The sequence below is a fragment of the Chiloscyllium plagiosum genome, unplaced genomic scaffold (genome assembly GCF_037043375.1).
Source record: "Chiloscyllium plagiosum isolate Xiang-an unplaced genomic scaffold, Cpla_swu_hap1 HiC_scaffold_44, whole genome shotgun sequence".
NCBI classification, from domain to species: Eukaryota; Metazoa; Chordata; class Chondrichthyes; order Orectolobiformes; family Hemiscylliidae; genus Chiloscyllium; species Chiloscyllium plagiosum.
The window spans coordinates 39,257,280-39,329,368 of record NW_028270182.1 but is presented as its reverse complement, the minus strand read 5'-3'; positions in this window follow the sequence as shown (position 1 = coordinate 39,329,368).

Here is a 72,089-nt window from a genome sequence, read left to right as displayed (position 1 = left end):
TGTACTTTCCTGACTTAATTTCTACAGAAGGTCACACACTCAGCTTGAACATTTTTTATGTACTCGGAAAACCTCGTGCTGCTTGTTTTTATATTTCCTGCCAATTTGATTACATCATAACTATTATTCCCTTTTCCTTGCTTTCTAGATTTATACAGTCATATAGCGCACAAGCACACCCTTTGGTACAACTTGTCCATGCTGACCAGGTTTTCCAAAGTAAACTAATCCCATCTGCTTGCATTTGGCCCATATGCCTCTAAACGTTTCCCTTTCATATGTTTGTCCAAATGCCCTTTGAATGTTGTAGCTGTACTTGCTTCTACCACTCTTCCTCAGGCAGCTCATTCCATAAACACATCACCCTCTGTGTGAAAACTTTGCCCTTCCTCCCTTTCAAATCTTCCCCCTTTCGCCTTAAAGCTATGTCCTGTATGTTTTGACTCGCCTATCCAGTGGAAAACATCCTGGCTATTCACCTGACCCATGCCTACAAGATTTGATGTACTTATATAATATCACCCCTCAACCTCCTACACTCTATCTGATACTAACTTGAAGAACAAGCATTTAAAGATAAACACTGCAAATTTGAAACAATATTAAAATGACAGGTAAACGACCGTCAGCCCAAACGTCATACTGTGTTTCTCCATGTTACAGTACTAAGGCAGCATGAAACTCTTACTTGGACCAATAAGAGGTCAAACACACCTGAATCCCTTTGTCCAAATCCGGTGATGGTGTCTACTGTGAAAACACATCTCTGGCCAGATCAATGTAAGAAGTGGAGTTACCCATAGCAGAATGAGATGAAGGCTGAGTATACTGATTGAAATTTGGATCGAAGTGTGACTTCAGTGCCAAGAGGGAGAGGTGTTTTCAATAATGTTTACTCCAAGAAGGAAACTGTCTGGGATGAAATATGAGTGGAAGATGTAAAATAGCATGAATGGAAAGGCCGAGCCACACTGAGACCAGAGGCAAAACGGCAGCACAAAACCCAACTTGATGCGAGTGCAGGGAAGATAGACTCGATCAAAGAGCTTCAGGTAAAGCGGGTGGGGACCGTAATGTGACAGAATGTGCTCTGTAATTGCAAAGGGTGAACCTGAAATCCGGAAAGGGAGACGAGCAGGGAAGAGGATGGAGCAGCAATTTCAGTGGTTTCCGGGGATAATTCAGAAAGCAAAGCTTAAATCTGGTCCTCCACTAATGCTCATCAATTTGCGATTGAATAGTATCCTTGACAGCTTTTGTCAACCACGGGTGATTCACCTTCTTATCGAGTCCTTCTACTTGAACAGAAATAATAATTACTGAATGTTATGGGATATCTGTTTGAATGTCTGCCACCTATACTCACTCACCTTCCTCTGTGTTTATTTTCACATCCCACTCAGACCAGAGGTGAGACAGAAATCCTCAATTTAAATGTCTGGTTCTTTTCAAGGGGGACGTCTGCATGTGGCTGAACACATGATCAGCAGAGGCTGAGTCAATTCTCCCAGTTATTCTGTTTCTATTGTTTCTGTTTGATGATGCCACATTCCAGTGGGCAGCCTCTGACGTGACCTCCTTTTCCTTCAAACCAGAAACCCCAAACTCCGGTGGAGAGGGCCTTCAGCTGTGACTGTCCCATCTCCCTCACTTCTGCCCTCACGCCGTCCCCTCCTTCCCAGAACAATGATAGATCTCCCCTTGTCGTCACATCCTACTGCATTGGAATCCACATTCCCAGAATTACCCTTCGTCACTTCCACCACCTTCAGCAGAGCAGCACCATCAAACACATCTTGCCCTCCCACCCACTGTCAGTACCTCACAGGGACCGTTCCCTTTGTGACACCCTCCATCACCCCGCACCCCCATGGCCCCTTCCCATGCATTTGCAGAGTCTGCAACACTTGCCCACTCACCTCTTCTCTCCTCACTGTCCAAGGCCCCAGTCACATTTTCCAGCTTAAGCAGCATTTCACATGTACTCTTTCAATCCAGTGTCCTGTCATTGCTGCTCACAATGCAATCTCCTTTACATTGGGGAGACCAAACAGAGACTGCACTGAGGAACACTCCCATTCTGGAGGAATAATCCTGACCTTGCCATTGCTTCCCATTTCAATAATCTCCCTTGCTCTCGTGTTACCTTTTCATTCCTGGGCAGCTGCAAATTCTCAATGAAGTACAACCGAAGCTCGAGTAACACGTCACTTTACACTTTGGTACGTTACAATCTGTAGGAGTTAATCATCAATTCCATAACTTCACAGCCTGACCTCAATATAGCCGTTCTCCATTTATCATCCATTCTCCCTCCTGTCCTCCATATGATCTTTTTTGGTTGTGTCTTCGTTATCTTTCACTCAATAGAGAGATCCCCTATAATGCACACCCTTACTCCTGTATATAAATCCTCTTAAAATGAAGATCAACGCACCATTTATCTTCCTAACTGCCTTTTCTTCCACAATGAAACAATCAGAGAAGAGTAGACTCTGTCAAAAAAATAACCTACATTCGTCCTATTTTCTTACATGAGATCCATAGCCATAAATGTTATGATACTTCAAGTGTTGGTCCATATACTGTTTAATGGTTGTGGGATTACCCGTCAGAATTACCCTCTCAGGCTGTTTATTCCTGACCCCAACACCCTCCTGGTGAAAAACAATCCTCAAATCATCTCTAAACCAGAAGCCCTTCATTTTCAAAGTCGTTGCTTCTTCTTTGTCCTTTGTTCTTTGACAAAAAGGAACAGCTGCTGTCCATCCATCCTGTCCAAGTCAATCGTAATCCTCTCCTTCTGAATCGCGTCCCCTCAGCCTTCTCTGCTCCAAAGTAAACAAACCAATCTTATCCAGCCTCTCTCCATATCTAATATGCTCCATCCCAGGGAGCATCCTGGTGAATCTCCTCTGCAGTCCTACAGTGCAATCACATCCTTCTTGTAATATGGCCCACAGAACAACACACAGTATTCCATCCTGGCAGAACCAAAATCCTGTAAAACTCTTACAATCTATGTCTCGGTGAATTAAAGCTATGCCAACAGTCGCATGTGACTTCTTAACTAATCTATTACCCTGTTCGGTCTCATTCAGGGATGTGTGGAGAAACACCTTCTGAACTTCCTCGTATGCTTCCATTCATTGACTCCTCCCCTGTTTGGTTTCTTCTTCCAAAGTGCATCACCTCATAGTTACTCGGGTTACATTCTATCTGCCATTGATCTGTTCATCTGACCAACCCATCTGCATCTTCCTGTAACATAAGGCCTTCCTCCTAACTGCCAACCACCCGGCCAATTTTTGTGTCAAACACAAACTTCCTTATCACACTCCCCCACCACCTCCACATTTACATCTACATCATTTCTGATTACCACAAATAATAAGGGACACTGCACTGATTCCTGTGATACACCACGGGACACTGGTCTCCAGACACTCAAACAGCCTTCTCCCACCACTCTCTGTTTCCTGCCACGAAGACAATTTGAAAATCACTTAACAAGCGACCCTTGATACAATGTGATTGTACTTTCCTTATAAGATTCCCCCGTGGGGATTTGTCAAAGGCCTGGCTGAAAAACATATAAATGACAGATTCAAAAAATTCAATAAAATTCCTCAGTATGACTTTGCTCTGATGACTTCATGCTGACGATCCCTGATCAAAAATTGAACAGAGTGAGTCCAATCAGCCACTCATGCCTCTTGCACAGCAATTGGAGCAGATTTTGTCCAGCTTTGTATCAGAAACAATCGCAATACGTGCCTCACGAAAGATTAATGTTCAAGACAAGAAAACAGTGTGTTAAGAAAACAAATTGCGAGGAGAGTAGTTTGGCTAACTATTAAAAGCCATGATATGAAGGTGCTAGTTTTGGACTGGGTTGGACAAGGCCAAAATCCACACGACACCACATTATAGCCCAACAGGTTTACTCAAAAACACTAGCTTTCTGACAGCTGCTTCTTCACCAGGTTTTAGGGAGAGAGGAAGACCTTAGAGACAGAATTTGTTCAGGAAAAAGATCAAAGGGTGTACAACTCACGTGCATGAGTTGAACACAACTAAGATGGCTCATAAATCTTTAATCAGTTAGAATGGAGATGTAGGTTTTGCTTCATTAATATACAAGTCTCCGTGTTTCTTTCAAGTCGCGGCCTGGAGATACCTTCAGGTATTATCAATGGAAAGGAGGTGATCCCTCCGGTCAGACAATGTATTTTAGGCGTGAGGTATTGTTTGGAGTCTGTCTGTGTCTTCACCTGGAATCCGAATAGGTTTATTTCCAAAGTAGGAGGTGATAAATACAACATTGACCAACTGACTTCAAATTGTATGTTTTTGGATCAAAATAGATTATATATGCAAATACAAATGCGCAAGTGCAAATTCACCTCACAAATTTATATGTGTGTGTGTGTATATATATATATATATATATATATATATATATATGTGTGTGTGTGTGTATTTGCGTGTGTGCATGTGCATGTGTGTGTTTGTGCGTATGAAAGGGGGGTGTTTGTGTGAAGGGGAGAGAGAGAGACAGTATGTGTGTGCGAGAGAGAGTGAAGGGAAATGTATGTCTGAGTGGAGAAGGGAGAGAGAGGGTGTGTTTATGCATGCGTGTGACACAGCGGAATATATATTTGCGCATGTGAGGAAGGGGGAGTGTGAATGGTTGCGTGGGGCAGACAGAGAGCGTGTACATCGGTGTGTGTAAGGGGGAGAGTGAGAGTCTGTGCTTGTCCAGGCTAAGACCCAGACAGATACGAGAGATTCTTATCCCCAAATACACTCACTCCGTGGTTTCAGAGCATCCCCTCTCTGCAACCTCTGCTCCATTTGTTGTTCATGTTACAAACCCAGGTGTTGTAACTACAGTCCCCATGCTCCGTCCAGAGTTGGGTCACCAAATCCCCAGGTCTCCCTGAATGCCTGAGGCAGCTCACAGCACAACCTCCAGCAAACCATCCCCAACCAAACTTTTCAGTAGCAGGAGTCAGTCAGAAGTCCCCAGTTGCAAGTGTTTTAAGAAGGCAACCTAGACCTTAGCGTTTCCTTATTTTAAATGTAGTCATGAATTGGATATTCCAGATGTGTTGTGACGAGGTCAACCACTCAACGTTTAGCAAAATGTAATCCATTCAAACGGTCTAGTTAAAACACATTCAAAGAGAAGAACAATTGGGGATAGCGTCGCTATTGGAACACTTGTGCAAATAATAAGTATGGTGCCTTCTCCTAATTAATTGTGCTAATGCAGGAACATGCCATAAACATCCCCCTTCGCGAAAACGTAAATTCAAACACAAATACTTACGTGCAGTTCTCCAATACAGGAGGAAGCCGCTTGAAGAGAATTTTCACAGATATAGCAGCTGGGGATCATGTATTAAAAATTCTAACCCTTCTGGGATGCCGAGCAGCTTCTGAATGCTGCAGCTAAAAACAAAACGAGAAAGCTTGGTCTGGGAAAGCTGGCCAGTGCCCTTCCATTGTTACAATCGTTTTAATAAAACTTAAATGCCTCCTCAGCTATTTTCTTCAGCCTCTTTCAGTCGGCAGTTCGGCTTCTCTTCCTCTGAGACCTCTCTTCAAAAAGCTCTGAAGAGAAAATAACGTTTTAGAAGTGGCAGTATCGTCACAACTCCCCCTTTGAAAAAAATAAACGATTAACATACAGAGACGGCCTCATTTTAAACCCTTTATTCTTACTGTTTTAGTAGACTACAATAGATAAATATTGCATTGACACTAAGCACGCAAACATTCACAACTCCATTCTATTTCAGTCAGTTTACTCCGGCCACAGAACACCTCCGTCTTTCTTCATCCAAGTCTCGACAACTTGTCAGCAAGTATGGTTTCTCGTCCTGTCACCTGTATAACTTCCAAATTGAATGGCAACAATAATAACTCTATATGAACAGACTGGAAGTTTTCTCCCTCAATTTCTCCAAATACTTTAGGCGTTATGATCGCACATATATTTGTCTCAGTCACGTTGTTTGCAAGTTAAATTCTGAGATGTTGTTACCCAAACACCAGGCTCAAGGCCTTCCTTCCAATTGTGAAATATTTCTGTTGATGGTTTCACCGGACACTCAAACCACACGTTACCTAATGGAGCACTTCCCATCTCTCTGGTAGTCCTTCTCAATGACATGTCGACTCATGTCGCAACGTAAAGGATTTACATGTTTCTGTACCTCTCAATGCTGTAACCCCTTTACCTGCTATTCTTGGCCTATGCCAGTAAACCTTACTCTCACAAGGATAGCTTTTAAGAAGATCTTGCACATTCTTCTCAATCCCTCACAGAAGCCAAACTTTGATTTATGGACCAACTCATCATCATCAGCCATTGCAGCTTCTAATCTTCCCCTTTTAAATCTCTGCTCTTCCACACGAGTTCTCACGACTGCAGGAAGTGAATTTTTGAACTCCCCCCGAGTAAGAATCTCTCCAAGAGTGTCATACGTTGTTCTCTTTTTAATACCCTTATCCACCTTTCAGAATTACTGTGTTTGATTCTTTCAAACTCAATGGTCATTTAATCAGAGACGCTTTTTTTACATTCCTGAAACACTGTCTGTAGTCTTCTGGCACAGCCCCATCTGCACTTCAGATGTCTTTCTTCATCTCCTCATACTGGCCAGATACCTCCTCCGATAGGATGCAAATAGCTCACTCCTAAGACCTACCAGCTTTGTTTGGATCAACTAAATCCACATGGTCAGTGGCCACTGCATTCGTTTAGCCACTTTCTCAAATGAAAATTAGAAGGCTTCTATATCCTTCTCATCAAATGTAGACAATGCCTGGATGGGTTTAAACCGATCCCCATCAGACCTTAGGCCAAAATAATGTTGCTCATCCTCACTATCCTCCTCATTCAGCCTACCATCTACCTTCATCTCCACCCTGCTAAGTCGACTTTCCTCTCAAATTACTAACTTGTCCCTCTTTCTGCTTTTCTTCTCTTTTCTCTCTCTTTCGTTTTCCTCTCCTTTTCTTTTAATTCTACCTTTAATCGTATTTCAAACTGTCTCAGTTACTTTTTGCGTTCAAGCTGCCTCACCTGCAATTTAATAAAAGCCATTTCAAAAGATTCTAATGATGTTTCTACCAAAATTTAAATGCCAAGCTGTAGCTGTAATTATCTCTCCTTTTCTCACAGAAAAACACAAACCCAACTCCAACTTGTCTGCCAATTCTAACAGGAGAAAGTGAGGTCTGCAGATGCTGGAGATCAGAGCTGGAAATGTGTTGCTGGAAAAGCGCAGCAGGTCAGGCAGCATCCAGGGAACAGGAGAATCGACGTTTCGGGCATAAGCCCTTCCTGAAGAAGGGCTTATGCCCGAAACGTCGATTCTCCTGTTCCCTGGATGGTGCCTGACCTGCTGCGCTTTTCCAGCAACACATTTCCAGCTGCCAATTCTAACAGCTTTGCCTTGCTCACCTTTTAGAAAATCGCCAAGTTCACTTCTTCCACACCCAGAGAACTCTTCGAGACAGAAAGAACCATTACTACACAAAGCACTGTTCAAACCAACCAAATTCAATACCCGGAACAAAAGACGCTAACAACTACCAAACGCCATCTTGGAGCCCAACAATTTCCCTATGCACATTCTCCCCGTCCCTACGTGGGTTTACTCTGGGTGCTCAGTGTTCCTCCCACAGCCCAAAGGTGTGCAGGTTAGGTGAATTGGCCATGTTAAATGGCCAGTCTGTAGGTAAGTTACATTAGTCAGGGGTAAATATGGAATAATAGGATAGAGGAATAAGTCTGGGTGGGTAACTCTTCGGAGGGTTGGTGTGGACTTGTTGGGCCAAATGGCCTGTTTCCACACTATAGGGATTCTAAGCCTGAACCCAATTTGGAATTATCGATTTCAAAACGGACAAGAGTCCACGGATTGCTGTGGACCAGACCAGACTGCCTTAAAATACTAAAATATGGTAGCCTGGACCTCAACCTTGTCTTATAGCAAACGTAGATGTGAAATGTGTGTTCCAGATTTGATGCGACTGGTCAAAGCACTCAACTTTAAGCAAAACGCAATTTATTTAAACACTCTAATAAAAACACATTCAAAAAGAAGAGGAGTTTAGAATAGCTTAACTACTGGAAATCGTAACAGAATAATAGATTCAGTACCTTCCACCAATGAATTGTTCTAATGTACGAATATCCCATTAACTCATCCCTAAGCAAAAAGACACATCCAAGGCAATTCAGTCTCAAATACAATTCGCCAATCCAGGAGGATACAATATCAAGGCTGATTTCAGAGAGAATAGCAGCTAGAGAACATCTACTCCCACTCCAGGTAACCGAGCAAATAACCTTTTTTAAAGTGACAGCATTGTCAGAGATGTTAGATGCCTGTCCTTTGCAATAATACTCCAGGAGCCTCCTTGTGTTGCTGACCACACGATCAGCTTAAAGGGGCAAATATATAAGTCAGCCATTTAGTGGACAGGCACAGATCAAGTTTCAAAGACGTGAGTCAAAGCTGCTGAAACCCCTATCCAACCTGGAGCACCACATGGGAGACGCTGGGGAGTGAACAACAGCCCGATACAAACTGCCTCACACCGCAAACATGGAATATCATATGGGACACAGCGGAAAGTGAACAACAGCCCGACACACACCACTCCCCCGTCTATGGAACTCCACATGGGACACACTGGGAAGTGACCATCAGCATGACACACACACCCTCTCCAGTCCATGGAACTCCACATGGGACACACCGGAAGTGAACAAATGCATGAGACACACAATGTCATTGTTTCTGAGCTTCACAATGCCAGCACTCGATACACTAGGGAGCCTAAAACCAAGGCCAGGGAAAGATACAGAGGGACATTGAGATTCACATTAAAGACAGAAACAGACAGTTAATTAATTGAGAACATATTGTGGAAATATGGAGAAAAGGATTGGGTAGTGTGACTAACTGGAGGATTGAACTTTTAGAGAGCAACATTACATGAATGAGAACATTGAATAAAAGTATTTTCTGATAAGCTGAAGTGATTTGTTTGAGAGAAATACACCAGAAGGAAACTAGGTTAAATATTAACTGTCAATGATTTTGATAATCAACATAGAGAAACTGAGGGAAGGTTCATGGACAGATGAGTTACAGTCTTTGAGAATAATAAATAAAGGCATTTGCTAGGCACAATAGCGATATAGATCAGCGTGCACATCAATGTCAGACGAATGGGATTTTGGTGTGAGTTCGAATCAGATTTGTCTCTGCAGGTTTCAACCCGAGAGTGTCAGAAGCAGATTATTGTTATCATTAAGTCTGTATTTCACAGCTCAAGGTTCAAACAGCAGATGGGTTAAGCCACTGAAGTATGTTATGGAGCAGTGAGTAGGTAAAGTTAATAATGGTCAGGGCATGGTGTCATGAATCAGCTCATGGCTAAAAGGATCACCAATGTTGTGATTCGTCTGTGTCAAACACCACCTGCAAGTTCCCCTCAAAGCTGCTCACCACCCTGACTTGGAAATATACCGGCCTTCCTTCGCAGTCATTGTATCAGAATCCTGGAAAGCCCTCCCTAACGGCATTGTGGGTCAACCGACAGCACCTGGAATGCAGCGATTCAAGAAGGCAGCTCACCACCAACTTCTCAAGGGCAAATAGAAAAGAGCTATCAATTCTGGCCAGCCAGTGATGCCTTAGTCCCAGAACTGAATTAAAGAAAAAATATTGGCCAGGGATGGAATGAAGTCCCAGGAAGGAAAAAGAGTTTGTAATCATAATAGAGGGCAATGATCTCCACACTCCCAATGCTTAAAGTCTAGTGAAACCTCTTTGCACTGTCTCATGGAGATTATTATTTATAAAGCAGACTCAGCTGTCCACATTGCCCCAAATACTGGCTCAACAAAACGCTTCCATTGAGTAAGTTCCATTTATTATGGTACTTTAATAATTTTCCATGATTGACCACAAATCCTTTACGCCTATAATTACTTCCTGCTCGTTAGAATTCTGTTAGTGACTTATGACCAAAGACATCCAGGTCCTTTTCAACAACAGCCCAACCTCTCACCATTTAATAAAGTTAAATATCAATAATGGTATTTTTTGCTAACATCTGAATCATTTTTATACCTTGTGCACAGTTATTGCACAAGAACTCATCCTTCTGAGACACCACAAGCCTTCCATCCAGAGAAAATAATATACTATTCTGTTCATTTTGTCCATTATCCAATTTTTAATACATATGGTGTCCATTCCACCCTTACCTACACATGGACTCTAACATTCTCTACCAACCTGAACTCAACAATGTCAAACCTCATCTGAAAATTCAATTATTCCACTCCTGCTGGTTCTCAGTTGTCAAAGACACAATGGACAGAGTCCACAAACTCCAGCAGGTTGTACAAAGCTCATTTCCCTTTACTGAATCTAGGCCATATCTATCAAATCATATCATTATTTTCCAAGTGTCCAGTTGCCACATTCTTATAAAAGGTCCCAACGTTTGTCTCACAGCTGACATCAAGCGATTTAGTTTTCTGTTGTCCTCTCCGTCCTGTTAGAAGAAATTCCCTTTTTATTTTCCTTCTACTTCATTATCAGCAGTCCCTTTGTTTGCTTTTCTTTTCTCTTTCTCTCTCTCTTGCTGGATATTTCTCCATCCATTCAACTAATCTCCCCCTCACTCATCCAGCCTGATATAAATAATATTATTTCTCGCTTGCTTTCAGTGTTAATGTAGGGTCACTGGACTTGAAATTTTATCTGTTCTTTCGTGACAGAGGCTGCCATACTTGCTGAGATTCTCCAACATCTTCAGACGCTGGAGAATTTTATTTCAAATCTCGAGCATCCACAGTTCATTGGTTTATTTCACGTTTACTGCTTCTGCTTCACGGGATGACAGCATCACTGGCAAGGGCAGCATTTGTTGTCTATCACTAGCTGCCCTTGACCGTGAGGCCATTTGTCAAGATAATATGGAGCCAACCATGTGGTCGTGGGGTTGAAGTCACACTTAGTTACATTACCAAAGACTATAAGTGAAATAATGAAAGAAATCCTGATGGTTTATGGTTGCCGTTAGTAAAATGAAATTTCATTCCAATTTTTGTCATTTAAATTTAAGTTCTGTCATTAGCCGGGATAGGATTTGAAACAATACCTTTAAGGTTATAACCTGTGCCTCTCAATGACCCGGCCACTGTGATTATTACTCTGAAATGGGGTCCTTATTATGAAACAGCTGGAGAGGCAAGAACAAGTATGTGTTCAAACTATTTGCAATTGGACGAGAGGTCAGAACAGAACTGGAGCCGTAAAAGCTAAAGTTAACAAAGAGACAGATGGTGGCTAATTCAACAACAGCACTGAGGCAGAGCTGGAGACTGGGTATATTATGGAGGTGGGTGTGGGCAGGGTTGATGGCAGAGAAAATATTGAGAAACAGTTCAGGGGAAAAGGAAGACTCAAGGATCTGAACAATTTTCTTCCTTCTTAGATATTTATGAGTGAGGAGTCTGAAATTGATGGAAATGAAGTGGAGGTTGTGACTGGAACTAAAGGTAACAGTTTATACATATGCTAAATATAAATAACTCAAATAGCAATAACCTTCACCATCGTTTATAGAATTGACAGAGATAGGCTTACCAGGAATACCAATAATAGCGAGGATGGGATAGTATCCAGTTTGAATAATCAGTAGTACGGCTCGTATCCGCAACTCTAACCATGCCCAATCCTGAGAAAGCCAGAAAAGACCATCGGATAAACTCCTGTCCATTGTTGGAACATTCCCGTCTAAAACATTCACATTTGATCAATTGTTGGAAGATTCCAGTCTTAGTTCTCAAATTCTGATTAATTGTTGGAACATTCCCATCTATTGTTCTAAGATTGTCATCCTCTCCCTTTCTCTGCAGCTGCTGATTCCAATCATCGTGAGGATGACGCTGCTGCTGATACTATGAGATAACGGGTTGAAGGAAACCCCTTATTAATAGAAGAGGAAAACCTCCAGTGACATAGTTAGGATCCATGGTGACTGACATCAATTACAGTCACCAAACAAACAGCTTCAGTTAACCCCTTTCGCAACAATCCTGACATAACTTGGTGTGGGTGGGATGTTGACATCGCTGACTATTGGGTGAATGGCACATCTCCATTTTAAAAGTTAGATGTGAGGGAGAGAGATGATGCTTCCTCTTCACAAGCTCGATGTTTCTACTGTGTTATGATAGGGTAGGAAATGTTGGGCTCCTGACTCCATCTGTGTCTGATCACCAGGCCTGCTGCATCCTTTGGCTTGAATGATTAATATTTAACTTTGACAATATATCTTACCAACATTGCGGGGATTAGGTTGGGTTAGGCATTTTGAGACGCTACTACTGTGGCATAGATAGTGGAGATACAGTACATTCCATGTGGTCCTTGCAGCCGCGGCCTGGTCGTGTAGAATGATGGTCAAACTCACACCGAACCAGGATTCTTAGTTTTACATTTCGCTATTTATTGCTGGGGTCTTCGCAGGGTTGGAAGGCAGTAAATCTCTCCCGGCTGCTACACTCTCTCCCTGAGATTTCCCACAGAATTGTCTCTTGATGTTCGTTCCTTCTGGATTGGAAAACTGAATGTGAGACAATATGTTTCCTGAATTTGTTTTTTTGGCAATTGTGCGTTTCCAGATGTTACAATATTGCAGAAGTTACTGTTTATTAATTAAGTAACCCATTAATCTGTTGAGTTTTCCAATAAATTAAGTTTTTTCCAAGTTCCTCTTGTTTTTGTTGTATTTTGTCTACAGTGTTTGAATAAATTGTGTTCTGCTGAATGTTGAATATTTTGACCAAACGAATTGCATCTGAAACACAGCACCACACAATTACCGTAAAAATAAGAAAATGTTCGAGTTGACTACCTTCTTCATATATTGCGAGAGGCGTCTGTTGGGGCCATGACAAGAAGGGCAGATATTCACGTTTTAATTGGATAATTACTAATGGACAATAAGTTGCAGAAACACGGGGTTGGCAGCGGAAGGCGTCGAGCTGGAGGAATGACAGTTCTATCAGTAATATCAGATACACAATCCACCTCACAGATCCAGCCCAGACTCGATAAGACCAGATGAAATATCTGCTCAGCACGGAGCACTGTGCAGACCAGTCTCAGTACAACCCAGCAATCTGCCCATGATGCAATACTGTGCAGCTCTGACTAATTCATTAGCTATCGGTCCAACATGGGGAGCAGTACAGACCACACCAGCGCATTGATTCAGAAATCTGGAAAAAACGGTTAGTCCAGCATGGGGTAATGTGCAGCTCAACCAAGTGGGCTTGTTCGTGGATAACGAATCTGTTCAGTATGGGGAGCTTTACACTGAATTGCAGTGAATCGATCTGTAAACCAGGAGCAGTTACTCTCCCAGCATGTAGAGCTGTGTACCCCACCCCAGTACATTGTTCAGTAACACTGTATTAGATCTCTGCCCAGTGTGGGGAAACTTGCAGCTCATACTGGAAGTGACAGGATGTGCAGCTCCCATCCATTTACAGCTCCATATCTCCATTGTGCCATGACAAAGCGGTGTTCTGGGTGTAAAAATCCCTACCAGAGAGAGATGGTAGGGAAATCAGTTTAAATACCAAAATAACAAAAGGACTTTGGGCAAACGAGAAAGGGAGATTGAGAGACAATTTCATGGATGATCACTGGTTTCAGAATGTTGAAGTAAAGATATTTCAACAGCATCTTGCAACGTTAGCCAGTATTCCCAGGAGTGATGGGTGAACGGGATATTGCTGCGAATTCAGATGATGGAGTTTTGGATGAGCATTTGTTCTGCAGCTTTGCAACTGGGAGTGGGCTCAGCGAGTCTTCGACTCATTGGGCTGAATTTAACAATAATTTGTCTCAGTGCAATTTTCACTGAGTGTGACGGAGGAATTGACTGCACGAGGCCGAACTAGTTTTTTGGTGGTGTCTTATCGAACTCACCTCATTAACTACCCACCCCACCCCATGGTGTCACTCTCTTTCAATGCCAGTCCTATTCTCCCACCCATCATGGTTGGAGGTACTCAACATCGCCCGGACGCCCCTGGATATTCCGGAAACACTGGCACTGGTGCCATCTTCAAAAGGTCAATGCCCACACGGTTGAGCTTTCTCTAGTAGGAGCTGCCCTGCACAGTTTACCCCGAGTATGCCGGATAAGGGGCAATTATATCGCGGTTTGTCAACAGAGGCGGGTAGATGAGGTAGTACAGAAGAGGATTATTCTCTTCCCAGAGTGGGGGGGGGGGGGGGGGGGGCACAAAACCATACCCACCGAGCATGGTCTGAGCTCACTACCCAGCTCAGCGCAGTATCTGTGGTCTGAAGAAATGCCCAGCAATACAGACAAGCATCAATAACCTTCCCCACTCTATCAGGATAAGGGTCACCGTATTCTCTCTGCTCCCTTACACTCACTGTATATTTGTTACAGCACCAACCCCCGAACAAGACTCATGCTCCACCACTTTCACTACCGCATGCAGCAGCTTCCCACTCTCCTTCTCCATCTCTCTTTCTCGCATTTTCAAAACCCCCTCATGGCGGTAGGATATTCTGGAGTATGCTGATTATGGAATGTTCGGGATAATGTTCCAAAATTTCACTTTGCAGGTAAATGTCATTGCCCCAGTATGTAACGCATAAGGGAAGGAGTAAAGATGTCCGTTTTTTAAATCACATACATTTCAAATCCATCATGAGGCCATTCAGCTCTTTAAAATGTGTTCTAGCATTCAATAAGATCGCAGCTGATCTGATGGTTTTCTCATCTCCATGTTAGAGGAAGTTTCAGTCATTCAACCCCCTGGGTTCCTGTCACTGACCTGACCGCACTCAGGCACTTTTCGCGGTTATCTTCAAGCGCCTGTTCAAGGGCATTTCCAATGGGAATGCACTCTCAAAACAATATATTCCATCATCTTTTTAATTCTCCGCAATGATAAGCACATTTCCCATAGACCAATCAGAATTACACACTTTTTTATGGTTAACCATACCAAATTACAATTAATAATCCTGGCTAATTCACTTGTTTCACTTCATTGTATTCAGCCAAAGACAGCTTCTTAACAATTGTCTCGTTATAGAATTCAATTTCTGACAGAGAACGTTTTTATCCTCAACTGCCTCTTTACCGTTATCTGAATTTTACTACTTTTCTTGTTATAATCGTTTCTCTTGCCCTTTGCCTGCGACTGTTTCGTGTTATAACAGTTACACTATCTCTCACTCAGTTGGCTGGGCGGCTGGTTTGTGATGCAGATGGAGGCCAACAGCCAATTCCCCACACTGACAGCGGTTACCATGATGGGGACACTCTCTCAACCTCACCCCATCACCCGAGATGTGGTGACCTTCAGAGTAAACCATCACGAGTGGTCTCTCTCTAATGACAGAGCAGCCCCATGGTCCTTTGGAACTGTATTCTGTCACTGTTGCATTTTATTTTTTTATATTGTAATTTTGTTTTGCATTATATTTCTGGATGTTTTGAATCAGTGTCATTTGTTATCACTGTCAGGATTTCCCCCACACTGCACATTCCTGCCTAATAATCCTTCCCTCGTTGTTAGTTATGAACCTTCCGTCTGTGCCTGAAAAAAATTCAATATATCTGCCTCCAATGCTCTGCGGGGAAGAGACTTACAAAGACTCACTACTCAGAGAAAACAAACATAAAAATAATCTGTAATTATTTTCTGTCTCCTTATCTGAGTAACGATATAATGACATTGGAAGCAGTTCAGATATGTTTCGCTTCTGATATTTCTGTTTTTCAGCGGCAGCAGCGACTCGAAGGGCGGGAGCTTGCAGCAGGGGCCTGCAGGAAGGACTGAGTCACTGATTTGAGGTTTTAAAAACTAACCACGAGCGCGGGAGTCCTCCATTCAGCCCTTTTATCCCAAGAACCCGTCTAATGTACCAACCTAGTTACTTGCTGCATCAGCATGCTGACGTTATGTTTCATACACAGGAACACGCCAATCCCTTTGCACTGTTCTTTAGTTTTGGAGTCCTCTTCATTAAGCAAAAACCTGCGTTTTCGTTCTACGTGTCATCCACAAATTCAGATGTGTTTTACACTCAGCTCCCACCGTCAGGCAATCAGTATAGATTGTAAATAACTCAAGCCGTCAGACTGATACTTGTACTCCAGTTGATACGTCTTTATCATAAAGATTGATGAATCCTGATTCTGCGATTTCTATGTGTTAACCAAACGCCATTCCATGCAAATGTCATCTGTCTTGTGTAAGAATCTTTTTTATTGTGATACCTTGGGGAAATTCTCTGGAAAGCCTTGTGTCTGCCAGTCTCCCTTTATCAATCCGCCCATTACATTCTCAGGGATCGCCAGAAACACTTGCATGATTTTACATACAAACATAGATCCCCTTGTGTGAAGCTTTACTAAATGCCCTGCAGTTCCTTCCTTCATAACAGACTCTAGCAGATACCCAGCAATAATTGTTAGGATAAGTGGATCCTGCTTTCAGTCTCGCTCCTTTCTTGAAGACAGTCGCCACATTGGAGTGTCTCCAGTTTCGCTGGAACACTCCTGTAATCCAGATGGTTATGGAATATTTCACACAGTGCCGCCAGTCTCTGTGTAATCATATCTTTTAAAACCATGAATCACTGCTGACCAGTCGGCTCTTAGTCTCATCTGTTTATTAAAAACTTGTTTCTTTTGATAGAGACAGTTCATGAACTTTCCTCCGAGTACCATTTTGATGTATGTCATTGAAATGCCTACAATGTCTTTCCTGTGAGGAACTATATCAAATACTGGTATAAAATATCTGCCTGTTCCCTCTAGCCAATTGTGCAATCACACACTCCAAATGTTCTCAATATGCTTTCCTGACTTCATTTCTATCTAAGGTCACACACTCAACTTGAACTTTCTTTTTATATGCATGAAAAAGCGCATGATGCTTGTTTTATATTTATTGCCAATTTGCTTTCATCATATCTTTTCTTCCTTTTCCCTCGCTTTCTAAATTCATACAGTCATAATTTGGGAGAAGATTTGAAGCTCGGGTACTCGTTGTTGTGGTTCTGTTCGCCGAGCTGGGAATTTGTGTTGCAGACGTTTCATCCCCTGTCTCGGTGACATCCTCAGTGCTTGGGAGCCTCTTGTGAAGCGCTTCTGTGATCTTTCCTCCGGCATTTATAGTGACTTGCCTCTGCCTCTTTCGGTTGTCAGTTCCAGCTGTCTGCTGCAGTGGCCGTAATATTGGGTCCGGGTCGATGTGCTTATTGATTGAATCTGTGGATGAGTGCCCTGCCTCGAGGAATTCGCTGGCTGTTCTCTGTTCGGCTTGTCCTATAATAGCAGTGTTGTCCCAGTCGAAATCATGTTGATTTTCGTCTGTGTGTGTGGCTACTTAGGATAGCTGGTCGTGTCGTTTCGTGGCTAGTTGGTGTTCATGGATGCGGATCGTTAGCTGTCTTCCTGTTTGTCCTATGTAGTGTTTTGAACAGTCCTTGCATGGGATTTTGTACGCTACGTTGGTTTTGCTCATGCTGGGTATTGGGTCCTTTGTCCTGGTGAGTTGTTGCCTGAGAATGGCTGTTGGTTTGTGTGCTGTTATGAGTCCAAGTGGTCGTAGGAGTCTGGCTGTCAGTTCAGACATGTTCTTGATGTTTGGTAACTTGGCTCGTCCTTTGGGTTGTGGCATGTCCTCATTCCGTTGTCTATCCCTTAGCCATCTGTTGATGAAATAGCGGGGGTATTCGTTTTTGGCGATACGTTGTAGAGGTGTTCTTATTCCTGTTTTTGCAGCTCTGGTGTGCTGCAGTGTGTTGTGACCTTTTTGCTGTAATGCAAAGATTAGAACAAACAGTCTTACCGAAAATTCAACCCAAACTCTGAGTCAGATATGTGGATGACACCTTTGTAATAATTAAAAACACAGAAATAGAGAACACACACCAGATCATCTACGCCACACTCACAGGAATCCGATTCACTAGAGAGGAAGAAAAGGGCAACCAACACCCATTCCTAGACGTGATGGTACAGAGAACACTGAATGGAGAATTCACCACAAAGGTATAGAGGAAAGCCACACACACAGACCAAGTCCTGAACTAAGAAAGCAACCACCCAAATACACGCAAAAGAAGTTGCATCAAGGCATTGTTCAAAAGTGCCACAACACTCTGCAGTACACCACAACTTCAAAAAGAGGAAGAAGAACACCTCTACAACGTATCGCCAAAAACGGATACCCCGCAATTTCATCAACAGATGCCTATGGGAAAGACAATGGAATGAGAACATGCCACAACCCAAAGGACTAGCCACGTTACCATACATCAAGAACATTTCTGAACTGACAGCCAGACTATTACGAGAACTAGGACTCGTGTGCAGAACAGCACACAAACCAATAGCAACTCTCAGACAACAACTCACCAGAACAAAGGACCCGATAGCAGCATGAGGAAAACCAACGTAGTGTACAAACTCTCCAAGCAAGGATTGTACAAAACACTACCTAGGACAAACAGGAAGACAGCTAACGATCCGCATCCATGAACACCAACTAGCCACGAAACGATACGACCAGCTATCCTTAGTAGCCACACACGTAGATGACAAGCAACATGATTTCGACTGGGACAACACTACTATTATAGGACAAGCCAAACAGAGAACAGCCAGGGAATTCCTAGAGGCATGGCACTCATCCACAGATTCTATCAACAAAGACATCGACCTGGACTCAATATACCGGCCACTACAGCGGACAGCTGGAACTGACAACCGAAAGCGGCTGAGACAAACCAGTATAAATGCTGGAGTAAAGATCACAGAAGCGCTTCACAGGATGCTGCCAAACACTGAGGATGTCACCTAGACAGGGACGAAACAGCTGCAACACAATTTCACAGCTCAGCGAACAGACCCACAACAATACAGTCATATCACACACAAACAGAATCTTTGGCCCAGCCTGTCCACGCTGACCAAGTCTTCCCAACTAACTTAGTCTAATCATCTTGCATTTGGCCCATATGCGTTTTTCATTCATGCGTTTGTCCAAATGCCGATCTTGAAATTAGTATCTGGTTCAGCTGTTCCAGAGGACAGTAAAGAGTAAAAGACATTGCTGTGGATTTGCATTCACGCACAGACCTGACTAGGACAGTATGACCCATTGCCTTCTCTGAAGGACATGAGGCAAGCAGATAGGCTTCTGTTTATTAGAAATGATGATAGTTTCATTTAAATTCCATCAACTTGCTTCATGAGACATCAACAGGTTATTATTCAGTGCCTCTTGATTAATAGTCAATGACTTGAGCACCGTTCACTGTCTTCATGTCTGACAGATTCCATGGAGAGAACAAGTTAAACATCTCAAGTGCAATTATCGTGTAATGGACATGTGGTTAGAAGGGACTTGAAACAGATTAATCCAGACTTCATAAGGGCCCAAATTCTGTTGTTTATGCAGAAGTTGCACTGAAGCTGACGAGTAGACCGGCACATCATAATGGTGGTAGTGGGCAGGATTTGTGAGTGGGAAGCTTATGGAAATGTAGACCTGTGCAGGGATGGAAGGATTATTAAGTTTGTGAACAGTCTGGTTCCTTCTCGCATATCCGTGAGTAATTTATAAATAATAATTTACTTTGTAGAATTTATCAGGAAAGGGTTTTAGTTGGCAGTGAAGACACTGACTTCCCCTTTTCCAAACTTTAGCTATCATGAGCAGAAACACCGTTCAACCCGGTTTAATAGACAAAGAGACTGACTTACTAGGAACACCGACTATAGCGAGGATGGGATAATAACCACCTTGTAGAATCCAAAGGATATCTTCGATCCGTGATGCTAACGATATCCAAGGCTGAGAAAGATAGTAAAGTCCCAAGAATAAACTCCTGTCCATTGTTGGAACATTCCAGTTGAACGTTCTCAGATTCTTATCCATTGTTCGAACATTCCAATCTAATGTTTTCAGATTCTTATCCATTGCTGGAAAATTCCGGTCAAATGTTCTCAGTTTTTGATCCAATGTCGGGACATTCCAGTCTAATTTTGTTAGATTCTGGTCTCTCCTCCTTCTGTCTGCAGCTGCTGATCCCGGTTAGTGCTGTTATCGATGCTCCCCCTCATACTATGGGATAACACGTTGAACCGAGTCCTTATTTAAAAAAGAGGCTAATCCTCCAGTGAGACATTTAGAATCCACGGAGATGGACACTATTCACGTTCACTGAGCAAATAGCTCCAGCTAACCCCTTTCAATGAAATACTGTTATTATTAAATTTGAAAATAACTTTTTTAAAAAATACACATTCTGAATGGGATATATGAGGGTGACTGAAGGAAGGAATGGTGGAGATGGTAGATTGATTGTGTGTTATCATTGAATCTGATTTGGATATGGGAGTAATGAGAGAGGATTGTCAGAACATAAACAAGTTTCTCTGTTTATAATTGGAAACATACAGCCTGCACTCGTGATCAGTCATTTAAATATCAATAAAACTTTGAAAGAACTTTGATAGACGATAAGCTGAGAGGAAAATGTGCCTAAGAAAACATAGGGTTATAACAGACAAACGGCATGGATATCTTAACAGACAATTGTCCCTAACAAATGCAATTTAGATTGTTATTCCAGGATTAGAGAGGGCAGGTGAGGGTCATGCTGTTGATCTTATTGATGTCAATCAACCGATGAAGTATCACTTACTGGACTTCAAATAAAGTAGTTTTATGGCATTGGGGAGGAGACAGAAAACAGACAGAATTGAGCGGTATGGCTGATGAGATGAGGTTGAGCGAACATGATATTGCCCAGTCATTCATATTGGAAAGTTCCTATTCATAAATCATATGAAGATCAGTTTCAAGTATAAATCTACAATGGGGACTGAGGATAGCCAATGTTAGTAGAGACCATACGAGCAGAAGACATAGAAGTAGAAACCGGGCCATTCAGTCAATCGAATCTGCTCCGACATTCAATCAAAGCAGATAATTTTCTCAACCCCATTGTCCCCATAACCCTTGATCCCCTTTACAATCGAGAACCTATCCTACACAGGCTTAAATATACTCAATGACCTGGCCTCCATTGCCTTCTGTGGCAGTGAATGTCATAGAATTACAATGCTCTGGCTGAAGAAGCTTCTCCTTATATCTGTTCTAAATAGGTCTTCCCTGTAATCCGTGGCTGTGCCTCGGATCCCTACCAAAGGACAAATTTTAACAAAATCCACTCTGTCCAGGTCATCCCGTATTCTGTTAGTTTCAATTAGATTCCTTCTCATCCTTCTAAACTTCATCAAGTATAGATCCAGAACCTCAAGCATTCGTCATACGTTGTGGTTCTGTTCGCCGAGCTGGGAATTTGTGTTGCAGACGTTTTGTCCCCTGTCTAGGTGACATCCTCAGTGTTTGTCCCCTGTCTAGGTGACATCCTCATTTAGTCTGTGGACGAGTGCCATACCTCTAGGAATTGCCTGGCTGTTTTCTGTTTGGCTTGTCCTATTATAATGGTGTTGTCCCAGTGGAATTCATGTTGCTTGTCATCTGCATGTGTGGCTACTAAGGATAGCTGGTTGTGTCGTTTTGTGATTAGTTTGTGTTCATTTATTCGGATCGTTAGCTGTCTTCCTGTTGTCCTATGTAGTGTTTTGTGCAGTACTTGCATGGGACTTTGTACACTACATTGGTTTTGCTCATGCTGCGTCCACAGACTCAATCAACAAGCACATCGACCTGGACCCAATATACCGGCCACTGCAACGGACAGCTGGAACTAACAACCGGAAGCGGCAGATTCAAACCACTACAAATGCCGGAGGAAAGAGCACAGAAGCGCTTCACAGGAGGCCCCCAAGAACTGAGGATGTCACCTAGACAGGGGACGAAACGTCTGCAACACAAATTCCCAGCTCGGCGAACAGAACCACAACAATGAGCACCCGATCTACAAATCTTCTCACAAACTTTGAACTTTCGTCATATGTTAAACTTTTCATTCCAATGACCATTTTGGTGAATCTCCTCTGAACAGGCTCCAGGGCCAGTACAGCCTTGATGAGATAGATGGTCCCAAACTGCACACAATAATCCAAATGTGGTCTGGACAGGGCGTTTTAGTGCCTTAGAAGTACATCGCTGCTTTTATATTCAATTCCTCTCGAAACAAATCCCTTCATTGTATTTGCCTTCCTAAGCACTAACTCAACAAGTGTCTTTGCACTTCAGACTTCTGAATTTTCTCCCAAATTAGAAAAATATCCCACGTCTCTATCCTTCCTACCGAAGTGCATAACCTCATAGTAGTGCATGTTTTGCTCCATTTGCCACATCTTTTCCCATCTCCTTAGCTATCCAAATCCTTCTGCAGCTTGTCCGCCTCCTCAGTGCTACCTGTCTCTCTACATATCTTTGTAATGTCTGCAAACTTAGCCAGAATGCCCTCCAGACCATTAATGCACAGAGTGAAATGTTGCCCCAACACTGACTCCTGTGAAACACATTTTGTCACCTGCTGCCATCCTGAGAAGGATACGTTTATCCTCACTATCTGCTTTTTGCCAAAAAGCCAACTTCTACCTATGCTAGCAGCTTGCCTCTAACACTATAGGCCCTTTTCTTAATCAATAGCTTCCTGTGTGGCACTTGTTAAAGGTCCAAGTAGATAACATGCATTGGCTCTCATTGGTCAAAGCTGCTCGTTACTTCCTCAAAACATTCTAGCAGATGTGTCAGGCATGAACTCCCTGATGAAACCATGCAGAGTTTGTCCCATATTACCATACACCTCCAAATATTCAGAAATCCCAGGCTTCCCGGTCCATTCCAGGATCTTACCACCGACTGAGATTAGGCTAATTGGTCTGTCCTTTCTATCTTCTGCCTTATTCCATTCTTAAACAGAGATTTTTTGTCATTCCTTTTCCAGTCCTCTGGGATATTCCCTAATTCTAATGACTCCTGAAAGATCATCACTAACGCCTCCACCACCGCTTAGCTTTCTCCCTTCGAACTCTGTGGTATAGTTCTTCTGGTCAAGGTGATTTATCCAACTTCAGCCCATTCAGTGATTCTCTACCATGTTTGCCTTGGTGATGGGTGACATACTCAGCTCTGCCCCTTCCCACGCTTGAATGTTTGGGAAATTATTCGTGTCCACAGCCATTTCTTTGTTCCCCGCTACTGTGTCTCCTATGCCATTTCCAGCGGCCCAATATCCACTTTGTCTCGCCTTTATCCGTTATATATCGAAAGAAAATCATACAATTTCCCTTTATTTTACTGGCAAGCTTACCCTCATACTTAATCTCCTCCCTCCATATTTATTATTTTGATGCCCTCCGTTGGTCTATCTGAGCTTCCAAATCGTCTGGTTTTCCTCTGCCTTTCATCACATTATATGCCTACTCTTTTGCTTTTATGCTGTCCCTGCCTTCTCTAGTCAGCCATGGTTGCTTCATCCTCCCTGTAGCATGCTTCTTTTTTTCTCGGGAAGAATCTCTTTTGTGTCTCTCGAATTACTTCCAGAATCCCCTGCCATTGCTGTTTGACTGTTTTTCCTGCTAGTTCCCTCTCCCAGTCAATTCTACCCAGCTCCTCCCACATGCCTCTGTAGTTGCGTTTATTCATAGAACATAGAAGAATACAGCGCAGTACAGGCCCTTGGGCCCTCGATGTTGCGCCGATCCAAGCCCACCTAAACTACACTAACCCACTATCCTCCATATACCTATCCAATGCCCTCTTAAATGCCCATAAAGAGGGAGAGTCCACCACTGTTACTGGCAGGGCATTCCATGAACTAACGACTCGCTGAGTGAAGAACCTACCCCTAACATCAGTCCTATATCTACCCCCCCTTAATTTAAAGCTATGCCCCCTTGTAATACCCGACTCAATACGCGGGAAAAGGTTCATACTGTCGACCCTATCTAACCCCCTAATCATCTTGTACACCTCAATCAAGTCACCCCTAAACCTTCTTTTCTCTAGTGAAAACAGCCCCAAGTGCCTCAGTCTTTCCTCATACGATTTTCCTTCCATACCAGGCAACATCCTGGTAAACCTCCTCTGCACCCGTTCCAATGCCTCCACATCCTTCCTATAGTATGGCGACCAAAACTGCACACAATATTCCAGATGCGGCCGTACCAGAGTCTTATACAACTGCATCATGACCTCAGGACTCCGGAACTCAATTCCTCTACCAATAAAAGCCAGTACGCCATATGCCTTCCTCACCGCACTATTTACCTGGGTGGCAACTTTCAGAGATCTGTGTACATGGACACCAAGATCCCTCTGCTCATCCACACTACCAAGTATCCGACCATTAGCCCAGTACCCCATCTTTTTGTTATTCTTCCCAAAGTGAATCACCTCACACTTAGCTACATTGAATTCCATCTGCCACCTTTCTGCCCAGCTCTGCAGCTTCTCTATATCCTGCTGTAACCTGCCACATGCTTCCTCACTGTCAACAACTCCTCCGACTTTCGTGTCATCCGCAAACTTGCTCACCCAACCTTCTAACCCCTCTTCCAGGTCATTTATAAAAATGACAAACAGCAATGGTCCCAAAACAGATCCTTGCGGAACACCGCTAGTGACGGCACTCCATGAAGAAACTTTGCCATCAACTACTACCCTCTGTCTTCTTCCATCCAGCCAATTCCTAATCCAAACCTCCAACTCACCCTCAATGCCATATCTCCGTATTTTCTGCAGTAGCCTACCATGGGGAACCTTATCAAACGCCTTACTAAAATCCATATATACCACATCTACCGCTTTCCCCTCATCAACCTCCTTCGTCACCTTTTCAAAGAATTCAATAAGGTTTGTGAGGCACGACTTGCCCTTCACAAAACCATGCTGACTATCCTTGATCACATTATTCCTATCTAGATGTGCATAAATCCTATCCCTTACAATTCTCTCTAAGACTTTGCCCACAACAGAAGTGAGACTCACCGGCCTATAGTTACTAGGGCTATCCCTACTCCCCTTTTTGAACAAGGGAACCACATTTGCTATCCTCCAGTCTTCTGGGACTACTCCTGTAGACAAAGAGGACATAAAAATCAAGGCCAATGGCTCTGCAATCTCCTCCCTTGCTTCCCAGAGAATCCTAGGATAAATGCCATCAGGCCCAGGGGACTTATCTATTTTCACCTTTTCCAGGATTTCCAACACCTCTTCTCTACATACCTCAAAGCCATCCATTCTACTTATTTGTGCCTCAGTATTCTCATCGACAACAATGCCCTGTTCCTGAGTGAATACTGAAGAAAAGTATTCATTCAGTGTCTCCCCAATCTCTTCCGCCTCCACACGCAACTTCCCCCTACTATCCTTGACTGGACCTATTCCTACCCTAGTCATTCTTTTATTCCTAACATACCTATAGAAAGCCTTAGGGTTTTCCCTAATCCTATCTACTAAGGACCTTTCATGTCCCCTCCTTGCTGCTTTTAGCTCTCTCTTCAGGTCCTTCCTGGCTACCCTATAACTCTCAATCGCCCCAATTGAACCTTCACGTCTCATCTTGAGATAGGCCGCCCTCTTCCATTTAACAAGGGATTCCAATTCCTTATTAAACCACGGCTCCCTCGCACGACCCTTTCCTACCTGCCTGACAGGTACATAATTATCAAGGACACTCAATAGTTGCCCCTTGAACAAGTTCCACATATCATTTACACTCTTGCCTCGGAGTCTACTTTTCCAAGCCACACATCCTAAGTCATGCCTCACCGCATCATAATTTCCCTTACCCCAGCTATAATTCTTGCCCTGTAGTACACACTTATCCCTCTCCATCACGAGTGTAAAAATCACCGAATTATGGTCACTATCCCCAAAGTGCTCACCTACCTCTAATTCTAACACCTGGCCTGGTTCGTTACCCAGAACCAAATCCAGTATGGCCTCACCTCTTGTTGGCCTGTCTACATATTGTGTCAGGAAACTCTCCTGCACACATTGAACAAACACTGACCCATCTAACGAACTTGAGCTATAGCTTTCCCAATCAATATCAGGAAAGTTAAAGTCCCCCATAACAACCACCCTATTACTGTCACTCATCTCCTGAATCACCTTCCCAATCCTTTCTTCAATGATTCTAGGACTATTAGGAGGCCTGTAAAAGACTCCTAACAGGGTGACCTCACCTTTCCTATTCCTAACCTCAGCCCAAACTACCTCAGATGGCAAGTCCTCATCCATCGTCCTTTCCACCGCTGTAATACTATCTTTGACAAGCAATGCCACACCTCCCCCTCTTTTACCCCCACCTCTAAACCTACTAAAACATTTAAATCCCGGAACCTGCAACAGCCAATCCTGTCCCTGTTCTAGCCATGTCTCCGTAATAGCCACAACATCGAAGTCCCAGGTACCAACCAACGCTGCAAGTTCACCTACCTTATTTCGTATACTTCTTGCATTGAAGTATACACACTTCAAGCCACTTCCCTGTTTACAGGCACCCTCCTTGGAAATTGATGCCATGTTCCTCACCTCCCTACACTCCAGGCCCTGCACCCTGAAGCTACAATCTGGGTTCCCATGCCCCTGCCGAGTTAGTTTAAACCCCCCCCAAGAGCACTAGCAAACCTCCCCCCAAGGATACTGGTTCCCCTCAGGTTCAGGTGTAGACCATCCTGTTTATAGAGGTCCCACCGTCCCCAGAAAGAACCCCAGTTATCCAAAAACTGGAACCCCTCCCTCCTGCACCATCCCTGAAGCCACGCATTTAATTGTTCTCTCTCCCTATTCCTCGAATCTCTATCACGTGGCACGGGTAACAAACCAGAGACAACAACTCTGTTTGTTCTAACTCCAAGCTTCCAACCTAGCTCCCTGAAAGCCTGTCTAACATCCTCAGCACTCCTCCTACCTATGTCGTTGGTGCCAATGTGGACCACGACTTCGGGTTGCTCCCCCTCCCCCTCCAGGACCCGGAAAACACGATCAGAGACATCACGTACCCTTGCACCTGGGAGGCAACATACCAAACGTGAGTCTCTCTCGTTCCCACAAAACCGCCTATCTGTGCCACGAACTATCGAGTCCCCAATTACTACTGCTCTGCTCTTCTTCACCCTTCCCTTCTGAGTAACGGGGACAGGCTCCGTGCCAGAGACCTGAGCCCCGTTACTTACCCCTGGTAAGTCATCCCCCCCACAAGTATCCAAAACGGTATACTTGTTCTTGAGGGGAATGGCCGCAGGAGGTCCCTGCACTGGCTGCTTCCTCCCAGTCCCCCTCACTGTAACCCATCTATCTGCCATCTTTGGAGTTACTACTTCCCTATAACTCTGATCTATGACCCCCTCTGCCTCCCGAATGATCCGAAGTTCATCCAACTCCAGCTCCAGTTCCCTAACACGGTCTTGGAGGAGCTGGAGATGGGTGCACTTCCTGCAAGTGTAATCGGCAGGGACGTCGATGGCATCCCTCACCTCATACATGTTGCAGGAGGAACATTGCACTGCCTTCACTGCCATCCCTCTAAAGCTAACTGTTTAAACAAAAACTGTGTCTAAATAATACAAGCAAAATTCAGCACTTACCTGCTTGCCACAACAGATGTTATTATTAGGTTAGAGGAGGAGGGCGGGTGGGAGGCACTACCCGTGTAGTGCCTCGGGTTCCTCTCCTTCACGCTTTTAAAGGGGGAAAAAACTAACCCAGCTAAGCTTACACTAACTGCTTCCGGGTCTCGGCTGCCCCTCTGCTTGCCGTCACTTCCTCTGCTGCTCCCGCTCTTTCTGTGAAGGAGAGAGAAAACAAAACACCGATGCCCGCTACAGGTAAGTAATTTTGAAAAAAACTCTTACCTTAGCTGTAGTCTCCCGGGTTCACCTCAACTCGGCCGCTGCTCCCACTCAAATGACCGTTGGTGGTGAAACAGTGAGTATTTATACTCACAGTTCTCCTTCCCGGCTGCCCCTCTGCTTGCCGTCACTTCCTCTGCTGCTCCCGCTCTTTCTGTGAAGGAGAGAGAAAACAAAACACCGATGCCCGCTACAGGTAAGTAATTTTGAAAAAAACTCTTACCTTAGCTGCAGTCTCCCGGGTTCAGCTGTAATACCATTATCTCTGATTCTATCTTCTCCCTCTCAACTTGCAGAATAAATTCAATCATATTATCATCACTGCTTCCAAATGTTCATTAAATAGTCTGACTCATTGCACAACATTAAATCCAGTATTGCCTGGTCCCAAGTGGGCTCTACAACAAGCTGTTCCAAAAAGCCCATCGTAGATATTCTCTAAATTACATTTATTGTGAACCACTACCAACCTTATCCTCCCAGTCCTCCCACATATTGAAATCTCCCACGATCACTGTACTTCGCCCTTTTGACCCATCTTTTGTATCTCCTGGGTATATTATGCCCCAGCTCCTTCGAAGCCTGTACATAACTCCAGCTATGTTTATTTTTTTCAAACTTTGCGGATTCTCAATTCTGCCCTCACAGATCTGACTCTACTTCATGGCATACAGTCAGAAAGTCGTAGAGTCATTGAGATGCACAGCACGGAAACAGACTCTTCATGCCGACCAGATATCCCAAGTTAATCTATTCCCATTTGTCGGACCTTGGCCTATATCCTTCCTACTCCTCCTATTTGTATACCCATCCAGATACATTTTAAATTTGGAAAGATACCAGCGTCTATCAATTCCTCTCACAGCTGTTTCCATACACGCACCAAACACTGCATGAAAAAAAAAACTTGCCCTTTAGGTCCCTTTAAAATCTTTCCCCTCTCACCCTAACCTATGTTCTCTAGTTCTCCCCCACTCCAGGGAAAATACTTTGTCTAATTATCCCATGCATGCCCCTCATGATTTTCTCAACCGCTATTGGGTCACCCCTCAGCCTCCGACGCTCCAGGGAAAGTAGCCCCAGCCTATTCAACTTCTCCGTAGCTCAAATAGTCCAATCCTGGTAACATCCTTATAAATCTTTTCTGAATCCTTTCACGTTTCACAAGATCTTTCCAATAGCAAGGAGACCAGAATTCTTACGATTGATTTATTTTCATTGTTACTAATAAGGCAATCGCTTCCCCAACACCCAACCACCCCCCCCCCCCCTCACCCCCGCCTATCTTTACGATAGGATGTAAATCATTGAATATTCAGCTGTCACTCCTGCTCCCCTTGTAGTCTCGTCTCTGTGATGCTTACCACGTCATAACTGCCAATTCCAATCTGCGTCACAAACCCATTTACCTTATTCCTTAAACGACATGCATTCTGATGTAACCCTTTCAATACTGTATTAACCGTCCCTCTTCTCAGTGTCATTTATTTGTCCAGTGTGCTTGAAGTTTGATTGCATAATACACTTTGTCCTATTTATGTCTGTGCTGGAGATTTTAATAAACTCTCCTGAATTCTGCACTCTTACCTCCTCTTTTAATTCGAGTTTTCTAATTTTCCCTATAAATGAAACCCCTCCCCAAACCTAAAAAAAAATTGAAAGATCTACCCACAACCCTAGTTATGTGATTTGTAAGGACTCTGGTCCCCGCATTGTTCAGATTAAGACCGTCCCAACAGAACAGGTCCCTTCTTCACCAGTAATAAAATGTTTTATTAAATACAAAATAGAGGGACAAAATGACTTTTTGCAAATTCCTAAATATGGAAATTACAAAGTGATAAGATTGTAAAAATCCATTCAGACATGGAGCTATATAAATTGAAATGTGAATTATAAAACCATGGAAGTGGTGTGCAAACTTTATCAGTCATTATTTGACACACAGCTGAGATCTTGATTTCTCCTCTGTCAGTGATCTCCCTCACTGAGATTCTCTGGCCCAATCCCTCATACAGTGCCTCGTGGGTTCATCAATTCCTGCTGCTGTTGGTACAGTCTATTTCAATTAATCCACCTCCTCCCTGGAACCAATCTATTGTTCTATTTAGTTCTGTTTAAATGTAAGCTAATCAGCTCTTTGACGTTATTCGAGATACATGATCTGGGATGACAGCCAGTATCAGCACAGTGCACACAGGGTATGACACCATACAAAGGACTTGCATTCCAGGCGAAGTTATAACTAAAGTTTCCATATTCTGTCTATTTTCCTCATGCTGACTCCTGATCTATCCAACCTCGCTCTCGTTTAACACCCTCTCCTCTCATTCAGTCTGTCGCTCCGCTTTCGAGACACTGTGTTTATCTCCCTACACATTCTTTCTTTCTGTTTCGTTCGTTCTTTCTGTCTCTCTCTCTCTCTCTCTCTCTCTCTCTCTCTCTCTCTCTCTCTCTCTCTCCAGACACTCTCTCCTTTCAGATAGTGCAGTTGGAGGGCTTATGGATATATGATGTGCTGAATGGCCTCCTTCTGTGCTGTATTAATTGTGAAGTTCTCTGACCCACAATAAAGACTTTAGGAGCCTGGAGAGACAAGCTGTTCCTGTGAGGGACACAGTGCACAATCATCCATTATCTCTTCATGTTTTCTGATATGCAGTGTCCTCAAAATAGCTGTTCAAACAAAATAGATTTAAATTCGAACAGTTGGGAGGACATTCACCAGATGATCTTGCAATCATGATTTAATAAACAGTTCCCCCTGCAAAATGTGGGATTGCCTGATAGCAGCTCCTCCCAGTTAACACTCCCTCACTACAGCCAGATATTGATGTAATTTGCCTTCCAAGAATTTACTAACTTCCTCAAGATCCTGACTTATCCATAGGATCTATATTAATACTGAAGCAGTTACGATCACTGTTTCGAAAATGCTGTCCCACTGAAAGGTCAGTAACCTGGACAGGCTCAATATATATTTCAAGGTCCAGTATGGCCCCTCCTGTAGTTAGACTATCCACATACCGCTGCAAGTAACTCTCTTGGATGCACTTAACAAATTCTGCCCGGTCTAAGTCTCTTGCTCTAAGGGACTCCCCGTTAATATTGGGGTTGTTAAAGTCACTCACTATGGCAAATCTGTTTTTCATGCACGTTTCCTTAATCGGCCTCCATATTTGTTCCTCAATCTCTCGGTCGCTGTTGGAGGGACTACTGCGTAATCCTAATACAGTGCTTGAATCCATCTTATGTTGGAGTTCTACTCATGTTGCCTCAGTAGATGAGCCCCCAGTACTCCCTGTCTAACTGCATATGTAATATTCTCCCTGATTAGTACTGCAATTTCTCCCCCTCTTTTACATTCCCCTCTATTTCATCGAAAACAATAAAACCCTGGAAAGTTGAGCAACCAGTCCTGTCCCTCACTCAACCAAGTCCCTATAATATTTGCATCATCGTAATCCCATGTACAGATTCAGGCTTTAAATTCATCTGCTTACCCATAATAATCCTTGCATTGAAGGATGCCCGACGCATCAGATCCTGACCCGGTATCTAGCTTGAATTTCCCTGATGTAACTTCTCTGCTTCTATTTTCCGGTGACAGGAGATTACAAAAGAATATCAGTCAAGCAAAAAATATTATAAACAGACAATTCCAGTTTCCTCCTTTATCATTTTAATCTGTACATTGCATCATACACTTTCCGATTTCGATAAAGTACTGGTTAATTATTTTACTTTAAACAACTGTCTCAAGCCACTCACTGCATATTCGGCAACTCTCTCTGGACCCACTGAATTGACTGCTCTCTTGTCCCTCACTCAATGAAATCTCTGGATTATTTACATTGTAGTTATATGTACTCACCCAAGCTCCAAGTTCTTACCTGCCAGATTCCTCACATTAAACTAATCACACTTCAGCCTGCCAGTCCCATTGTGTTCAGTCCCCTCTGCCTGTTTGTTGTTGTTCTTAGCTGCACTGGTGTAAGTCTCCAATTCTTTCTCAGGTGCTGTATTGTGAACCAACTGTTCTGGTTCCCACTCTAAATCCACACCCGCCCCCGCGACCACACCAGTTTAAACATTCCTGAGTGTCAATAGCAAACCTACCCGCCAAGGCTTTGCTGCCAGTTCAGGTCCATCCCGTACTTCTTGTGCAGGTCCTACTGACCCGGGAATCTCAATGATCTACATATCGGAGATTGCTGCCAGTTCAGGTCCATCTTGTCCTTCTTGTGTACTACCTACACAGCCGGAACTCCCAATGATCCACATTTAGGAAGGTCTGCCTCCTCTACTCGCCCTTTGGTCATGTATTTAATTTACTCCCTTCCTATTTCTAACCTCACGTGCACGTGGCAGAGCCTAGTCTCTCCAAAATTCAAATATCCTTCAATATAATTCTGGCAAGTCTTTTTCTTTTCAAAATCGATAGACTTGATAATAAAAGCTTAAGTGTGACCTCATTACCCAGGAAAGTGGAGTCCACTGAATGAGTCCAATGACCACAAGATCTGATATCTATCATCGCTACCAAACCTGTTTGACACATATACATATGGGCCGTCTATTTGCAGATGGACAAGAATAAACAGAAGTTAGTCCAAAAGACCAGAAAGTGTCAGAGACTTTGGATGGAATTCTGCCTCTTTACTCTAATTTGCTGTTCAATGTGATTTTAGCTTGTCAGTTCCCTTCAATAGCAGAATCTTTACGCAGCATCTCTAGTCGGTCTGAAAGTCCCCAATGTCTTTGTGTGCACAGTCCTGCATAGGGAGCATCCAGTGCCAAGCTTGGGGTGCTAGGGTGTCCCAGAGATGGCCCAAGGAAAAACTGCATGCAGTCACGGGTGGACTGAGGGACTGAGAGAGATGGAGTTAGTATCCAGGGACACTTCATTCACACAAGTGGGCGGGCAAAATTCCTAAACACCCAGAAGAGCCAGAGCACAACAGCCGCTTTTACAACAAACCAGTCGCATTTGCAGCAGTTCTCAATTGAACAAAGCAAAAAATACTATCGATGGCAAAATCCTGAAACTAACACAGAGACACACTGTGGAGAGGCAAAAAAATGTTAATGCTTCCAATGCAGACAGAGAGATTGCACAAACGTCAGAGATTGGAATTGAAGCCAGGTCCCTGGCGCTCTGAGGCAGCGGTGCTGTGCCACCCAATGATGGTCAATACGTTTATTATATTCACATGCTTGCTTTCATCAGTCAATTCGCTGGAATTCTCTCACTTGGTCTGTGTAAGATTGTGAAGCCTTTAAATAGCAGCAGAGGGCAATTAAAAAACAATAAAGTGGTGAACTGAAACATGTAAGCGAGCTCGCTCTAGAAAAGGAGACTGCGGGAGTTTTGTTCAGATATATAAAAGGAGCAGAGGCTAAAGTGAACACTCGAGAATTAGAAAATGAGGCTGGCTCCAGAGAAATGGAGAACAAAGAAATGGAGGATGGACTGAACAGGTTCTTTGCATCAATTCTCACAATGATAGACAGTAGGAGCTTTCCAAACCTTCAAGAGAGTCAAGGGCGAAAGTTGAGTGCAGTGATCGACGCTGAGGAGAACTACTGGTGCAGCTGCAATGTTTGAAGATTGATAAATGACACAGGCGCGCAGGACAACAACACAACGTTCTGAAGGAAATAGCGTTGGAGATTGTGGAGGAACTGGTGGTGAATTTTCAGAAATAACTGTCGTCAGGGAGAGACCCAGAGAACTGGAAAATGCACAATATAAAATCTGTGTGCAAGGAAAAAGGGAAGGCAAAAACAAGAAATCATAAACCAGTTAGCCTGACATCGGACATCAGTAGATTTAGAGTTCTTTATTAATAATGTGATTTCAGAGTAGTTGGAGGTATATGGTAAAATAGGGCTGAGTCAGCATGGTTTCATCAAGGAGCTATCCTGCCTGACATACAGTGGGAGGTATGTCGGGCCGTGATGTTTACTGTACAGTGGGAGGTATGTCGGGCCGTGATGGTTATTGTACAGTGGGAGGTATGTCAGGCTATGACAGTTACTGTACAGTGGGGGGTAAGTTGGTCCGTGATTGTTACTGCAAAGTGGGAGATTTGTTGGTCCCTGATGGTTACTGTAGAGTGGGAGTTATGTCGGGCCGTTTTGGTTACTGTACAGTGGGAGGTATGTCAGGCTGTGACGGTTACTGTGCAGTGGGAGGTATGTCAGTCCGTGATGGTTACTGTACTTTGGGAGGTATGTCGGGCCGTGATGGCTACTGTACAATGGGAGGTATGTCGGTCCGTGGGGGTCACTGTGCAGTGGGAGGTATGATGGGCCGTGATCGTTACTGTACATGGGAGGTGTGTCGGGCCGTGATGGTTATTGTACAGTGGGAGGTATGTCGGGCCGTGATGGTTACTGTACAGTGGGAGGTATGTCGGGCCGTGGTGGTTACTGTACAGTGGGAGGTATGTAGGTCCGTGATGGTTACTGCACAGTGGGAGATATGTTGTTCCGTCATGGATACTGTACAGTAGGAGGTATGTCTGGCCGTGATGGCTACTGTACAGTGGGAGCTATTTCGGTCCATGATGGTTACTGTACAGTGGGAAGTATGTCGGGCCGTGATGGTTACGGTACAGTGGGAGGTATGTCGGGCCGTGGTGGTTTCTGTACAGTGGGAGATAAGTCGGTCAGTGATGGTTACTGTACAGTGGGAGGTATGTCGTGCTGTGATGGTTACTGTACAGTGGGAGGTATGTCAGTCCGTGATGGTTACTGTACAGTGGGAGGTATGTCGGGCCGTGATGGTTAATGTACATTGGGAGGTATATTGCGCCGTGATGGTTACTGTACAGTGGGAAGTATGTCATGCCGTCACATTTACTGTACAGTGGGAGGTATGTCGGGCTGCGATGGTAACTGTACATTGGGAGGTATGTCGGGCTGTGAAGGTTACTGTACAGTGGGAGGAATGTCGGGCTGTGATGGTTACTGTAATGTGTGAGGTATGTCGGGCGGTGATGGTTACATTACAGAGGGATGTATGTCTGGCTGTATTGCTTTCTGTACAGTGGGAGGTATGCCGGCCGTGATGGTTACTGTACAGTTGGAGGTATGTCTGGCTGTAATGGTTACTGTACAGTGGGAGGTATGTCGGGCCGTGACGGTTTCTGCACTGTGGGAAGTATGTCGGGCCGTGATGGTAACTGTACAGAGGGGGGTATGTCGGGCCATGACGGTTACTGTACAGTGGGAAATATGTCGGGCCGTGATGGTTTTTGTACAGTGGGAGGTATGTCGGGCCGTGATGTTTATTGAACAGTGGGAGGTAGGTCGGGCCGTGATGGTTACTGTACGGTGGGCTGTCTGTCGGGCCATGACGGTTACTGTACAGTGGGAGGTATGTCTGGCTGTGATGGTTAATGTACAGTGGGAGGTATGTCGGGCCGTGGTGGTCACTGTACAGTGGGAGGTATGTCGGGCCGTGATGGTTACTGTACAGTGGGAGGTATGTCAGGCTGTGACGGTTACTGTACAGTGGGAGGTATGTCAGGCTGTGACGGTTACTGTACAGTGGAGGGTACGTTGGTCCGTGATTGGTACTGCAAAGTGGGAGATTTGTTGGTCCGTGATGGTTACTCTAGAGTGGGAGTTCTGTCGGGCCGTTTTGGTTACTGCACAGTGGGTGGTATGTCGGGCCGCGATGTTTACTATACAGTGGGAGGTAAGTCGGGGTGTGATGGTTACTGGACAGTGGGAGGTATGTCAGGCCGTGATAGCTACTGTACAGTGGGGGGTATGTCGGGCCGTGATGGTTACTGTACAGTGGGAGGTATGTCGGTCCGTGATGGTTACTGTACTTTGGGAGGTATGTCGGGCCGTGATGGCTGCTGTACAATGGGAGGTATGTCGGTCCGTGGGGGTCACTGTGCAGTGGGAGGTATGATGGGCCGTGATCTTTACTGTACATGGGATGTGTGTCGGGCCGTGATGGTTATTGTACAGTGGGAGGTATGTCGGGCCGTGATGGTTACTGTACAGTGGGAGGTATGTCGGGCCGTGGTGGTTACTGTACAGTGGGAGGTATGTAGGTCCGTGATGGTTACTGCACAGTGGGAGATATGTTGTTCCGTCATGGTTACTGTACAGTAGGAGGTATGTCTGGCCGTGATGGCTACTGTACAGTGGCATCTATTTCGGTCCATGATGGTTACTGTACAGTGGGAAGTATGTCGGGCCGTGATGGTTACGGTACAGTGGGAGGTATGTCGGGCCGTGTTGGTTACTGTACATTGGGAGGTATGTTGCGCCGTGATGGTTACTGTACAGTGGGAGGTATGTCGTGCTGTGATGGTTACTGTACAGTGGGAGGTATGTCAGTCCGTGATGGGTTCTGTACAGTGGGAGGTATGTCGGGCCGTGATGGTTACTGTACATTGGGAGGTATGTTGCGCCGTGATGGTTACTGTACAGTGGGAAGTACGTCATGCCGTGACATTTACTGTACAGTGGAAGGTATGTCGGGCTGCGATGGTTACTGTACATTGGGAGGTATGTCGGGCTGTGAAGGTTACTGTACAGTGGGAGGAATGTCGGGCTGTGATGGTTACTTTACAGAGGGATGTGTGTCTGGCTGTATTGCTTTCTGTACAGTTGGAGGTATGCCGGCTGTGATGGTTACTGTACAGTTGGAGGTATGTCTGGCTGTAATGGTTACTGTACTGTGGGAGGTATGTCGGGCCATGACGGTTTCTGCACTGTGGGAAGTATGTCGGGCCGTGATGGTAACTGTATTGTGGGGGGTATGTCGGGCCATGACGGTTACTGTACAGTGGGAAATATGTCGGGCCGTGATGGTTTCTGTACAGTGGGAGGTATGTCGGGCCGTGATGTTTATTGAACAGTGGGAGGTAGGTCGGGCCGTGATGGTTACTGTACGGTGGGCTGTCTGTCGGGCCATGATGGTTACTGTACAGTAGGAGGTATGTCCGGCTGTGATGGTTAATGTACAGTGGGAGGTACGTCGGGCCGTGGTGGTCACTGTACAGTGGGAGGTATGTCGGGCCGTGATGGTTACTGTACAGTGGGAGGTATGTCCGGCCGTGGTGGTTACTGTACAGTGGGAGGTATGTCGGGCCGTGATGGTTACTGTACAGTGGGAGGTATGTAGGTCCGTGATGGTTACTGCACAGTGGGAGATATGTTGTTCCGTCATGGTTACTGTACAGTAGGAGATATGTCTGACCGTGATGGCTACTGTACAGTGGGAGCTATTTCGGTCCATCATGGTTACTGTACAGTGGGAAGTATGTCGGGCCGTGATGGTTACGGTACAGTGGGAGGTATGTCGGGCTGTGATGGTTACTGTACAGTGGGAGATAAGTCGGTCAGTGATGGTTACTGTACAATGGGAGGTATGTCGTGCTGTGATGGTTACTGTACAGTGGGAGGTATGTCAGTCCGTGATGGGTACTGTACAGTGGGAAATATGTCGGGCCGTGATGGATTCTGTACAGTGGGAGGTATGTCGGGCCGTGATGTTTATTGAACAGTGGGAGGTAGTTCGGGCCGTGATGGTTACTGTACGGTGGGCTGTCTGTCGGGCCATGACGGTTACTGTACAGTGGGAGGTATGTCGGGCCGTGATGGTTACGGTACAGTGGGAGGTATGTCGGGCCGTGGTGGTTACTGTACAGTGGGAGATAAGTCGGTCAGTGATGGTTACTGTACAGTGGGAGTTATGTCGTGCTGTGATGGTTACTGTACAGTGGGAGGTATGTCGGGCCGTGACGGCTACTGTACAATGGGAGGTATGTCGGTTCTTTGGGGGTCACTGTGCAGTGGGAGGTATGGTGGGCCGTGATCGTTACTGTACATGGGAGGTGTGTCGGGCCGTGATGGTTACACTACAGTGGGTGGTATGACAGGCCGCGATGGTTACTATACAGTGGGAGGTAAGTCGAGGTGTGATGGTTACTGGACAGTGGGAGGTATGTCAGGCCGTGATAGTTACTGGACAGTGGGAGGTATGTCAGGCCGTGATAGTTACTGTACATTGGGTGGTATGTTGCGCCGTGAGGGGTACGTTGGTCCGTGATTGTTACTGCAAAGTGGGAGATTTGTTTTTCCGTGATGGTTACTGTACAGTGGGAGGCATGTCGGGCCGTGATGGTTACTGCACAGTGGGAGGTATGTCGGGCCGTGATGGTTACTGTACAGTGGGAGTTATGTCGGGCCTTGATGGTTACTGTACAGTTGGAGGTATGTCAGGCTGTGACGGTTTTTGTACAGTGTTGGGTTCGTTGGTCCGTGATGGTTACTGGACAGTGGGAGATATGTTGGTCCGTGATGGTTACTGTACAGTGGGATGTATGTCATGCCGTGACATTTACTGTACAGTGGGAGGTATGTCGGGCTGTGATGGTTACTGTACATTGGCAGGTTTGTCGGTCAGTGATGATTACTGTACAGTGGGAGGTATGTCGGGCCGTGATGGTTACTGTGCAGTGGGAGGTATGTTGCGCCGTGATGGTTACTGTACAGTGGGATGTATGTCATGCCGTGACATTTACTGTACAGTGGGAGGTATGTCGGACTGCGATGGTTACTGTACATTGGGAGGTATGTCGGGCCGTGGTGGTTACTGTGCAGTGGGAGGTATGTCAAACTGTGAAGGTTACTGTACAGTGGGAGGTATGTCGGGCTGTGATGGTTACTGTAATGTGTGAGGTATGTCGGTCCGTGATGGTTACTTTACAGAGGGATGTATGTCTGGCTGTATTGCTTTCTGTACAGTGGGAGGTATGCCGGCTGTGATGGTTACTGTACAGTTGGAGGTATGTCTGGCTGTAATGGTTAATGTACAGTGGGAGGTATGTCGGGCCGTGGTGGTTACTGTACAGTGGGAGGTATGTAGGTCCGTGATGGTTACTGCACAGTGGGAGATATGTTGGTCCGTCATGGTTACTGTACAGTAGGAGGTATGTCTGGCCGTGATGGTTACTGTACAGTGGGAGCTATTTCGGTCCATGATGGTTACTGTACAGTGGGAGGTATGTCGGGCCGTGATGGTTACTGTACAGTGGGAGGTATGTCGGGCCGTGATGGCTACTGTACAATGGGAGGTATGTCGGTCCGTGGGGGTCACTGTGCAGTGGGAGGTATGATGGGCCGTGACCGTTACTGTACATGGGAGGTGTGTCGGGCCGTGATGGTTACTGTACAGTGGGTGGTATGTCGGGCCGCGATGGTTACTATACATTGGGAGGTAAGTCGGGGTGTGATCGTTACTGGACATTGGGAGGTATGTCAGTCCGTGATGGTTACTGTACAGTGGGAGGTATGTCGGGCCCTGATGGTTACTGTACATTGGGAGGTATGTTCCGCCGTGATGGTTACTGTACAGTGGGGGTACGTTGGTCCGTGATTGTTACTGCAAAGTGGGAGGCATGTCGGGCCGTGATGGTTACTGCACAGTGGGAGGTATGTCGGGCCGTGATGGTTACTGTACAGTGGGAGGTATGTCTGGCCGTGATGGTTACTGTACAGTGGGAGGTATGTCGGGCCGTGATGGTTACTGTGCAGTGGGAGCGATTTCGGGTCTTGGTGCTTAGTGTACAGTGGGAGGTATGTCGGTCCATGATGGTTATTGTACAGTGGGAGGTATGTCAGGCTGTGACGGTTACTGTACAGTGGGAGCTATTTCGGTCCATGATGGTTACTGTTCGGTGGGAGGTATGTCGGGCCGTGGTGGTTACTGTACAGTGGGAGGTATGTTCCGCCGTGATGGTTACTGTACAGTGGGGGTACGTTGGTCCGTGATTGTTACTGCAAAGTGGGAGATTTGTTGGTCCGTGATGGTTACTGTACAGTGGGAGGCATGTCGGGCCGTGATGGTTACTGCACAGTGGGAGGTATGTCGGGCCGTGATGGTTACTGTACAGTGGGAGATATGTCGGGCCGTGATAGTTACTGTACAGTGGGAGGTATGTCGTGCTGTGATGGTTAATGTTCAGTGGGAGGTATGTCAGTCCGTGATGGTTACTGTACAGTGGGAGGTATGTCGGGCCCTGATGGTTACTGTACATTGGGAGGTATGTTCCGCCGTGATGGTTACTGTACAGTGGGGGTACGTTGGTCCGTGATTGTTACTGCAAAGTGGGAGATTTGTTGGTCCGTGATGGTTACTGTACAGTGGGAGGCATGTCGGGCCGTGATGGTTACTGCACAGTGGGAGGTATGTCGGGCCGTGATGGTTACTGTACAGTGGGAGATATGTCGGGCCGTGATAGTTACTGTACAGTGGGAGGTATGTCGGGCCGTGATGGTTACTGTGCAGTGGGAGGTATGTTGCGCCGTGATGGTTACTGTACAGTGGGATGTATGTCATGCCGTGACATTTACTGTACAGTGGGAGGTATGTCGGACTGCGATGGTTACTGTACATTGGGAGGTATGTCGGGCCGTGGTGGTTACTGTGCAGTGGGAGGTATTTCAAACTGTGAAGGTTACTGTACAGTGGGAGGTATGTCGGGCCGTGATGGTTACTGCACAGTGGGAGGTATGTCTGGCCGTGATGGTTACTGTACAGTGGGAGGTATGTCAGGCTGTGACGGTTATTGTACAGTGGGGGGTTCGTTGGTCCGTGATGGTTACTGGACAGTGGGAGATATGTTGGTCCGTGATGGTTACTGTACAGTGGGAGGTTTGTCTGGCCTTGATGGTTACTGTACAGTGGGAGGTATGTCAGTCCGTGATGGTTACTGTACAGTGGTAGGTATGTCGGGCCCTGATGGTTACTGTATATTGGGAGGTATGTTACGCCGTGATGGTTACTGTACAGTGGGGGGTACGTTGGTCCGTGATTGTTACTGCAAAGTGGGAGATTTGTTGGTCCGTGATGGTTACTGTACAATGGGAGGCATGTCGGGCCGTGATGGTTACTGTACAGTTGGAGGTATGTCAGGCTGTGACGGTTATTGTACAGTGGGGGGTTCGTTGGACGGTGATGGTTACTGGACAGTGGGAGATATGTTGGTCCGTGATGGTTACTGTACAGTGGGAGGTTTGTCTGGCCTTGATGGTTACTGTACAGTAGGAGGTATGTCGATCGGTGATGGTTACTGTACTTTGGGAGGTATGTCGGGCCGTGATGGTCTCTGTACAGTGGGAGGAATGCTGGGCCGTGATCTTTACTGTACAGTGGGAGTTGTGTCGTGCTGTGATGGTTACTGTACATTGGCAGGTTTGTCGGTCAGTGATGGTTACTGTACAGTGGGAGATATGTCGGGCCGTGATGGTTACTGTACAGTGGGAGGTATGTCGGGCCGTGATGGTTACTGTGCAGTGGGAGGTATGTTGCGCCGTGATGGTTACTGTACAGTGGGAGGTATGTCATGCCGTGACACTTACTATACAGTGGGAGGTATGTCGGACTGCGATGGTTACTGGACATTGGGAGGTATGTCGGGCCGTGGTGGTTACTGTGCAGTGGGAGGTATGTCAGGCTGTGAAGGTTACTGTACAGTGGGAGGTATGTCGGGCTGTGATGGTTACTGTAATGTGTGAGGTATGTCGGTCCGTGATGGTTACTTTACAGAGGGATTTATGTCTGGCTGTATTGCTTTCTGTACAGTGGGAGGTATGCCGGCTGTGATGGTTACTGTACAGTTGGAGGTATGTCTGGCTGTAATGGTTAATGTACAGTGGGAGGTATGTCGGGCCATAATGGTTTCTGCACTGTGGGAAGTATGTCGGGCCGTGATGGTAACTGTACAGTGGGGGTATGTCGGGCCATGACGGTTACTGTACAGTGGGAAATATGTCGGGCCGTGATCGTTTCTGTACAGTGGGAGGTATGTCGGGCCGTGATGATTATTGAACAGTGGGAGGTAGGTCGGGCCGTGATGGTTACTGTACGGTGGGCTGTCTGTCGGGCCATGACGGTTACTGTACAGTGGGAGGTATGTCTGGCTGTGATGGTTAATGTTCAGTGGGAGGTACGTCGGGCCGTGGTGGTCACTGTATAGTGGGAGATTTGTAGGTCCGTGATGGTTACTGTAGAGTGGGAGTTATGTCGGGCCGTTTTGGTTACTGTACAGAGGGTGGTATGTCGGGCCGCGATGGTTACGAAACAGTGGGAGGTAAGTCGGGGTGTGACGGTTACTGTGCAGTGGGAGGTATGTCGGTCCGTGATGGTTACTGTTCTTTGGGAGGTATGTCGGGCCGTGATGGCTACTGTACAATGGGAGGTATGTCGGTCCGTGGCGGTCACTGTGCAGTGGGAGGTATGATGGGCCGTGATCGTTACTGTACATGGGAGGTGTGTCGTGCCGTGAGGGTTATTGTACAATGGGAGGTATGTCGGTCCGTGATGGTTACTGTACCGTAGGAGGTATGTCGGGCCGTGATGTTTACTGTACAGTGGGAGGTAAGCCGCGCCGTGATGGTTACTGTGCAGTGGGATGTATGTCGGGCCGTGGTGGTTACTGTAATGTGGGAGGTATGTCGGGCCGTGGTGGTTAATGTACAGTGGGAGGTATGTAGGTCCGTGATGGTGACTGCACAGTGGGAGATATGTTGGTCCGTCATGGTTACTGTACAGTAGGAGGTATGTCTGGCCGTGATGGTTACTGTACAGTGGGAGCTATTTCGGTTCATGATGGTTACTGTACAGTGGGAAGTATGTCGGGCCGTGATGGTTACGGTACAGTGGGAGGTATGTCGGGCCTTGGTGGTTACTGAACAGTGGGAGATAAGTCGGTCAGTGATGGTTACTGTACAGTGGGAGGTATGTCGTGCTGTGATGTTTACTGTACAGTGGGAGGTATGTCAGTCCGTGATGGTTACTGTAGAGTGGGAGGTATGTCGGGCCGTGATTTTTACTGTACATTGGGAGGTATGTTGCGCCGTGATGGTTACTGTACAGTGGGAAGTATGTCATGCCGTGATATTTACTGTACAGTGGGAGGTATGTCGGGCTGTGAAGGTTACTGTACAGTGGGAGGAATGTCGGGCTGTGATGGTTACTGTAATGTGTGAGGTATGTCGGTCCGTGATGGTTACTTTACAGAGGGATGTATGTCTGGCTGTATTGCTTTCTGTACAGTGGGAGGTATGCCGGCTGTGATGGTTACTGTACAGTTGGAGGTATGTCTGGCTGTAATGGTTAATGTACAGTGGGAGGTATGTCGGGCCATAATGGTTTCTGCACTGTGGGAAGTATGTCGGGCCGTGATGGTAACTGTACAGTGGGGGGTATGTTGGGCCATGACGGTTACTGTACAGTGGGAGGCATGTCGGGCCGTGATCGTTTCTGTACAATGGGAGGTATGTCGGGCCGTGATGATTATTGAACAGTGGGAGGTAGGTCGGGCCGTGATGGTTACTGTACGGATGGGCTGTCTGTCGGGCCATGACGGTTACTGTACAGTGGGAGGTATGTCTGGCTGTGATGGTTAATGTTCAGTGGGAGGTACGTCGGGCCGTGGTGGTCACTGTACAGTGGGAGGTATGATGGGCCGTGATCCTTACTGTACATGGGAGGTGTGTCGTGCCGTGATGGTTATTGTACAGTGGGAGGTATGTCGGTCCGTGATGGTTACTATACAGTAGGAGGTATGTCGGGCCGTGATGTTTACTGTACAGTGGGAGGTAAGCCGCGCCGTGATGGTTACTGTGCAGTGGGATGTATGTCGGGCCGTGGTGGTTACTGTACTGTGGGAGGTATGTCGGGCCGTGGTGGTTAATGTACAGTGGGAGGTATGTTGGTCCGTCATGGTTACTGTACAGTAGGAGGTATGTCTGGCCGTGATGGTTACTGAACAGTGGGAGCTATTTCGGTTCATGATGGTTACTGTACAGTGGGAAGTATGTCGGGCCGTGATGGTTACGGTACAGTGGGAGGTATGTCGGGCCTTGGTGGTTACTGTACAGTGGGAGATAAGTCGGTCAGTGATGGTTACTGTCCAGTGGGAGGTATTCGTGCTGTGATGTTTACTGTACAGTGGGAGGTATGTCAGTCCGTGATGGTTACTGTACAGTGGGAGGTATGTCGGGCCGTGATTGTTACTGTACATTGGGAGGTATGTTGCGCCGTGATGGTTACTGTACAGTGGGAAGTATGTCATGCCGTGATATTTACTGTACAGTGGGAGGTATGTCGGGCTGTGAAGGTTACTGTACAGTGGGAGGAATGTCGGGCTGTGATGGTTACTGTAATATGTGAGGTATGTCGGTCCGTGATGGTTACTTTACAGAGAGAGGTATGTCTGGCTGTATTGCTTTCTGTACAGTGGGAGGTATGCCGGCTGTGATGGTTACTGTACAGTTGGAGGTATGTCTGGCTGTAATGGTTACTGTACAGTGGGAGGTATGTCGGGCCATGACGATTTCTGCACTGTGGGAAGTATGTCGGGCCGTGATGGTAACTGTACAGTGGGGGGTATGTTGGGCCATGACGGTTACTGTACAGTGGGAAATATATCGGGCCGTGATGGTTTCTGTACAGTGGGAGGTATGTCGGGCCGCGATGTTTATTGAACAGTGGGAGGTAGGTCGGGCCGTGATGGTTACTGTACAGTGGGAGGTATGTCGTGCTGTGATGTTTACTGTACAGTGGGAGGTATGTCAGTCCGTGATGGTTACTGTACAGTGGGAGGTATGTCGGGCCGTGATTGTTACTGTACATTGGGAGGTATGTTGCGCCGTGATGGTTACTGTACAGTGGGAAGTATGTCATGCCGTGATATTTACTGTACAGTGGGAGGTATGTCGGGCTGTGAAGGTTACTGTACAGTGGGAGGAATGTCGGGCTGTGATGGTTACTGTAATATGTGAGGTATGTCGGGCCGTGATGGTTACTTTACAGAGAGAGGTATGTCTGGCTGTATTGCTTTCTGTACAGTGGGAGGTATGCCGGCTGTGATGGTTACTGTACAGTTGGAGGTATGTCTGGCTGTAATGGTTACTGTACAGTGGGAGGTATGTCGGGCCATGACGGTTTCTGCACTGTGGGAAGTATGTCGGGCCGTGATGGTAACTGTACAGTGGGGGGTATGTCGGGCCATGACGGTTACTGTACAGTGGGAAATATGTCGGGCCGTGATGGTTTCTGTACAGTGGGAGGTATGTCGGGCCGTGATGTTTATTGAACAGTGGGAGGTAGGTCGGGCCGTGATGGTTACTGTACGGTGGGCTGTCTGTCGGGCCATGACGGTTACTGTACAGTGGGAGGTATGTCTGGCTGTGATGGTTAATGTACAGTGGGAGGTACGTCGGGCCGTGATGATTACTGTACAGTGGGAGGTATGTCAGGGTGTGACGGTTACTGTACAGTGGGAGGTATGTCAGGCTGTGACGGTTACTGTAATGTGTGAGGTATGTCGGGCCGTGATGGATACTTTACAGAGGGATGGATGTCTGGCTGTATTGCTTTCTGTACAGTGGGTGGTATGCCGGCTGTGATGGTTACTGTACAGTTGGAGGTATGTTTGGCTGTAATGGTTACTGTACAGTGGAGGGTACGTTGGTCCGTGATTGTTACTGCAAAGTGGGAGATTTATTGGTCCGTGATGGTTACTGTAGAGTGGGAGTTATGTCGGGCCGTTCAGGTTACTGTACAGTGGGTGGTATGTCGGGCCGCGATGGTTACTATACAGTGGGAGGCAGGTCGGGGTGTGATGGTTACTGGACAGTGGGAGGTATGTCAGGCCGTGATAGCTACTGTACAGTGGGAGGGATGTCGGGTCGTGGTGGTTAGTGTACAGTGGGCGGTATGTCGGGCCGTGATGGTTACTGTACAGTGGGAGGTATGACAGGCTGTGACGGTTACTGTGCAGTGGGAGGTATGTAGGTCCGTGATGGTTACTGCACAGTGGGAGATATGTTGGTCCGTCATGGTTACTGTACAGTAGGAGGTATGTCTGGCCGTGATGGTTACTGTACAGTGGGAGGTATGTCAGGCTGTGACGGTTACTGTGCAGTGGGAGGTATGTCGGTCCGTGATGGTTACTGTACTTTGGGAGGTATGTCGGGCCGTGATGGCTACTGTACAATGGGAGGTATGTCAGTCCGTGGGGGTCACTGTGCAGTGGGAGTTATGATGGGCCGTGATCGTTACTGTACATGGGAGTTGTGTCATGCCGTGATGGTTATTGTACAGTGGGAGGTATGTCGGGCCGTGATGGTTACTGTACAGTGGGAGGTATGTCGGGCCGTGGTGGTTACTGTACAGTGGGAGGTATGTAGGTCCGTGATGGTTACTGCACAGTGGGAGATATGTTGGTCCGTCATGGTTACTGTACAGTAGGAGGTATGTCTGGCCGTGATGGTTACTGTACAGTGGGAGGTATATCGGGCCGTGGTGGTTACTGTACAGTGGGAGGTATGTCGGGCCGTGATGGTTACGGTACAGTGGGAGGTATATCGGGCCGTGGTGGTTACTGTACAGTGGGAGATAAGTCGGTCAGTGATGGTCACTGTACAGTGGGAGGTATGCCGTGCTGTGATGGTTACTGTTCAGTGGGAGGTATGTCAGTCCGTGATGGTTACTGTTCAGTGGGAGGTATGTCGGTCCCTGATGGTTACTGTACATTGGGAGGTATGTTGCGCCGTGATGGTAACTGTACAGTGGGAAGTATGTCATGCCGTGACATTTACTGTACAGTGGGATGTATGTCGGGCTGCGATGGTTACTGTACATTGGGAGGTATGTCGGGCTGTGAAGGTTACTGTACAGTGGGAGGAATGTCGGGCTGTGATGGTTACTGTAATGTGTGAGGTATGTCGGGCCGTGATGGATACTTTACAGAGGGATGGATGTCTGGCTGTATTGCTTTCTGTACAGTGGGTGGTATGCCGGCTGTGATGGTTACTGTGCAGTTGGAGGTATGTCTGGCTGTAATGATTACTGTACAGTGGGAGTCATGTCGGGCCATGACGGTTTCTGCACTGTGGGAAGTATGTCGGGCCGTGATGGTAACTGTACAATGGGGGGTATGTCGGGCCATGACGATTACTGTACAGTGGGAAATATGTCGGGCCGTGATGGTTTCTGTACAGTGGGAGGTATGTCGGGCCGTGATGTTTATTGAACAGTGGGAGGTAGGTCGGGCTGCGATGGTTACTGTACATTGGGAGGTATGTCGGGCTGTGAAGGTTACTGTACAGTGGGAGGAATGTCGGGCTGTGATGGTTACTGTAATGTGTGAGGTATGTCGGGCCGTGATGGATACTTTACAGAGGGATGGATGTCTGGCTGTATTGCTTTCTGTACAGTGGGTGGTATGCCGGCTGTGATGGTTACTGTGCAGTTGGAGGTATGTCTGGCTGTAATGGTTACTGTACAGTGGGAGTCATGTCGGGCCATGACGGTTTCTGCACTGTGGGAAGTATGTCGGGCCGTGATGGTAACTGTACAATGGGGGGTATGTCGGGCCATGACGATTACTGTACAGTGGGAAATATGTCGGGCCGTGATGGTTTCTGTACAGTGGGAGGTATGTCGGGCCGTGATGTTTATTGAACAGTGGGAGGTAGGTCGGGCCGTGATGGTTACTGTACGGTGGGCTGTCTGTCGGGCCATGACGGTTACTGTACAGTGGGAGGTATGTCTTGCTGTGATGGTTCATGTACAGTGGGATGTACGTCGGGCCGTGGTTGTCACTGTACAGTAGAGGTATGGCAGGCTGTGATGGTTACTGTACAGTGGGAGGAATGTCAGGCTGTGAAGGTTACTGTACAGTGGAAGGTATGTCAGGCTGTGACGGTTACTGTACAGTGGAGGGTACGTTGGTCCGTGATTGTTACTGCAAAGTGGGAGATTTGTTGGTCCGTGATGGTTACTGTAGAGTGGGAGTTATGTCGTACCGTGGTGGTTACTGTACAGTGGGAGGTATGTAGGACCGTGATGGTTACTGCACAGTGGGAGATATGTTGGTCCGTCATGGTTACTGTACAGTAGGAGGTATGTCTGGCCGTGATGGTTACTGTACAGTGGGAGCTATTTCGGTCCATGATGGTAACTGTACAGTGGGAGGTATGTCGGGCCGTGATGGTTACGGTACAGTGGGAGGTATGTCGGGCCGTGGTGGTTACTGTACAGTGGGAGATAAGTCGGTCAGTGATGGTTACTGTACAGTGGGAGGTATGTCGTGCTGTGATGGTTACTGTACAGTGGGAAGTATGTCAGTCCGTGATGGTTACTGTACAGTGGGAGGTATGTCTGGCCCTGATGGTTACTGTACATTGGGAGGTATGTTGCGCCGTGATGGTTACTGTACAGTGGGGGGTACGTTGGTCCGTGATTGTTACTGCAAAGTGGGAGATTTGTTGGTCCGTGACGGTTACTGTACAGTGGGAGGCAAGTCGGGCCGTGATGGTTACTGCACAGTGGGAGTTGTGTCGTGCCGTGATGGTTACTGTACATTGGCAGGTTTGTCGGTCAGTGATGGTTACTGTACAGTGGGAGGTATGTCGGGCCGTGATGGTTACTGTACAGTGGGAGGTATGTCGGGCCGTGATGGTTACTGTGCAGTGGGAGGTATGTTGCGCCGTGATGGTTACTGTACAGTGGGAGTTATGTCATGCCGTGACATTAACTGTATATTGGGAGGTATGTCGGGCTGCGATGGTTACTGTACATTGGGAGTTATGTCGGGCCGTCGTGGTTACTGTGCAGTGGGAGGTATGTCAGGCTGTGAAGGTTACTGTACAGTGGGAGGTATGTCGGGCTGTGATAGTTACTGTAATGTGTGAGGTATGTCGGTCCGTGATGGTTACTTTACAGAGGGATGTATGTCTGGCTGTATTGGTTTCTGTACAGTGGGAGGTATGCCGGCTGTGATGGTTACTGTACAGTTGGAGATCTGTCTGGCTGTAATGGTTAATGTACAGTGGGAGGTATGTCGGGGCATGATGGTTTCTGCACTGTGGGAAGTATGTCGGGCCGTGATGGTAACTGTACAGTGGGGGTATGTCGGGCCATGACGGTTACTGTACAGTGGGAAATATGTCGGGCCGTGATGGATTCTGTACAGTGGGAGGTATGTCGGGCCGTGATGATTATTGAACAGTGGGAGGTAGGTCGGGCCGTGATGGTTACTGTACGGTGGGCTGTCTGTCGGGCCATGACGGTTACTGTACAGTGGGAGGTATGTCTGGCTGTGATGGTTAATGTACAGTGGGAGATACGTCGGGCCGTGGTGGTCACTGTACAGTGGGAGGTATGTCGGGCCGTGATGGTTACTGTACAGTGGGCGGTAGGTCAGGCTGTGACGGTTACTGTACAGTGAGAGGTATGTCAGGCTGTGACGGTTATTGTACAGTGGGGGGTACGTTGGTCCGTGATTGTTACTGCAAAGTGGGAGATTTGTTGGTCCGTGATGGTTACTGTACAGTGGGATGTATGTCGCGCCGTGATGGTTACTGTACAGTGGGAGGTATGTCAGGCTGTGACGGTTATTGTACAGTGGGGGGTTCGTTGGTCCGTGATGGTGACTGGACAGTGGGAGATATGTTGGTCCGTGATGGTTACTGTACAGTGGGAAGTATGTCTGGCCTTGATGGTTACTGTACAGTGGGAGGTATGTCGATCGGTGATGGTTACTGTACTTGGCGAGGTATGTCGGGCAGTGATGGTTACTGTACAGTGGGAGGTATGTCGGGCCGTGATGGTCACTGTACAGTGTGAGGAATGCTGGGCCGTGATCTTTACTGTACAGTGGGAATTGTGTCCTGCCGTGATGGTTACTGTACATTGGCAGGTTTGTCGGTCAGTGATGGTTACTGTACAGTGGGAGGTATGTCGGGCCGTGATGGTTACTGTACAGTGGGAGGTATGTCGGGCCGTGATGGTTACTGTGCAGTGGGAGGTATGTTGCGCCGTGATGGTTACTGTACAGTGGGAGGTATGTCATGCCGTGACATTTACTGTACAGTGGGAGGTATGTCGGGCTGCGATGGTTACTGTACATTGGGAGGTATGTCGGGCCGTGATGGTTACTGTGCAGTGGGAGGTATGTTGCGCCGTGATGGTTACTGTACAGTGGGAGTTATGTCATGCCGTGACATTTACTGTACAGTGGGAGGTATGTCGGGCTGCGATGGTTACTGTACATTGGGAGGTATGTCGGGCCGTGATGGTTACTGTGCAGTGGGAGGTATGTCAGGCTGTGAAGGTTACTGTACAGTGGGAGGTATGTCGAGCTGTGATGGTTACTGTAATGTGTGATGTATGTCGGTCCGTGATGGTTACTTTACAGAGGGATGTATGTCTGTCTGTATTGGTTTCTGTACAGTGGGAGGTATGCCGGCTGTGATGGTTACTGTACAGTTGGAGGTATGTCTGGCTGTAATGGTTAATGTACAGTGGGAGGTATGTCGGGCCATGATGGTTTCTGCACTGTGGGTAGTATGTCGTCCGTGATGGTAACTGTACAGTGGGGGTATGTCGGGCCATGACGGTTACTGTACAGTGGGAAATATGTCGGGCCGTGATGGTTTCTGTACAGTGGGAGGTATGTCGGGCCGTGATGGTTACTGTACAGTGGGAGGTAGGTCAGGCTGTGACGGTTACTGTACAGTGAGAGGTATGTCAGGCTGTGACGGTTATTGTACAGTGGGGGGTACGTTGGTCCGTGATTGTTACTGCAAAGTGGGAGATTTGTTGGTCCGTGATGGTTACTGTACAGTGGGAGGCATGTCGGGCCGTGATGGTTACTGTACAATGGGATGTATGTCGGGCCGTGATGGTTACTGTACAGTGGGAGGTATGTCAGGCTGTGACGGTTATTGTACAGTGGGGGGTTCGTTGGTCCGTGATGGTGACTGGACAGTGGGAGATATGTTGGTCCGTGATGGTTACTGTACAGTGGGAGGTATGTCTGGCCTTGATGGTTACTGTACAGTGGGAGGTATGTCGATCGGTGATGGTTACTGTACTTGGCGAGGTATGTCGGGCAGTGATGGTTACTGTACAGTGGGAGGTATGTCGGGCCGTGATGGTCACTGTACAGTGTGAGGAATGCTGGGCCGTGATCTTTACTGTACAGTGGGAATTGTGTCCTGCCATGATGGTTACTGTACATTGGCAGGTTTGTCGGTTAGTGATGGTTACTGTACAGTGGGAGGTATGTCGGGCGTGATGGTTACTGTACAGTGGGAGGTATGTCGGGCCGTGATGGTTACTGTGCAGTGGGAGGTATGTTGCGCCGTGATGGTTACTGTACAGTGGGAGGTATGTCATGCCGTGACATTTACTGTACAGTGGGAGGTATGTCGGGCTGCGATGGTTACTGTACATTGGGAGGTATGTCGGGCCGTGATGGTTACTGTGCAGTGGGAGGTATGTTGCGCCGTGATGGTTACTGTACAGTGGGAGTTATGTCATGCCGTGACATTTACTGTACAGTGGGAGGTATTTCGGGCTGCGATGGTTACTGTACATTGGGAGGTATGTCGAGCTGTGATGGTTACTGTAATCTGTGAGGTATGTCGGTCCGTGATGGTTACTTTACAGAGGGATGTATGTCTGGCTGTATTGGTTTCTGTACAGTGTGAGGTATGCCGGCTGTGATGGTTACTGTACAGTTGGAGGTATGTCTGGCTGTAATGGTTAATGTACAGTGGGACGTATGTCGGGCCATGATGGTTTCTGCACTGTGGGTAGTATGTCGTCCGTGATGGTAACTGTACAGTGGGGGTATGTCGGGCCATGACGGTTACTGTACAGTGGGAAATATGTCGGGCCGTGATGGTTTCTGTACAGTGGGAGGTATGTCGGGCCGTGATGATTATTGAACAGTGGGAGGTAGGTCGGGCCGTGATGGTTACTGTACGGTGGGCTGTCTGTCGGGCCATGACGGTTACTGTACAGTGGGAGGTATGTCTGGCTGTGATGGTTAATGTACAGTGGGAGGTACGTCGGGCCGTGGTGGTCACTGTACAGTGGGAGGTATGTCGGGCCGTGATGGTTACTGTACAGTGGGAGGCATGTCGGGCCGTGATGGTTACTGCACAGTGGGAGGTATGTCGGGCCGTGATGGTTACTGTACAGTGGGATGTATGTCAGGCTGTGGCGGTTATTGTACAGTGGGAGATATGTTGGTCCGTGATGGTTACTGTACAGTGGGAGGTATGTCTGGCCTTGATCGTTACTGTACAGTGGGAGATATGTCGATCGGTGATGGTTACTGTACTTGGCGAGGTATGTCGGGCAGTGATGGTTACTGTACAGTGGGAGGTATGTCGGGCCGTGATGGTCACTGTACAGTGGGAGGAATGCTGGGCCGTGATCTTTACTGTACAGTGGGAGTTGTGTCCTGCCGTGATGGCTACTGTACATTGGCAGGTTTGCCGGTCAGTGATGGTTACTGTACAGTGGGTGGTATGTCGGGCCGTGATGGTTACTGTACAGTGGGAGGTATGTTGCGCCGTGATGGTTCCTGTACAGTGGGAGGTATATCATGCCGTGACATTTACTGCACAGTGGGAGGTATGTCGGTCTACGATGGTTACTGTACATTGGGAGGTATGTCGGGCCGTGGTGGTTACTGTGCAGTGGGAGGTATGTCAGGCTGTGAAGGTTACTGTACAGTGGGAGGTATGTCGGGCTGTGATGGTTACAGGACTGTTTGAGGTATGTCGAGCCGTGATGGTTACAGTACAAAGGGATGTATGTCGTGCAGTGACATTTACTGTACAGTGGGAGGTATGTCGGGCCGTGATGGTTACTGTGCAGTGGGAGGTATGTCAGGCTATCATGGTTACTGTACAGTGGGAGATATGTTGGTCTGTGATGGTTACGTACAGTAGGAGGTATCTCTGGCCGTGATGGCTACTGTACAGTGGGAGGTATGTCGGGCCGTGATGGTTACTGTAATGTGGGAGGTATGTCGGGCCGTGGTGGTTACTGTACTGTGGGAGATATGTCGGGATGTGATCGTTACTGTACAGCGGGAGGTGTGTTGGGCTGTGATGGTTACTGTACAGTGGGAGGCATATCGGTCAGTGATGCATACTGTACAGTGGGTGGTATGTCGTGCTGTGATGGTTACTGTACAGCGGGATGTATGTCTGTCTGTAATTGTTACTGTACAGTGGGAGGTATGTCGGACCGTGATGGTTACTGTACAGTGGGAGGTATGTCGGGCCATGATGGTTACTGTACAGAGGGCGATATGTCGGGCCGTGATGGTTACTGTACAGTGCGATGTATGTCGGGTCGTGATGGTTGCTGTACAGTGGGAGGTATGTCGGGCCGTGATGGTTACTGTACAGTGGGAGGTATGTCGGTCCGAAGTGGTTACTGTACAGTGGGAGGTATGTCGGGATGTGATCGTTACTGTACAGTGTGAGGTGTGTTGGGCCGTGATGGTCACTGTACAGTGGGAGGTATATCGGTCAGTGATGGATACTGTACAGTGGGTGGTATTAGATTAGATTACTTACAGTGTGGAAACAGGCCCTTCGGCCCAACAGGTCCACACCGACCCGCCGAAGCGCAACCCACCCATTCCCCTACATTTACCCCTTTACCTAACACTACGGGCAATTTAGCGTGGCCAATTCACCTGGCCAGAACATCTTTGGACTGTTGGAGGAAACCGGAGCACCCGGTGGAAACCCACGCAGACACGGGGAGAACGTGCAAACTCCACACAGTCAGTCGCCTGAGTCGGGAATTGAACCCGGATCTCTGGCGCTGTGAGGCAGCAGTGCTAACCACTGTGCCATCGTGCCGCCCACATGTCGTGCTGTGATGGTTACTGTACAGCGGGAGGTATGTCTGGCTGTGATGGTTCCTGTGCAGTGGGAGGTGTGTCGGGCCGTGATGGTTACTGTACAGTGGTAGGTATGTCGGGCCGTGATGGTCACTGTACAGTGGGAGGTATGTCGGGCCGTGATGGTTACTATACAGTGGGAGGAATGTCGCGCCGTGATGGTTACTGTGCAGTGGGATGTATGTCGGGCCGTGGTGGTTACTGTACAATGGGAGGTATGTAGATCCGTGATGGATACTGCACAGTGGGAGATATGTTGGTCCGTGATGGTTACTGTACAGTAGGAGGTATGTCTGGCCGTGATGGTTACTGTACATAAGGGAGCTAAGTTCGGCCGTGATGGATACTGTCCAGTGGGAGGTATGTCGGGCCGTGGTGGTTACTATACAGTGGGAGGTAAGTCGGTCAGTGATGGTTACTGTACAGTGGGAGGTATGTCGTGCTGTGATGATTACTCTACAGTGGGAGGTATGTCAGTCCGTGATGGTTACTGTACAGTGGGGCGTATGTCGGGCCGTGATGGTTACTGTACAGTGGGAGGTATGTTGCGCCGTGATGGTTACCATACAGTGGGAGCTATGTCATGCCGTGACATTTACTGCACAGTGGGAGTTATGTCGGGCTGCGATGGTTACTGTACATTGGGAGGTATGTCGGGCCGTGGTGGTTACTGTGCAGTGGGAGTTATGTCGGGATGTGATCGTTACTGTACAGTGTGAGGTGTGTTGGGCCGTGATGGTTACTGTACAGTGAGAGGTATATCGGTCAGTGATGGATACTGTACAGTGGGTGGTATGTCGGGCCGTGGTGGTCACTGTACAGTGGGCGGTATGTCTGGCTGTGATGGTTACTGTACAGTGGGATGTAAGTCGGGCCGTGGTGGTCATTGTACAGTGGGAGGTATGTCGGGCCGTAATGGTTACTGTACAATGGGAGGTATGTCAGGCAGTGACGGTTACTGCACAGTGGGAGTTATGTCGGGCCGTGATGGTTACTGTACAGTGGGAGGTATGTCGGGCCCTGATGGTTACTGTACAGTGGGAGGTATGTCGGGCCGTGATGGTTATTCAACAGTGGGGGGTATGTCGGGCCTTGGTGGTTACTGTACAGTGGGAGGTATGTCGGGATGTGATTGTTACTGTACAGTTGGAGGTGTGTTGTGCTGTGATGGTTACTGTGCAGTGGGGATATGTTGGTCAGTGATAGTTACTGTACAGTAGGATGTATGTCTGGCCGCGATGGTTACTGTATAGTGGGAGGTATGTCGGGCCGTGATGGTTACTGTACAGTGGGAGATATGTCGGGCCGTGGTGGTTACTGTACAGTGGGAGGTATGTCGGGATATGATCGCTACTGTACAGTGTGAGGTGTGTTGTGCCTGATGGTTACTGGATAGTGGGAGGTATATCGGTCAGTGATGGAGACTGTCCAGAGGGTGGTATGTCGTGCTGTGATGGTTACTGTAAAGCGGGAGGTATGTCTGGCTGTGATGGTTACTGTACAGTGGGAGGAAAGTCGGGCCGTGGTGGTTACTGTACAGTGGGAGGAAAGTCGGGCCGTGATGGTTACTGTACAGTGGGAGGTATGTCGGGCCGTGATGTTTACTGTACAGTGGGATGTATGCCATGCCGTGATGGTTACTGTACAGTGGGAGGTATGTCGGGCTGTGATGGTTACTGTACAGTAGGAGGTAAGTCGGGCCGTAGTGGTCACTGTACAGCGGGAGGTATGTCGGGCCAAGATGGTTACTGTACAGTGGGAAGTATGTCGGGCTGTGATGGTTACTGTATAGTTGGAGGTATGTCGGGCCGTGACGGTTACTGTACAGTGGGAGTATGTCGGGCCGTGATGGTTACTGTACAGTTGGTGTAATGTCGGGCTGTGATGGTTACTGTACAGTGGGAGGTGTGTCGGGTCGTGATGGTTACTGTACAGTGGGAGTATGTCGGGCCGTGATGGTTACTGTACAGTGGGAGGTTTGTCGGGCTGTGTTGTTTACTGTACATTGGAAGGTATGTCGGGCCGTGATGTTTACTGTACAGTGGGATGTATGTCAGGCCGTGATGGTTACTGTACAGTGGGAGGTATGTCGGGCTGTGATGGTTACTGTACAGTTTGTGTAATGTCGGGCTGTGATGGTTACTGTACAGTTTGTGTAATGTCGGGCTGTGATGGTTACTTTAAGTGGGAGGTGTGTCGGGTCGTGATGGTTACTGTACAGTGGGAGTATGTCGGGCCGTGGTGGTTACTGTACAGTGGGAGTATGTCGGGCCGTGATGGTTACTGTACAGTTGGTGTAATGTCGGGCTGTGATGGTTACTGTACAGTGGGAGGTGTTTCGGGTCGTGATGGTTACTGTACAGTGGGAGTATGTCGGGCCGTGGTGGTTACTGTACAGTGGGAGGTATGTCGGGCCGTGATGGTTACTGTACAGTGGGAGGTATGTCGGGCCGTGATGTTTACTGTACAGTGGGATGTATGTCAGGCCGTGATGGTTACTGTACAGTGGGAGGTATGTTGGGCTGTGATGGTTACTGTACATTAGGAGGTAAGTCGGGCCGTAGTGGTCACTGTACAGTGGGAGGTATGTCGGGCCAAGATGGTTACTGTACAGTGGGAAGTATGCCGGGCTGTGATGGTTACTGTACAGTGGGAGGTATGTCGGGCCGTGACGGTTACTGTACAGTGGGAGTATGTCGGGCCGTGATGATTACTGTACAGTGTGAGGTATGTCTGGCTGTGACGGTTACTCTACATTGGGAGGTATGTCGGGCCGTGGTGGTCAATGTGCAGTGGGAGGTATGTCGGCCGTAATGGTTACTGTACAGTGGGAGGTATGTCAGGCTGTGACGGTCACTGTACAGTGGGAGGTAGGTTGGTCCGTGATGGTTACTGTCCAGTGGGAGATATGTTGGTCCGTGATGGTTATTGTACAGTAGGAGGTATGTCTGGCCGTGATGGCTACTGTACATTTGGAGGTATGTCGAAATGTGATCTTTACTGTAAAGTGGAAGGTGTGTTTGGCCGTGATGGTTACTGTACAGTGGGAGGTATGTTGGTCAGTGATGGTTACTGTACAGTGAGAGGTATGTCGGGCCGTGATGGTTAATGTGCAGTGGGATGTATGTTGCGCCGTGATGGTTTCTGTACAGTGGGATGTATGTCATGCCGTGACATTTACTGTACAGTGGGTGGTATGTCGGGCTGCGATGGTTACTGTACATTGGGATGTATGTCGGGCCGTAGTCGTTACTGTGCGGTGGGAGGTATGTCAGGCTGTAAAGGTTACTGTACAGTGGGAGGATTGTCGGGCCGTGATGGTTACTGCACAGTGGGAGTTATGTCGGACCGTGGTGGTTTCAGTACAGTGGGAGGTATGTCAGGCTGTGACGGTTAATGTACATTGGTTTTATGTTGGTCCGTGATGGTTACTGCACAGTGGGAAATATGTTGGTCCGTGAAAGTTACAGTACAGTAGAAGGTATGTCTGGCTGTGATGGTTACTGTACAGTGGGAGGTATGTCGGGCCGTGATGGTTACTGTACAGTGGGAGGTATGTCGGGCCGTGGTGTTTACTGTACAGTGGGAGGTAATGTCGGGATATGATCGTTACTGTACAGTGTGAGTTGTGTTGGGCCTGATGGTTACTGTACAGTGGGAGGTATGTCGGGCCGTGATGGAGACTGTACAGAGGGTGGTATGTCGTGCTGTGATGGTTACTGTAAAGCGGATGGTATGTCTCGCTGTGATGGTTACTGTACAGTGGGAGGAAAGTCGGGCCGTGGTGGTTACTGTACAGTGGGAGGTATGTCGGGCCGTGATGGTTAATGTACAGTGGGAGGTATGTCGGGCCGTGATGTTTACTGTACAGTGGGAGGTATGTCGGGCTGTGATGGTTACTGTACAGTTGGTGTAATGTCGGGCTGTGATGGTTACTGTACAGTAGGAGGTAAGTCTGGCCGTAGTGGTCACTGTACAGTGGGAGGTAAGTCGGGCCAAGATGGTTACTGTACAGTGGGAAGTATGTCGGGCTGTGATGGTTACTGTACAGTGGGAGGTATGTCGGGCCGTGATGGTTACTGTACAGTTGGTGTAATGTCGAGCCGTGATGGTTACTGTACAGTGGGAGGTGTGTCGGGTCGTGATGGTTACTGTACAGTGGGAGTATGTCGGGCCGTGGTGGTTACTGTACAGTGGGAGGTATGTCGGGCCGTAATGGTTACTGTACAGTGGGAGGTATTTCAGGCCGTGATGGTTACTGTACAGTGAGAGGTATGTCGGGCTGTGATGGTTACTGTACAGTAGGAGGTAAGTCGAGCCGTGATGGTTACTGTACAGTAGGAGGTATGTCGGGCCAAGATGGTTGCTGTACAGTGGGAAGTATGTCGGGCTGTGATGGTTACTGTACAGTGGGAGGTATGTCGGGCCGTGACGGTAACTGTACAGTCGGAGTATGTCGGGCCGTGATGGTTACTGTACAGTTGGTGTAATGTCGGGCTGTGATGGTTACTGTACAGTGGGAGGTGTGTCGGGCTGCGATGGTTACTGTACAGTGGGAGGTATGTCGGGCTGTGATGGTTACTGTACAGTAGGAGGTAAGTCGGGCCGTATTGGTCACTGTACAGTGGGTGATATGTCGGGCCAAGATGGTTACTGTACAGTGGGAAGTATGTCGGGCTGTGATGGTTACTGTACAGTTGGAGGTATGTCGGGCCGTGACGGTTACTGTACAGTGGGAGTATGTCGGGCCGTGATTGTTACTGTACAGTTGGTGTAATGTCGGGCTGTGATGGTTACTGTACAGTGGGAGGTGTGTCGGGTCGTGATGGTTACTGTACAGTGGGAGTATGTCGGGCCGTGATGGTTACTGTACAGTGGGAGGTTTGTCGGGCTGTGTTGTTTACTGTACATTGGAAGGTATGTCAGGCTGTGATGGTTACTGTACAGTGGGAGGTATGTCGGGCTGTGATGGTTACTGTACAGTTGGTGTAATGTCGGGCTGTGATGGTTACTGTACAGTGGGAGGTGTGTCGGTTCGTGATGGTTACGGTACAGTGGGAATATGTCGGGCCGTGGTGGTTACTGTACAGTGGGAGTATGTCGGGCCGTGATGGTTACTGTACAGTTGGTGTAATGTCGGGCTGTGATGGTTACTGTACAGTGGGAGGTGTGTCGGGTCGTGATGGTTACTGTACAGTGGGAGTATGTCGGGCCGTGGTGGTTACTGTACAGTGGGAGGTATTTCGGGCCGTGATGGTTACTGTACAGTGGGAGGTATGTCGGGCCGTGATGTTTACTGTACAGTGGGATGTATGTCAGGCCGTGATGGTTACTGTACAGTGGGAGGTGTGTCGGGCTGTGATGGTTACTGTACAGTAGGAGGTAAGTCGGGCCGTAGTGGTCACTGTACAGTGGGAGGTATGTCGGGCCAAGATGGTTACTGTACAGTGGGAATTATGTCGGGCTGTGATGGTTACTGTACAGTGGGAGGTATGTCGGGCCGTCACGGTTACTGTACAGTGGGAGGTATGTCAGGCTGTGACGGTCACTGTACAGTGGGAGGTACGTTGGTCCGTGATGGTTACTGCAAAGTGGGAGATATGTTGGTCCGTGATGGTTACTGTACAGTGGGAGGTATGTCGGAATGTGATCTTTACTGTACAGTGGAAGGTGTGTTTGGCCGTGATGGTTACTGTACAGTGGGAGGTGTGTCGGGTCGTGATGGTAACTGTACAGTGGGAGTATGTCGGGCCTTGATGGTTACTGTACAGTGGGTGGTTTGTCGGGCTGTGTTGTTTACTATACATTGGAATGTATGTCGGGGTGTGACGGTTACTCAACTGTGCGCGGCATGTCGGTCCGTGACGGTTGTTGCACAGTGGGATGTATGTCGGGCCGTGATGGTTACTGCACAGTGGGAAGTATGTCGGGCTGTGATGGTTACTGTACAGTGGGAGGTATGTCGGGCCGTGACGGTTACTGTACAGCGGGAGTATGTCGGGCCGTGGTGGTTACTGTACAGTGGGAGGTTTGTCGGGCAGTGTTGGTTACTGTAAATTGGGAGGTAAGTCGGTGTGTGGCGGTTCCTCTCCTGTGCGAGGTATGTCGGGCCGTTACGGTGGTTGTACAGTGGGCGGTATGTCGGCATGTGATGGTTACTGTACAGTTGGTGTAATGTCGGGCTGTGACGGTTACTGTACAGTGGGAGGTATGTTGGGCCGTGTTGGTTACTGTAGAGTGGGAGGTATGTCGGGCCGTCTTGGTTACTGTACAGTGGGAGGTACGTCGTGCCGTGATGGTTACTCTCCAGTGGGATGTAAGTCCGGGTGTGATGGTTACTGGACAGTGGGAGGTATGTCAGGCCGTGATAGTTAATGTACAGTGGGAGGGATGTCGGATCATGGTGGTTAGTGTACAGTGAGAGGTATTTCTGTCCGTGATGGTTAGTGTACAGTGGGAGGTATGTCAGGCTGTGACGGTTACTGTACAGTGTGAGGTATGTCGGTCCGTGATGGTTACTGTACTTTGGGAGGTATGTCGGGCCGTGATGGTTACTGTACAGTGGGAGGTATGTAGGTCCGTGATAGTTACTGCACAGTGGGAGATATGTTGATCCGTGATGGTTACTGTACAGTAGGAGGTATGTCTGGCCGGGATGGTTGCTGTACAGTGGGAGCTATATCGGTCCATGATGGTTACTGTACAGTGGGTGGTATGTCGGGCCGTGTTGTTTACTGTACAGTGGGAGGTATGTCGGGCCGTGGTGGTTACTGTACAGTGGGAGATAAGTCGGTCAGTGATGGTTACTGTACAGTGGGAGGTATGTCGTGCTGTGATGGTTACTGTACAGTGAGAGGTATGTCAGTCCGTGATGGTTACTGTACAGTGGGAGGTATTTCGGGCCGTGATGGTTACTGTACAGTGCGAGGTATGTTACGCCGTGATGGTTACTGTACAGTGGGAAGTATGTCATGCCGTGACATTTACTGTACAGTGGGAGGTAGGTTGGGCTGCGATGATTACTGTACATTGGGAGGTATGTCGGACCGTGGTGGTTACTGTGCAGTGGGAGTTATGTCGGAATGTGATCGTTACTGTACAGTGTGAGGTGTGTTGTGCCGTGATGGTTACTGCACAGTGAGAGGTATATCGGTCAGTGATGGATACTGTACAGTGGGTGATATGTCGGGCCGTGGTGGTCACTGTACAGTGGGCTGTATGTCTGGCTGTGATGGGTACTGTACAGTGGGAGGTATGTCAGCCTGTGACAGTTACTGCACAGTGGGAGGTATGTCGGGCCGTGATGGTTACTGTACAGTGGGAGATATGTCGGGCCGTGATGTTTACTGTATAGTGGGAGGTATGTCGGGCCGTGAGGTTTACTGTACAATGGGATGTATGTCAGGCCGTGATGGTTACTGTACAGTGGGAGGTATGACGGGCCGTGATGGTTATTGTACAGTGGGGGGTATATCGGGCCTTGGTGGTTACTGTACTGTGGGAGGTATGTTGGGATGTGATTGTTACTGTACCGTTGGAGGTGTGTTGTGCTGTGATGGTTACTGTACAGTGGGAGGTATGTCGGGCCGTAATGGTTACTGTACAGTGGGAGGGACGTCGGGCCGTGGTGGCCACTGTACAGTGGGAGGTATGTCGGGCCGTAATGGTTACTGTACAGTGGGAGGTATGTCAGGCTGTGACGGTTACTGCACAGTGGGAGGTATGTCGGGCCGTGATGGTTACTGTACTATGGGGGGTGTGTCGGGCGATGACGGTTACTGTACAGTGGGAAGTATGTCGGGCCGTGATGGTTACTGTACAGTGGGAGGTATGTCTGGCTGTAATGGTTACTGTACAGTGGGAGGTAAGTCGGGCCGTGGTGGTCACTGTACAGTGGGAGGTATGTCGGGCCGTGATGGTGACTGTACAGTGGGATGTATGTCAGGCCGTGATGGTTACTGTACAGTGGGAGGTATGTCGGGCCGTGATGTTTATTGAACAGTGGGAGGTATGTTGGTCCATGATGGTTACGGCATAGTGGGAGATAGGTTGGTCCTTGATGGTTACTGTACAGTCGGAGGTATGTCTGGCTGTAATGGTTACTGTACAGTGGGAGGTATGTCGGGCCGTGATGGTGACTGTACAGTGGGATGTATGTCAGGCCGTGATGGTTACTGTACAGTGGGAGGTATGTCGGGCCGTGATGTTTATTGAACAGTGGGAGGTACGTTGGTCCGTGAAGGTTACTGCAAAGTGGGATATATCTTTGTCCGTGATGGTTACTGTACAGTGGGAGGTATGTCAGCCTGTGATGGTTATTGTACAGTGGGACGTACGTTGGTCCATGATGGTTACGGCATAGTGGGAGATAGGTTGGTCCGTGATGGTTACTGTACAGTCGGAGGTATGTCTGGTCTTGATGGTTACTGCACAGTGGGAGGTATGTCGGGCCGTGATGGTTACTGTACAGTGGGAGGTATGTCGGGCCGTGGTGGTTACTGTACAGTGGGAGGTATGTCGGGCCGTGGAGTTTACTGTACAGTGGGAGTTATGTCGGGCCGTGATGGTTACTGTACAGTGGGAGGTATGTCGGGCCGTGGTGGTTACTGTACAGTGGGAGGTTTGTCGGTCTGTTTTGTTTACTGTACATTGGAAGGTAAGTCGGGGTGTGACGGTTACTCAACTGTGCGCGGCATGTCGGTCCGTGACGGTTGTTGCACAGTGGGATGTATGTCGGGCCGTGATGGTTACTGCACAGTCGGAAGTATGTCGGGCTGTGATGGTTACTGTACAGTGGGAGGTATGTCGGGCTGTGACGGTTACTGTACAGTGGGAGTATGTCGGGCCGTGATGGTTACTGTACAGTGGGAGGTTTGTCAGGCAGTGTTGGTTACTGTAAATTGGGAGGTAAGTCGGTGTGTGGCGGTTCCTCTCCTGTGCGAGGTATGTCGGGCCGTTACGGTGGTTGTACAGTGGGCAGTATGTCGGCCTGTGATGGTTGCTGTACAGTTGGTGTAATGTCGGGCTGTGACGATTACTGTACAGTGGGAGGTATGTTGGGCCTGATGGTTACTGTACAGTGGGAGGTATATCGGTCAGTGAGGGAGACTGTCCAGAGGGTGGTATGTCTGGCTGTGATGGTTACTGGACAGTGGGAGGTATGTCAGGCCGTGATAGTTAATGTACAGTGGGAGGGATGTCGGATCATGGTGGTTAGTGTACAGTGAGAGGTATGTCTGTCCGTGATGGTTAGTGTACAGTGGGAGGTATGTCAGGCTGTGACGGTTACTGTACAGTGGGATGTATGTCAGGCCGTGATGGTTACGGTACAGTGGGAGGTATGTCGGGCTGTGATGGTTACTGTACAGTAGGAGGTAAGTCGGGCCGTAGTGGTCACTGTACAGTGGGAGGTATGTCGGGCCAAGATGGTTACTGTACAGTGGGAAGTATGTCGGGCTGTGATGGTTACTGTACAGTGGGAGGTATGTCGGGCCGGGACGGTTACTGTACATTGGGAGTATGTCGGGCCGTGATGGTTAATGTACAGTTGGTGTAATGTCGGGCTGTGATGGTTACTGTACAGTGGGAGTATGTCGGGCCGTGATGGTTACTGTACATTGGAAGGTATGTCGGGGTGTGATGGTTACTCAACTGTGCGCGGCATGTCGGTCCGTGACGGTTGTTGCACATTGGGATGTATGTCGGGCCGTGATGGTTACTGCACAGTGGGAAGTATGTCGGGCTGTGATGGTTACTGTACAGTGGGAGGTATGTCGGGCCGTGACGGTTACTGTACAGTGGGAGTATGTCGGGCCGTGATGGTTACTGTACAGTGGGAGGTTTGTCGGGCAGTGTTGGTTACTGTAAATTGGGAGGTAAGTCGGTGTGTGGCGGTTACTCTACTGTGCGAGGTATGTCGGGCCGTGACGGTGGTTGTACAGTGGACGGTATGTCGGCCTGTGATGGTTACTGTACAGTTGGTGTAATGTCGGGCTGTGACGGTTACTGTACAGTGGGAGGTATGTTGGGCCGTGTTGGTTACTGTAGAGTGGGAGGTATGTCGGGCCGTCTTGGTTACTGTACATTGGGAGGTATGTCGTGCCGTGATGGTTACTCTCCAGTGGGATGTAAGTCCGGATGTGATGGCTCCTGGACAGTGGGAGGTATGTCAGGCCGTGATAGTTAATGTACAGTGGGAGGGATGTCGGATCATGGTGGTTAGTGTACAGTGAGAGGTATGTCTGTCCGTGATGGTTAGTGTACAGTGGGAGGTATGTCAGGCTGTGACGGTTACTGTCCAGTGGGAGGTATGTCGGTCCATGATGGTTACTGTACTTTGGGAGGTATGTCGGGCCGTGATGGTTACTGTACAGTGGGAGGTATGTAGGTCCGTGGAAGTCACTGTGCAGTGGGAGGTCTGATGGGCCGTGATCGTTACTGTACAGTGGGAGGTGTGTCGGGCCGTGATGGTTACTGTACAGTGGGAGGTATGTCGGGCCGTGATGGTCACTGTACAGTGGGAGGTATGTCGGGCCGTGATGGTTACTGTACAGTGGGAGGTATGTCGCACCGTGATGGTTACTGTGCAGTGGGATGTATGTCGGGCCGTGGTGGTTACTGTACAGTGGGAGGTATGTAGGTCCGTGATAGTTACTGCACAGTGGGAGATATGTTGATCCGTGATTGTTACTGTACAGTAGGAGGTATGTCTGGCCGTGATGGTTACTGTACAGTGGGAGCTATATCGGTCCATGATGGTTACTGTACAGTGGGGGGTATGTCGGGCCGTGTTGTTTACTGTACAGTGGGAGGTATGTCGGGCCGTGGTGGTTACTGTACAGTGGGAGGTATGTCGTGCTGTGATGGTTACTGTACAGTGGGAGGTATGTCGGGCCGTGATGGTTACTGTACAGTGCGAGGTATGTTGCGCCGTGATGGTTACTGTACAGTGGGAAGTATGTCATGCCGTGACATTTACTCTACAGTGGGACGTATGTCGGGCTGCGATGGTTACTGTAGATTGGGAGGTATGTCGGGCCATGGTGGTTACTGCGCAGTGAGAGTTATGTCGGAATGTGATCGTTATTATACAGTGTGAGGTGTGTTGGGCCGTGATGGTTCCTGTCCAGTGGGAGGTATATTGGTCAGTGATGGATACTGTACATTGGGTGGTATGTCGGGCCGTGGTGGTCACTGTACAGTGGGAGGTATGTCTGGATGTGATGGTTACTGTACAGTGGGATGCAAGTCGTGCCGTGGTGGTCACTGTGCAGTGGGAGGTATGTCGGGCCGCAATGGTTACTGTACAGTGGGAGGTATGTCAGTCTGTGACTGTTACTGCACAGTGGGAGCTATGTCAGGCCGTGACGGTTACTATACAGTGGGCGGTATATCAGGCCATGATTGTTACTGTACAGTGGGATGTATGTCGGGCCGGGACAGCTACTGTACAGTGGGAGGTATGTCGGGCTGTGATGGTTACTGTACAGTAGGAGGTAAGTCGGGCCGTGATGGTTACTGTACAGTGGGAGGTATGTCGCACCGTGATGGTTACTGTGCAGTGGGATGTATGTCGGGCCGTGGTGGTTACTGTACAGTGGGAGGTATGTAGGTCCGTGATAGTTACTGCACAGTGGGAGATATGTTGATCCGTGATTGTTACTGTACAGTAGGAGGTATGTCTGGCCGTGATGGTTACTGTACAGTGGGAGCTATATCGGTCCATGATGGTTACTGTACAGTGGGGGGTATGTCGGGCCGTGTTGTTTACTGTACAGTGGGAGGTATGTCGGGCCGTGGTGGTTACTGTACAGTGGGAGGTATGTCGTGCTGTGATGGTTACTGTACAGTGGGAGGTATGTCGGGCCGTGATGGTTACTGTACAGTGCGAGGTATGTTGCGCCGTGATGGTTACTGTACAGTGGGAAGTATGTCATGCCGTGACATTTACTCTACAGTGGGACGTATGTCGGGCTGCGATGGTTACTGTACATTGGGAGGTATGTCGGGCCATGGTGGTTACTGCGCAGTGAGAGTTATGTCGGAATGTGATCGTTATTGTACAGTGTGAGGTGTGTTGGGCCGTGATGGTTCCTGTCCAGTGGGAGGTATATTGGTCAGTGATGGATACTGTACATTGGGTGGTATGTCGGGCCGTGGTGGTCACTGTACAGTGGGAGGTATGTCTGGATGTGATGGTTACTGTACAGTGGGATGCAAGTCGTGCCGTGGTGGTCACTGTGCAGTGGGAGGTATGTCGGGCCGCAATGGTTACTGTACAGTGGGAGGTATGTCAGTCTGTGACTGTTACTGCACAGTGGGAGCTATGTCAGGCCGTGACGGTTACTATACAGTGGGCGGTATATCAGGCCATGATTGTTACTGTACAGTGGGATGTATGTCGGGCCGGGACAGCTACTGTACAGTGGGAGGTATGTCGGGCTGTGATGGTTACTGTACAGTAGGAGGTAAGTCGGGCCGTAGTGGTCACTGTACAGTGGGAGGTATGTCGGGCCAAGATGGTTACTGTACAGTGGGAAGTATGTCGGGCTGTGACGGTTACTGTACAGTGGTAGGTATGTCGGGCCATGACGGTTACTGTACAGTGGTAGTATGTCGGGCCGTGATGGTTACTGTACAGTGGGAGGTTTGTCGGGCTCTGTTGGTAACTGTACATTGGGAGGTAAGTCGGGGTGTGACGGTTACTCTACTGAGCGCGGTATGTCGGGCCGTGACGGTTGTTGTACAGTGGGATGTATGTCGGGCCGTGATGGTTACTGTACAGTGGGATGTATGTCGGGCTGTAATGTTTACTGTGCAGTGGGAGGTATGTCTGGCCGTGACGGTTACTGTACAGTGGGAGGTATGTCTGGCTGCGATGGTTACTGTAAATTGGGAGGTATGTCGGGCCAGAGTGGTTACTTTGCCGTGGGATGTATGTCGGGCTGTGAAGGTTACTGTACAGTTGGAGGTATGTCGGGCTGTCATGGTTACTGTACTGTGTGAGTTATGTCGGGCCGTCATGGTTACAGTACAGAGGGATGTATGTCTGGCTGTATTGGTTTCTGTACAGTGGGAGGCATGTCGGGCCGTGATGGTTACTGTACAGTTGGAGGTATGTCTGGCTGTAATGGTTACTGTGCAGTGGGAGGTATGTCGGGCCATGATGGATACTGTACAGAGGATGGTATGTCGGGCCGTGATGTTTATGGAACAGTGGGCCGTAAGTCGGGCCATGATGGTTACTGTACGGTGGGATGTCTGTCGGGCCATGACGGTTACTGTACAGTGAGAGGTATGTGTGGCTGTGATGGTTACTGTACAATGGGAGGTAAGTCGGGCCGTGGTGGTTACTGTACAGTGGGAGCTATGTCGGGCCGTGAGGGAAACTGTACAGTGGGAGGTATGTCAGTCTGTGATGGTTACGGTTCAGTGGGAGGTATGTCGGGCTGTGATGGTTACCGTACTGTGTGAGGTATGTCGGACTGTGATGGTTACAGTACAGAGGGATGTATGTCTGGCTGTAATGGTTACTGTACAGTTGGAGGTATGTCTGGCTGTAATGGTTACTGTACAGTGGGAGGTATGACGGGCCATGACGGTTACTGTACTATGGGGGGGGTGTCGGGCCATGACGGTTACTGTACAGTGGGAAGTATGTCGGGCCGTGATGGTTACTGTACAGTGGGAGGTATTTCGGGCCGTGATGTTTATTGAACAGTGGGAGGTAAGACGAGCCGTGATGGTTACTGTACGGTGGGATGTCTGTGCGGCCATGACGGTTACTGTACAGTGGGAGGTATGTCTGGCTGTAATGGTTACTGTACAGTGGGAGGTATGTCGGGCCGTGGTGGTCACTGTACAGTGGGAGGTATGTCGGGCCGTGATGGTGACTGTACAGTGGGATGTATGTCAGGCTGTGACGGTTACTGTACAGTGGGAGGTATGTCAGGCTGTGACGGTTACTGTCCAGTGGGGGGTACGTTTGTCCGTGAAGATTACTGCAAAGTGGGATATATCTTTGTCCGTGATGGTTACTGTACAGTCGGAGGTATGTCTGGACTTGATGGTTACTGTACAGTGGGAGGTATGTCGGGCCGTGATGGTTACTGTACAGTGGGAGGTATGTCGGGCCGTGGTGGTTACTGCACAGTGGGAGGTATGTCGGGCCGTGGAGTTTACTGTACAGTGGGAGGTATGTCGGGCCGTGATGGTTACTGTAGAGTGGGAGGTATGTTGCGCCTTGATGGTTACTGTACAGTGGGAGGTATGCCATGCCGTGACATTTACTGTACAGTGGGAAGTCTGTCGTGCTGCGATGGTTACTGTGCATTGGGTGGGATGTCGGGCCGCGATGGTTACTGTACGGTGGGATGTCTGTCGGGCCGTGATGGTTACTGTACAGTGGGAGGTATGTCAGCTTGTGATGGTTATTGTACAGTGGGAGGTACGTTGGTCCATGAAGGGTACGGCACAGTGGGAGATATGTCGGGCCGTGGTGGTTACTGAGCAGTGGGAGGTATGTCGGGGTGTGATGGTTATTGTACAGTGGGAGGTATGTCGGGCCGTCATGGTTACTGTACAGTGGGAGGTATGTCAGGCTGTGACAGTTACTGTACAATGGGAGATATGTTGGTACATGATGGTTACTGTACAGTGGGAGGTATGTCGGTCCATGGTGGTCACTGTATAGTGGGAGGTGTGCTGGGCCATGATCGTTACTGTACAGTGGGACTTGTGTCGGGCCGTGATGGTTACTGTATAGTTGGAGTTATGTCGGTCAGTGATGGTTATTGTAAATTGGGAGTTATGTCGGGCCGTGATGGTTACTGTACAGTGGGAGGAATGTCGGTCAGTAATGGTTACTGTACAGTTGGAGGTATGTTGCGCCGTGATGGTCACTGTACAGTGAGAGGTATGTCATGCCGTGACATTTACTGTACAGTGGGAGGTATGTCGGGCTGCGATGGTTACTGTACATTGGGAGGTATGTCGGGCCGTGGTGGTTACTGTGCAGTGGGAGGTAAGTCAGGCTGTGAAGGTTACTGTACAGTGGGAGGTATGTCGGGCCCTGATGGTTACTGTACTGTGAGAGTTATGCCGGGCCCTGATGGTTACAGTACGGAGGGATGTATGTCTGGCTGTATTGGTTACTGTACACTGGGAGGTATGTCGGGCCGTGATGGTTACCGTACAGTGGTAGGTATGTCTGGCTGTTATGGTTACTGCACAGTGGGAGGTATGTCTAACCATGATGGTTACTGTACACAGGGCGGTATGTCGACCGTGATGTTTATTGAACAGTGGGAGGTAAGTCTGGCGGTGATGGTTACTGTACGGTGGGATGTCTGTCGGGCCATGACGGTTCTGTACAGTGGGAGGTATGTCTGGCTGTGATGGTTACTGTACAGTGGGAGGTAAGTCGGGCCGTGGTGGTCACTGTACAGTGGGAGGTATGTCGGCCGTTGAGTGATACTGCAGAGTGGGAGGTATGACAGGTTGTGACGGTTACTGTACAGTGTGGGGTACGTTGGTCCGTGATGGTTATTGCACAGTGGGAGATAGGTTGGTCCCTGATGGTTACTCTACAGTGGGAGATATGACTGGCCTTGATGGTTACTGTACAGTGGGAGGTATGTCGGAACGTGATGGTTACTGTACTTTGGGAGCTATGTTGGTGCGTGATGGTTACTGTACAGTGGGAGGTGTGTCGGGCCGTGATGGTTACTGTACTGTGGGAGGTATGTCGGTCAGTGATGGTTACTGTACAGTGGGAGGTCTGTCGGTCCGTGATGATTACTGTACTTTGGGAGGTATATTGGTCCGTGATGGTTACTGCACAGTGGGAGGCATGTTGGGCCGAGATCGTTACTGTACGCTGGGAGGTGTGTCGGACCGTGATTGTTACTGTACAGTGGGAGGAATGTCGGTCAGTAATGGTTACTGTACAGTGGGAGGTATGTCGCGCCGTGATGGTCACTGCACAGTGAGAGGTATGTCATGCCGTGACATTTACTGTACAGTGGGAGGTATGTCGGGCTGCGATGGTTACTGCACATTGGGAGGTATGTCGGGCCGTGGTGGTTACTGTGCAGTGGGAGGTAAATCAGGCTGTGAAGGTTGCTGTACAGAGGGAGGTATGTTGCGCCGTCATGGTTAATGTACAGTGGGAGGTATGTCAGGCTGTGATGGTTACTGTACACTGGGAGATATGTTGGTCCATGATGGTTACTGTACAGTGGGAGGTATGTCGGGTCGTGCTGGTCACTGTATACTGGGACGTATGTTGGGCCGTGGTCTTTACTATACAGTGGGAGTTGTGTCGGGCCGTGATGGTTACTGTATAGTGGGAGGTATGTCGGTCAGTGATGGTTACTGTACAGTGGGAGGAATGTCGGTCAGTAATGGTTACTGTACAGTGGGAGGTATGTCGCGCCTTGATGGTTACTGTACAGTGGGAGGTATGTCGGACCGTGATGGTTACTGTACAGTTGGAGGTATGTTGCGCCGTGATGGTCACTGTACAGTGGGAGGTATGTCAGGCTGTGACGGTTACTGTACAGTGGGGGGTAAGTTGGTCCGTGATGGTTACTGCACAGTGGTAGATATGTTGGTCCGTGATGGTTACTGTACAGTGGGAGGTATGTCTGGCCTTGATGGTGACTGTACAGTGGGAGGCGTGTCGGTCCGTGATGGTTACTGTACTTTGGGAGGTATGTTGGTCCGTGATGGTTACTGTACAGTGGGAGGTGTGTTGGTCCGTGATGGTAACTGTACTGTGGGAGGTGTGACGGTCAGTGATGGTTACTGTACAGTGGGAGGTATGTCGGTCCGTGATGGTTAATGTACTTTGGGAGGTATGTCGGGCCGTGATGGCTACTGTAAAGTGGGAGGTATGTCGGTCCGTGATGGTTACTGTACTTTGGGAGGTATGTCGGGCCGTGATGGTTACTGTAAAGTGGGAGGTATGTTGGGCCGAGATCGTTACTGTACGCTGTGAGTTGTGTCCGGCCGTGATGGTTTCTGCACAGTGGGAGTAATGTCGGTCAGTAATGGTTATTGTACAGTGGGAGGTATGTCGGGCCGTGATGGTTACTGTACAGTTGGAGGTATGTCATGTCGTGACATTTACTGTACAGTGTGAGGTATGTCGGTCTGCGATGGTTACAGTACATTGGGAGTCATTGTCGGGCCGTGGTGGTTACTGTGCAGTGGAAGGTATATCAGGCTGTGAAGGTTACTGTACAGTGGGAGGTATGTCGGGCTGTGATGGTTACTGGACTGTGTGAGTTATGCCGGGCCCTGATGGTTACAGTACGGAGGGATGTCTGTCTGGCTGTTATGGTTACTGTACAGTGGGAGTTATGTCTGGCCATGATGGTTACTGTACACAGGGCGGTATGTCGGGCCGTGATGTTTATTGAACAGTGGGAGGTAAGTCGGGCCGTGATGGTTACTGTACGGTGGGATGTCTGTCGGGCCATGACGGTTCTGTACAGTGGGAGGTATGTCTGGCTGTGGTGGTCACTGTACAGTGGGAGGTAAGTCGGGCCGTGAGGGATACTGCAGAGTGGGAGGTATGTCAGGTTATGACGGTTACTGTACAGTGGGGGGTACGTTGGTCCGTGATGGTTACTGTACAGAGGGAGGTATGTCTGGCCTTGATGGTTACTGTACTGTGTGGTATGTCGTACCGTGATGGTTACTGTACAGTGGGAGGTATGTCGGGCCCTGGTGGTCACTGTACAGTGGGGGGTATGCTGGGCCGTGATCTTTACTGTACAGTGGCAAGTATGTCGGGCCGTGATGGTTACTGTACATTGGGAGGTATGTCGCGCAGTGATGGTTACTGTGCAGTGGGAGGTATGTCATTTCGTGACATTTACTGTACAGTGGGAGGTATGTCTGGCTGAGATGGTTACTGTACATTGGGAGGTATGTCTGGCCGTAGTGGTTACTGTGCGGTGGGAGGTATGTCTGGCTGTGAAGGTTACTGTACAGTGGGAGGTGTGTCATGCTGTGATGGTTACTGTACTGTTTGAGATATGTCGGGCCGGGATGGTTACAGTACAGAGGGATGTATGTCTGGCTATATTGGTTACTGTACAGTGCGAGGCATGTCGAGCCGTGATGGTTACTGTACAGTTTGAGGTATGTCTGGCTGTAATGGTTACTGTACAGTGGGAGTTATGTCGGGCCGTGATGGTTACTGTACAGTGGGGATATGTCGGTCCATGACGGTTACTGTACAGTGGGAGTTATGTCGGGCCGTGATGGTTACTGTACAGTGGGGATATGTCGGTCCATGGCGGTTACTGTACAGTGGGAAGTATGTCGGGCCGTGATGGTTACTGTACAGTGGGG